Source organism: Magnolia sinica, chromosome 4 (assembly GCF_029962835.1).
Source record: "Magnolia sinica isolate HGM2019 chromosome 4, MsV1, whole genome shotgun sequence".
Classification (NCBI taxonomy): Eukaryota; Viridiplantae; Streptophyta; class Magnoliopsida; order Magnoliales; family Magnoliaceae; genus Magnolia; species Magnolia sinica.
In genome coordinates this window covers 106140706-106212794 of record NC_080576.1, presented here as the reverse complement: position 1 = coordinate 106212794, position 72089 = coordinate 106140706, and the positions used below count along the sequence as shown (strand labels likewise).

The 72089-nt window shown below is 41.0% G+C and overlaps 2 protein-coding genes across 3 annotated transcripts; one reads left to right on the top strand and one right to left on the bottom strand.

Annotated features, from left to right (window-relative positions):
- Nucleotides 1-33284: 33284 nt before the first annotated feature.
- Nucleotides 33285-36620, top strand: LOC131243665 (uncharacterized). 2 transcript variants are annotated; one of them, XM_058243164.1, is made up of 2 exons: nucleotides 33285-33614; nucleotides 34388-36620. In XM_058243164.1, the coding sequence occupies exon 2, from the start codon at nucleotides 34564-34566 to the stop codon at nucleotides 36064-36066; it is 1503 nt and encodes a 500-aa protein (XP_058099147.1). In that variant the 5' UTR covers nucleotides 33285-33614; nucleotides 34388-34563; the 3' UTR covers nucleotides 36067-36620. The 2 variants fall into 2 exon arrangements, 1 of the variants encoding a protein (XP_058099147.1); XR_009170172.1 differs by lacking the exon at nucleotides 33285-33614 and having other exon boundaries at nucleotides 33652-36272; nucleotides 36391-36620.
- A 12821-nt stretch (nucleotides 36621-49441) lies between these two features.
- LOC131243664 (heat shock cognate 70 kDa protein 2-like) lies at nucleotides 49442-52614 on the bottom strand. Its single transcript, XM_058243163.1, has 2 exons — nucleotides 52279-52614; nucleotides 49442-51410 (listed from the first exon to the last, which is right to left on the bottom strand). The coding sequence occupies exons 1-2, from the start codon at nucleotides 52490-52492 to the stop codon at nucleotides 49675-49677; spliced, it is 1950 nt and encodes a 649-aa protein (XP_058099146.1). The 5' UTR covers nucleotides 52493-52614; the 3' UTR covers nucleotides 49442-49674.
- Between the last annotated feature and the right edge of the window lie 19475 nt (nucleotides 52615-72089).

Here is a 72089-nt window from a genome sequence, read left to right as displayed (position 1 = left end):
TGAAGTTTGGTCACAAACTAACGGTCTGAATTCTTCAACTTTGCGTGAGAGCAAACGGCCCAATTCACTTAAGTTTCAGTTCGTTTTATAAGGATATTTGCATTTCTCACACTCTTAACTCACGGCTCAAGTTGGGCATTTCTGGACACTATCTGGGCTTGATTCTCGCAACGGTTGTCAAGCCCAGCAGGACGAATATCGTCCTTTAGTTTCGAGGTCATCTGACCCCCGACGTGCGGTCTAGGTTCGTTACAGAGTTTCAATGTACTCCCGAAAGCGACAGGCCCTTGGAATTTCTCCTAGTTCTTCAGGTGGCATTGAGCCAGCGGTACTCTTGATTCTAGGCTTTCCCATTTGTAAAAATGGTAGCCCAAGCTTAATCCATAGATTACTTAGTATTTAACTAAATCCCATCTAAATTATATAACCGGGTGCGGTCCTTGGGTTGTTCCACCTGAGGTTGTACTTCGATCTTTGTACTGATTTTTTCAGGACATTACATAAGGGCACATGCTACAGCATACAGAAGTAGTCACCCGTCATCGCCAATATGCCATGGATGCATGATTAGCTAACCCATATTTATTTCAGTTACAATCAGCTAGTTTGAGTAACTTAATGGTCACTACAGGGGGCTCATCACTCAGCGTAGGCCGACAGATCGAGCACAGTGTCCTATGACCACCATCCTCGGCCCATGAGGTCCTTCACCTTGGGATATTTAAATAAAACACCTTGATCAAGATGACACTAGGTCAAGAGTCCTATTCTTCCACACCATCCATCTAGTTATACCCCAAGTGAGGCTCACATACATTAGTGGAATACTCCACTTGTAACGTTGTGAGTTAAATGATAAGGTGACTTACAACAATCATGTGGTGACATCTAAATGATGATACTGAAATATGTAAGGAGGCATTCACAAATCTGAAATACTAACTATCGAACAATACAATACTAGGAAATATGAATAATAATCATCTTGTAAGAATTAACTAACATGTGGGCCTATGATATAGTATGAGTATAGTACATTGAGTCATAAAGTTGAGACAGGATAGTTAACAGAAGTTAGAGGTTTACAATGAATACTAGAACCTTAACTAGTAGTAGCAATTTGATGCGTACTATGTTTGGCTAACTCAGGGATGGAAAGCCTAAGGGGAAAAGTCATCATCTGGGGGTTTATAGCTCCTCCCTTGATTTGGATTCTGCGGTTGTCCAGTGGTTCGACGTTGTATGATTGATCACCTAGGATTATTTCTGACCCAAACATTTGTGTTAATGAACGTTTGAAGGGTTTTTAGCTAACTATTATGTGTTGGTTTGAAAACCCATGTATAAAGTCAATTGGGCCTGAATTTGGAGTGATCAGGCCCACCAGAAGTCATTCTTAATAAATGGTCCAGATTTCTAGGCTTGGACTCATCCCAAACCCAAGCCGAACTAGGCTTGCCTTGGCTTGTTTTTGGCCCAAGCCTGGCTACTCGATTGCAGTCCGAACTGGGCTTGTTAATGGCCCAGTGTGGCCGACCTTGGATGGCCCAAATTTTGGTAGTATTAGGCCCTGCTCGGCCTACTTGGCCGTCTAGATCTTTGCCTAAAACGATCTGGGCTGGACCTTGCCCTGCCCAACTTGGCAGCCCACAGGTGGCATGAGTGCGGCCCACCGCAATGCATGGTGATGTGGTGGGCTGATTATTTGGCCCACCGGCTTCGCAGGGCATGGCCCACAGAGTTTTGAAGTGAGGCCCATCCATTTTGAATGGGATGTGGCCCACCTATTGCTAGCGTGGCCCACCGCATTTCATGGTGAGGCCCGCTGGATCTTATGGTGAGGTCCACCTGTTTGAATGTGGTGCAGTGCGGCCCACTCCTTTGAAGTGTGGTGTGGCCCACCTACCTTTTTGTAGGGTGCAGCCCACTCATTTGAAGTGTGGTATGGCCCACCTGCTGTTTGCAGGGTGCAGCCCACACATTTGAAATGTGGTGTGGCCCACCTGCCTTTTTGCAAGGTGCAGCCCACCTGCTTTTGAAGTGTGGTACGGCCCACCCGCTATTTGCAGGGTGCGGCCCATAGATCATGTGCGACCCACTGATATGTAGTGGGGCCCATTAAAATGGTCGTTTACTTGTAGCCCAGCAAGGTGGCTGGGGTCTAATTAAGACTGGGTTGATACGACCCAGTTCTGGGCTGGTTTCGACCCAGTTCGGGTGGCTGTTTTCAGCCTAGTCCTGGCCCAATCTGTAGGTTATATTTGGCCTAGGAAGCAGCTCACTACTGGGCCAATATCAGACCTTAGTGGGGCCCAACATCGCTGCTCACACAAGGCGTTGCAAGGCCCGATTCTAGTCCCCATGCAACGACCAATTTCCATCTACCTACTGTTGATTTCTTGGTTACTTTCGGGTTGCCATTTCAGCTATACCCAACTGATTTTCAGCTGGTTTAGAGTTGCAGATTTACAGTTGTCCTGAGCTGATTTTCAGCTACGTTTAAAGTTGCATTTCAGCTATGCTTGAAGTTGCACTATCAGCTATTCCCAACTGAAAATCAGTTGTCTCTATGCATAGTTGGATGCTGCTTTCTCAGCCTGTTGTAGTGCATGGTGAGGGCTGTTTTCGGGCCCATTAAAATGGTCATTTGCATTAGATTTTTACGGCCAACTGGGAGTCATTCGTAGCCTAACTGAGCACCCCTTTTTTGGTCCAAGGTTCAGCTTGTTTCTCAGCTTAGATCGCGGTCTAGTTGGGACCTTATCTCAAACCAAACCCAGCTCATATTGGGAGCTGTTTTCAGCTCATGCCAAGACCTGATGAGGGCCTAGTTCTAATCCCAATTGCGGCCCACTTTCTGGGACATTTTACGGCCCGAGTGAGGCCGTTCTTGGCCCCTACCTCATCCCTTTTCAGAACCTGGTTTCGGCCTGATCTAAGGCTCATTCGAACGGCCATCTCAGCCTTGATTTGGGATCGGTTCTGGTTCAGGAGAGGTCTTATAGAGGGGGTGGTTTGGAGTTTAAGGTGGGGAGTTACCTGACTTGGTTTTGACTCGAACTTCGGAGGTAAGGACGCACCCACCCACCTTTCTTCCACTCTCGCTGGTTGTGGAGTTGAAGGTCCACACTGATCCGAATCGGTCCAATTTATTATGGGCTGAGTTGGGGCAGTGTGTACTGAGCCCACTTGGCCAGAATCACACCCTCTGTTTCACTCTCTTTTCTTTCTCTCTGTTTCTCTCTCCTTTCTTCTTTCCTTCTTTCCTTTCTTTTTGCATGGGAGCTGAAGGGCAGCAGTGCCCATTTATAGGCAAGGGAGGGAAACCTCCGACGGCTGTTGTTGAGGGTCAAATATTGCATATTAGACCCTAATTATTACCTGATTTTACGTATATGATAATGCTTAATGCCCTGCTTTAATCTTGTTTTTGATGCAAGGTGTATTTACGAGCCTGGACCGAAAAGGATGTTAAAAGCATGGATTTAACACTCAGGAATTATCAAGGCAATGGACGGGACTACAGGGGACTGAGATCGACAGATTTACATGCCAGAGATCCGAGAAAATCAATAAACTGAAGCTCAAGTAGCCTAAAATTGGTCCAGAATGCAAGATCATGGGGTTCCCACCATCTGTTCGGCTCAAAACTTCATACATGGCTAAGGGACCACAAATTAACCGTACACGTCAAAATTCAGCCCTTGGATCAGTGTGTAAGTGACCTGATAGATAAGATCAGACAACAACCATTAAGAAAGTATCTTGGACATCTTTGGGAGATCAGGACCCAAACTGAACCGATGGAAAGAGCATGAAAAACGGTGGATACCCATTAAATTTCACTTCTTTTGGATGATACAGTAGGGAGAAACGAACGATACACGTTTCTAAAAGGGAGAGTGACAAATTTGTAAATAACCAAAACTCTATATGCATGCACTTAAGCTAGAAGAGGTTTGCTTCAATGTTCGGTATTGACTCATCACAGGTTGATGGTGTGGCCCACTTAGAGTTTGGATCTACTTCATACTTTGACCCATAGGTTTATACTTCATTAAGAAAATGATGAGCAGAGTAGATCTTCGAAAATGCCATCAGAAGTGGGCACCACCTATTTTTTGCAAACCATCCAAATAGAGTCATGCGAAACGTCCAGTGACGGATGTGCTATCCACTGAGTTTTTACAGTGAGCCCCACCCATCAGTCTAATCACTGATCCAGACCGTTCATGTGACTCACGTGGTTTATCTTTCCCAAGCCTAGGTGACGAAATAAGATGCAACAGCGAGGATGAGTTCCTATCTGTCTAAACATAGGACGGACGGCAGAGCAGAAAATGATGTGGGCCACACCGAATCTAATAAAAAAACCTAGCCATTTTCAATTGGTTTTTTTAGTATAATCTAGTGAACGGAGTGAATTTTTATTCCAGAACATTGATTGTGGGCTTGCCAATCATCACACACGAAGGGAGTGCGTAAGAAAATTCCTACGTAAACAGAGTTGCTTGTTATGCACTCCACCAACTCAGCCACTGTCCGTGCTGCGATAAAGAGGGAGAGAGAGAGGCGCAGTGGAGAATCATCCTGGACGGGGACGAGGACGAGCAGCCGTGGAGGCATCATCAGCACCAAGTAGTGTCTTTTATTTTTCTGTTTTATTTTTTCTTTCTTTTAAGGGTAGCCTAATTATGTTGGGCTGAACCTCTTAGCTAGGGCTAAGAGGTGAAGCTTATAGCGTGATGGGAGAACTAGTTGCTTATGCCTTTTATATGGATTGAATTGATGTTGATTTTAGTTGATTATGGGAATGTTTTTAGTTTTTAATAGTCTGTTGTGACTAAAATTACAATGGGTCTGCGATAACTTTGAGCATGTTCCTTTCCTTCTATATTTATGACATCAGGAAGCTCTATTGTTCACCATCATCTCCTGGGCATGGTTAGATGACGGTACCCTTCCGATTGGTTGGTAATTAGTTTAATTCTGTTGTTTGCTTTGTCTCTTGGGCATGGTTTGGTAATGGAATCCATTCTAATTCATACACCTCTCATCTCTTTAAAACTATATCAAAGGAAGTTCAGTTGATTATCATGGTTACACCCTTCAACTAGATGAAGATAGGACTCTAAGTCCAGTTGAGTTTTTGATGCTGGCATAAGATCTCCCTGATCTCTACAAGTGAATCCTCTGAATCCCTAGTTTCCTACCTCTGAATTCTTTAGATTTTAGATAATTATTTCATCATTATTCCTCAATTTACAGTTAATTTAGACTTCATCTCAGTCTAGTTCTACTTCTACTTAGTTTCAGATAACGTACAAGCATCAGTCCCTTGGGATTCGACCTCGGTCTTACCGAGTTTATTACTACATCACAACCCTGCACTTGGGGAGTGAACAAGTTTTTAGCACCGTTGCCGGGGACTGACGACTACGATTTTTCTGAAATTATTTAGTTTTAAAATTAGTTTAAGATTAGGTTTTAATCTTAGGTTTAGATTTTCCTTATTTTTAGAAACTAACCTGTTTTCTGTTTTGTAGGAGCCTGATATAGACTATCTAATTTGGTGACATTTGTCTAATTTTTCTACTTTTTCTATCTTTATATTAGGTTTTGTTTTTTTTTTTTCTAGAATATATTCTAGGAGTTCTTTTAATTTTAGAAACTAACATTACTCTCTACCTTTGGAATTTTTAGTTTTAGAAACTAATTTCTTTTATTTTCTTTTGCAGGATCTTAATACAGGAATCTCTAGTCTGGTAACATCTTTCTAACTTCTCTTCTTACTTTCTGTATTGCTGTAGGATTTTGCTTTCTTTTAGGATTAGACTCAGAGTTAGGGGTCTACCATGGAAGCGTGGGTACGTGCATATGCTGAGATGGATAGGAGATATAGGGGAATGCCTGAGGATTGTGGAATTCAACATATACCTCAAGATTTCTCTCCATTAAGAATCGATATTGAGAATCGACTAGAAAGTTATGTTCCATCGGTTAATAGGGCCGTATACGATTGTAATTATGGGAATGAGGATTATTATCAACCATCATATTCTCCCACCTATGATCAATATGACTATAACCAGTGGAAACATCAAAATTAGAAAAATGAACCAACAACATGTTATAATGATTATTCTCTTGGATCCCATACCTTTGAAATCCAACCAGAAACAACCCAAGAGGATTTATTTCAGCGTAACATGGCCTGTCTTATGAAAATTAGCAAATCATTGAAAGCACTTAATTCACGCCTTAATAAGGCAGAGGAGGCTCATTCATCATAGCCACAATTCATTCCAGAAATACAATGCGAGGAAAGTGATCCTCACTCACTTTTAAAGAAATCTAGAATTTGGAATGAGGAGTTGGATTTCATTAATGAGCATGCGGTTCAATTTTTCGATGAATCGATCTCGATGACTGTTCAAAAGAATGGTGAAGATACATGGGTGTCTTTTAAATACAATGATGATGACACACCTGCCTTACATGACACACAGGATTTTAATGATGAGGTAGAGGTTAGTTTATTCGAACCTCAACCGAATTTAGGAATAGAATGTGAGGCAAGTGTGCACTACACTGAACTAGAATATGATGAATATTGGGATGACGATCTTGAATGTGCAGCCACGGTTCCCCTATAATCAATCTTAAGTTTGGTCCAGGTTAATGATCGAGAAGTACACGAAGAGAACGGTCAAAATGAGCCACTCCTCTCACCTAACATGTCTAATTTAAAAGTGGAGGATGAGCCCCTTACAACCGACCCTTTTAACTCTTGTGAAACACGTTTGGACCACTCCCTTGAATTGAATGACGATATGATTTGGGAGATGGACGAGTTACTCGATATGACTTGGGAATTTGAAACCACCCAGTTGAGGCCACCATCTGAACTGTTAAATATTGACGATTCAATGCCTCTTCTGAGTAGTATCAATGAACAAAGTCCCCACATCAATACTTCGTCTCCTGACCCTCAAATTGTTTATGCAGGGTTAGAGCAAGAGAGCATATCTCCATCTACTTTTAGAGATGATGGACTCCTTAAGCAAATCATCACAAACTTCAATGTGGAAAATGAGTCACCCTCAGCTGAATGTCTCAACTCTTTTGATGATTGTTTGGCACACTTTGCAGATTCAAATGATCCCATGATAAGAGACATAGTGAATGTCTTGCAAGACAACATCTCAGTAGTCATCACTGACCGAGAGAACCCTTACTCTAAAGCCCCTTCTTCCACAGATCCTGAATGTTTACCATTAAGAGAGGAGAAACTGAAAATTGAACCGAAGTCTGACACTTCGGAATGTGTTGAGACTACATTACTTCTTGCGAAGTTTTCTAAACTTTATCTACCTGTAGTTTCTGATTCACTATGGGATACTAACGATGAAACTTCTTCTGTCACAGGTGAATCGTATATACAATGGATACCTCAAGCACTTCAACGAAAAATTTCTTATAAGGTACATAAGTTTCTTTGGAAGGTCATGATCCAAGGCGTCCAATCCTATTGCAAAAAGGGCTTTTGGATGATCCTGTTGAGAAACTTACTAAGAAACTTATCAAGATATTGGCCTGAAGAGGAACCTTGCAGCTTGACTCGGTAGTTTTTCCTTACTTTCTTAGGACTAGGGTAGTTTTCTTTATGCTGTTTTAGGATAGACGGTAAACTTAGCGCTCCTAGGAGCCAATCCAACTTTTCATTCCATTTCATTTTCCTAGTTAGTTAGTTCAAGGTTTGTGGGTAACATTGTTGCAAACTCTCACGAGACTACAACTCATCCACTAGAGGCAACCTAGGGGTTTAAAGGCTTGTTGCATACGCTAAATGCAATCGAGAGCACCTGCGAAAGTGGTGTAGGTAGGATTTTATTTTTATTAGTTTTATTTTACTTCTGTTGGTTTCTCTCTTATGCTGACCCGCTCTTACGTAGATATCTTTGGAAAGCCTCTTGATTCTTTCGTTCAGGTACTATCTTTCCATCACTCTTGTACTTTCGTTGTCCCATGTGTATTGCATGCTTATTTCTTTTACATTGAGGACAATGTAGATTTTAGGTTGGGGGTGGGAGATTAGGTTTCCTAATCAATGTTTTCTTGGTCTTGAGCAAAAATTGTGAAAATTTTTAATTTTTCTGGAATTTCTTGTGAATTCGAAGTGATTTTGACAGCCATCTAGGGCACTTAGAATTTCAAGATACATGATGTTGGCAATTTATGACTCTTGAATTCAGTATCAGTTGCATTTCACAGATTTCATAATTAAGTTTGAATTGTTAATCCAGAATTAGAAGTTGTAAATATTGATTAAGTCATGATTTTACATGTCACATCTCGCTTTCACATTAAGGTTTCAGTTTGATATTCAAGGATTAACTTGGTAATCACTAAGCATGTAAGGAACCACAGCCTGAAAAATTTGCCCGTCATGATCAATTGAAGAAAAGAAAATACCGAGCTAAAAAAAAAAAAACCAGATACCTTTGAAAAAAATTGGCAAATAATCTTCACCATAGGTTTGCTCCCTATAGGTGTAGATTTAATTCCCCATGGATGATATATGAAAATGGTTGAGTGTACAGTCTTCACCATAGGTTTGCTCTCTATAAGTGAGGATTTGATTTCCCTTCTTGGGGTTACTTTTAATGGAAAAATCAAAAGCTGGAAGAATAAAAAGAAGAACTGTAAGGCAAGTTCTATTTTAGGTTTTGGTTGTCCTAAATGCTCCTTGAATCATCAATGTTATCATGTAAATTAACAATTGAATCTCTTAATGATAATAAGTCGAGACTACACTATACACCCATGGAATTTAATGTTTAGAATTTTTTCTAATTGATAGATTAATACTTTGAACTTGATTATGAAGCTTATCATGCGCTTGAGTCAAAGAGAAAGTAATACCCAACATTCATGAATCTGAGAATTCTCATATCTGGATTATTTTTCAAAAATCACTCGAGTTTATATAAATTGTCTTGTAATTCTCAACTTATTTTTCGCATACTTTGCTCGGGACTAGCAAAATGTTGGTCGGGAAACAGAAAACTCACTTTTTCCACCATTAAGTCTTTTCTAGCCATTTTCAGCCATGAGGGGACTCTCCCTAGTTGGCTCGTGGGAGGCCTATATCCTCAAGATAAAGAGGGTGGTGGCTTGTATCTCAAGCCACCAGATGGCCATTCCTCTTGGATCCCAACCATTCGTGAAAGGAATGGACGGTTGAGACCCAAATCCTACATTCTTATATGTGGGCCGGAATCCCTATACCGTTCTGATTGGGTAGACCCCACGAGGAAAATGAACGGTTTGGATTGTTCGAAAAGTGGCCAGGGTGGCGCACTTGGGGGCTTGAAACTCCTCAGTTTCAAACTTTCGAAATGGCGGGAGATCCTCTGAATCTTTTCTTTCTTTTTATGTTTTTGCTCGGTCAAAGCTATTTAACCGAGCAAGCTTGGCTTGGTGCACCTCATGCAAAGGGGATACATGTTGCACATGCATCGTGTGTGGGGTCCACTGTGATGTTTGTGATAAATTTACACCATCCATTTGTTTAGGGGTCGCTATATAGGGGCCCTGGTCCAGTTTGGGGCACATGTGAGGCCTAGGTGGGCCGTAGTAACTCTTCGAGGCTTTATCTGGCCCATACATCGTCATCCAATGGTCAGATGGGTCCAAGATGTTGTTTTGATGGTTAAATATGGATTTAAGAGGTTTTAAGTGCCTGTTTGGCCATTAATTGATCCTTAAACGTTGATAACAAATGTGTTGCATCGACCTGCTTTAATTAGGTGACCTATAAGGGTTTTAATCTTGAAGTGCTTATTTAGACTTATCCTATCGACTTATGTAGGGTCCCTTTCATCTCCAGACGTTGTGATGGATGGCCTCAATGTTGCTTTAAAGTCCCATCCTACACGTGTTAAGTTCAAGTCGCCCAATTAATCGATCTTGGTTTCTATAAATGTGGGTTTTAAAAGGTAGCATCTGTGTACCAGAGGTACGGGGTGTTACACATAGTGTCCTTGAATAACTTATACGATGCAGGAAGAGAATTCGACAATATATATACTTGTTCCTCATCTTTGACCACTTCCTCTATATCCAGTAATTTACACATCAATTTATTAAAGTTGTTGATGTGGGCCTTCAGATCTCTACCCTCTGTCATCTTAAAGGTATACATATAATACTGTAGCTTCAAGTGTATGCGATTTTCAAAGGACTTCTTCGCATAGATGTTCTCTAACTTCGCCAACAAACTAGCCGCAGTTTTCTCCCTCGGAACGTTGTAAAGAACCTCATCCGAAAGACACAAACGGATGGAGGCTAAAACATTACTATCAAGGGTTTCTCATTATTCATCTTTCATAGAAGATTTTCGCTCCTCAAGAGCCTTAATCTCGCCTTGCTTGGTTAATAGGCTAATCATCTTAGCTTTTCATAACTTAAAATTATTTTTCCCTGAGTACTTCTCAATATCAAATTTGACGTTTTCTATTATTGTTAATCCTTCAGATTCAGATCTGTGTCCCAACAATTGCTCTGATATCACTTGTTGAGATTTCTGCTGAGGGATCACACAAATCTAAATCTATGATAGCAATCCAAGAACGCCAAGCATACCCAAAAGAACACAGAGATTTAATGTGGAAAACCTTTACGGGAAAAAACCACGACACAAAGAGACAGAAAATTCTACTATAAAAGCACAGATTACAAAGATAAAGGACTTATCCGGCTTGAGCAATCCTCAAACCTCACATTTTCTTCACCCCTTAAAACCCTATAACCCTTTTAAAAATACTTAGAACCCCTTACAATATCCGGAAATACCTCTCAATCCCGCATAAACCCCTTTATATAGTTTTAGAAAGAAGTAGAATCAGAATAGGAAACAAAAATCGTAAAATTTGTGTTTCCACAAAAGAATCTGCGTAAACCTTCAATGTCATCGAAGGCCCTTCGATAACATCGAAGAACAACCAAAACTGTCCAATGACCGGGGTGAAAAATTCCGAAAATACTTGATGGCATCGACCGGATTCGATGTCATCAAAGCTGGTTCGATGTCATTGAACCATGTAAAGCAGATTGAGGACATATGTTTACAACAATATAAACATCATGGTGGATCTTAGGAAGGCTTCAACAGTAGCATTTTCTTCCTCGCTTGTTGTGAAGCCAACTTGGAGCTTTGGATCTGCATCATTTTTTTAGCTAATGTCCTAAAATGAGTTGGAAAAACAGAAAGATGCGTCGTTTCTTACAAACATCACAGTGGACCCCACATACCGATATTTATTGATCTTTTCTCAATATCATGAAAATTGTCCCACACACATTAGAAATCTCTCATCTAAGCCACACGGCCCACACCAATGGGAATAGTTGGGACGGGGACACCCACCATTAAAACCCTTTCCAATTATATGCCGAGGCCACCTCATTATATGTATATGAGATCCAATCCATTTAGAAAATGTGTTTGACCATCATTATATGTATATGAGATCCAATCCATTTAGAAAATGTGTTTGACCATGCCAAATGGACATTTCAGCATGGTTTTACATGCTGTGGTCCACAGTTTAATATCAGCCTGATTTTTGGACTTCAAGGAGATTATTAATGAATTGGATGTCATTAAAACATCATGGTGGGGCCCACAAAATCTTTATAGGATAAGTGGATCCTGTTTCTTATCAGAACCTCTTAATTTGTATGGCTAGTGAAAGATACTGCAAAATAGTCTACATTCAATTGAAAAAGATCCAAAGCTTGGTGATTGGGATCTTCCAATCATGGAGATCTCTTTGGGCATGCTCTATTCAAAGTGGGAACCAACGGTCTAGATTTCCAAACCATATTCCCAGTTTTCAAATCGAAAACCAATATACACTAAACAAAATCTCCCATTGCCAATCATAAAATCCCTCCAATGCAGAAACTAAGAAACTAGAATTCGCTTGCTCTCGCCTTGTTACTCTAATAATCACAATCCATTTCCATTGCAAATCCAAACACAGCCTCAGTGACATAAGTGGCATTTTTTTTTCTTTTTTTGCCACCTTCGATTTACACAAGTAGAGAATGTGCTGATGGGATTATTAAGTTTCTTCTCATTCAAGTAGTCTCACCAATTTTCAAATGCTAAAATATATTCTAAAGTCAAGCATCACTTGAATGATGTTTGGACCACTTATAAATTATGGTTTGACTAAGATTTGTAACCTATATATGTGGATTATAAATAGGAAAATATTTTTACTCTTAAGATAATCTTCAAAAATTACAAAAGAATGTCATGCCGGTGTGAAAGCTCTCTTGCATATAACTTAGGAAATGCTCACTTCAAGATTTTTTACCATGAGTAGGAATTCTAAAATCACAAGCTTTTTTTCCCCGCTGAGGTTTGTTAGAATACGATCTACCATCTTGCAATGAAATAGGGATCATGGATTTAAGATTCAGCCAAACCGTTTGGTCTTTAGTTGAAAGACTTGCCTGAGTCAAGGGGAAAATTAGTTGGATGTGTTTCTTATACATGTGACTCTAGTGTGGAATTATATCAAGATTGACTAAGTTTAGATTGACTAAGTTTAAGTTGACCAATTAAGACTATTCTCAGGATAATAGGTCATATTTTAATAATTAAAACCATTTATATAATGCAGTTAACCTTAAATGTGGAATACTAAAAATTGGACATGTATTGCATGCAACCGAAATACGTCCATCACACACGTGGAGCTAAAATTTCTTCCATTCATCTGTTTTGTAAGTTCTTGTTAGCTCATGCCGGGACACTGGGATAAGCCTTAAATTGAAATAAATCCAAATCTCAAGTGGGCCACATGAGAAAAATTAGTGGGGATTAACAGCCATCATTGAACCATTCGTGGGCCCTAGCTAATAAGTTTTAGATCTGGCTTTCTTTTTTCTTTTCTTTTTTTCAACTCGTCCCAATAAAAGCGACCTAAGGGATATATAGTTTGGATTACATATAAATATCATAGTGAAACATATCCCTCTTCCTACCGTGTGTGGCCTATTTAAGTACAAAGGGAGAAAATTTACAAATTATTTTCAGGATAAATATATAATAAGCGCCCAACCACGGAGATTTATGGAAGTAAAAGCCTCTTTTCTTAAAGACTGACTATACACATTTTTTTTAATAAAAATATTAATTAATTAAAATATTAATTTACTTACTAAAAATAATTTTTATTTTTGAAATTTATTTTCATTATAAAAACACAACACCTGGACTAAATTTCTCATAAACCGTGACCTACCTAACTTTTTTTTAGATATAACTCACATCAATATATATATTTCTCATAAACCGTGACCCACCTAACTTCCTAGTAAGGAATCTTGAACCTTAAACTTAGTGGAGCCGCGTCGGAGTCGCTGGCAATCCGCGTCGCTGACGTCACCGCCTTTAATCATTTGACTCTTTTTCATTGAAATGTTATAATCTTTCACTTTTGAATTATCAAAGGACTGAAATATCTTATCGACGTCTCAAGTCCTGGTTGGACCGAAGTTATGGTCCATCTTACATGTAACTTCTAACTTGTTAAGTGAAAGGGATATCTAAACCGTTTAATATATTGGCCCCACACAAGAATCATCTACTGAAAAATCATCCTATCCACTCATCAAGTGATCTATGCAATAGAAAGCAATGCATAGCCATCGATAAATAAAAATATAAGAATGTGGACATTTGATGAGTGGATAAGATTTATTTTTATGTATAGTGCTTCTCATGGTGGGATCTATCTATTGAACGGGATGGATTTTCCTTGCAATTAATAAATTAGAAGTTATACGTTGGGTGGACCGTAACTTATGGTCCAACCGGTTGGAATTAATACCTGTATTTTAATATCTGAGACTTTGGAGGTAGATATGAATCTGAGACTTTCGAGGTAGGTCTTTGCCATGGGACACACGTGTATGATAAAACTCATGTGCACACCATACACATGTGCCGCACGGAACATGGGTGCGTGATCCAATCCATCCATTAGGTTTATCCAACCTTGTACATCTATTCCCAAAATGAAATCTAAGTCTACTAAGAACGTGGCTTCCAGAGTACGGAATAGGTGGATGAGTTAGAAAACTGAAGCCAACATTTTCAGATCCGTACACTTGTTTTGCTATCTGTGGTCCACCTGACAAGTAGATTGATCTGATTTTTTGGAAAGACAATCAGTACAGTGGTGCCATTCCAATGGATGGATTTGATCTTGGATCTATCATGCCATGCTGGCACACTTGTGGCACACGCGTCTGCGCTTAGCAAAGCTCTTTAAGCAGTCCCCATCCATCGCGTAAACGGTTTGATTAATGCAAGTGACCACGATCCAACGGTTAACGAAGTCACGACAGTCTGTGATTGTTGATCCACCTCTTGTAGTAGCACTGGTCTACCAATTGGGCGGCTGGGATTCATCCACTGTACATGAGATGGTTCATTTCGAATTTCGTCATGCATACTACCAAAACGAAGTTTGCTAGAACAGGACGTCTCCCAACCGCTCCTTTAAATGCGAGGACACGTGCTAATCTAAACAGATGTTGTGGACGTCAGAGCCGCGTATAAAGTGCCCCCAAAAGACGAGCACATGCAGAAATTTTGCCTGGTCGACCCATCAACGGCACGCCCTTACAAGAGGAATGGACGGCCCAGAAAATCTGCCAACGGTCCACTTTCAATATGAACGTGCCATCCGCCCGCTGATTGGCCCTATCCTACTTTTGCATGTGTTGATCTTGGCGGTGGGGCCCACGCGGATTAGGTGTTAACCGGGTAACACACACCTTAGCGTGTGTTACCCTTACCATGTGGGGCCCACCTTTATCAAGATTTTGTATATCCACTCCGTCCATCCGTTTTCTACGCATCAATTTAGGACGGTAACCTGAAAATTAAGAGGATAAAAATCTCAATTGGACCACAACACTGGAAAATGTGGCGAATGACCATTAAAAACTTTTTGTAGGCTATAGAAGTTTTGGATCAAGATGATCTTTGTATTTTCCCTTCATCCATGTCCTTTTTACTTTATCACCAGTTTGGATGGAAAATAAACATTACGGATCTTCTTACAGTGGGCCTTGGTATGTTTTTAACGATGATCGTTCAATCACCACTGTTTCCAGTAGTGTGATCCATCTGATATTTGGATCTACTTAATTTTCGTGAACACTTACTCAAATAGGCTGGAAAAACGTATGGACGGCCTAGATATACAAAAATAATAATAATAAAAATAAAATAAAATAAAAAAATCATCAAAGTGGACCCTACGGTAAGGGTAACACCCACCCATCACGGTGTTACTCGGGTAACATCTAATCCATTCCCCGCCTTATGCACAGCTCTGAGGATAATACAAGGTACATGCACATAAGCACCCAAGCAGACGTGTGCCAATATGGGCATGTGGCACGCGTGTGAAAGATCTGAGGTTTTCATCACGTGGGACACTATGATTGGATTTTTTTTTACTAAAAATATGATTGTTCCACTCCTTTAGTGGGCCAAATATTACAAAACAAATGGACGGCTAGGAAACACTGTTCCAACCGTTGGGTATTTTGCACATTGCGGATGCACTGATCTTTCAGACAGAATATCTAGTCAGTCTTTCCCACCTAACGGATATCTCGTGTTTCCTACACCAATGCCACATGGCACATGGGCACGTGTGGGCGTGCAAGTATTTACACTTACACGTGTATGTGCTTTGAAAACCTCCAATACATATCAGGTGGACGGTGAGATAGGTGAACACGTGCAAAGGATGGAAGAGTAGATAAGTATACACCGATATCGGGTGTATATACTTTATTAAAGTGCCTGTTATTCTATCAAGACTCGTGAGAAAAAGCCATGAAGTGAGGGACTCATACCCGCATGCTTGCCGGAGGTTTGCTCGAATACAGCCTAACGTATTTGATACGGTACGTCGAGACTTTTCACGTAGAATCTGGCCCATCTTCTAATGATCCAAAAGGTTTATATGATGATTCTCAACTTTTATTGTGGAAATTTAACAAATAAAAGCTCTTGTTTCGATTATTTTAACCTTTGATAGTTGGATCCGTTGCTTTGAACATGAACGGTCACAATAACTTCATATAATCAAAGGGGTTCAAAAATTCAATTCGAAGGCTTTTTCTAGAATCCTCCCATCCATCCAAGGGAAACCTTTCAAGTAAACCGTCCGATAGATTGAAGAAAACCCATGATTCAACGGGTAGAGTACCATATCTTACTTCATTGCAGTGGATGTATTCAAGCAAACTACACCGAATTGAACGCGAATTGCGTGTAACGCCACGTTACAAGGCTTTCCTGTTATAACCAAAACTCTATGGGGCCCACCACTACGTTTCTGTTATATCCACTCAGCCGTCCGTTCTAGGACATGGGACCAAACATGAGAATGCCCAATGTCACGCACCGCAATTTGGATACAAAGCGTATGCTTTCCGGCTCGAGTGATGGTTCATGACTTATAAACTATTGAGTGAGTGTATATGAATTATCTGTATTCTGAGTCGTTATTAACTTATGGGTTCAAGTTCATACATGGTACAATTAAAATAGTAGACATAAGTACAACATAATAATCAAGGGTAGAAGATTGAAATATAAATACAATGGGGTTGATGTATATAAGAGCTTGCTTCGCCGGGCGGGTTGGAAGGGATTGGAAGGTAAATCTCGGGATTGACCGGGTGTGCCAAATAGACTCGGGATTCTGATATCGGGATATAGCAATCCCATGGGATTGCCAGCAATCCACTGACATTACCATCATTATCTTAAAATTCATCCAATCTACCCTAATCCCATTCAATTTTGCCTTTGACGTGTTTGGTTCGACAGATTGGAAGGGATTGGAAGGTGCGATCCTGGGATTCGACGGGGTGCCAAACAGACTCGGTGATCTAATCCGAGCATATAGCAATCCTATGGATCTTGCACCAATCCACTAACGCAGCCATCATTACCTTGAAAGTGATGTCATCCACCATAATACCATTCAATCCCTTCCAATCTACCTGGCCAAACACGCCCTAATGTGAATGCTGCGAGCGATGTCAATGATGTATCAAATGGGTACAAATATAAATCATCCACTTTCTTGGGCTGAATATTCATCAACCCGCATCTACACTTGATAAGCATCTATCATTGGTAGTCAAGGGCAAGGCCCACATCCTCTAATCAGGTAGGCTTCCACATATAATGGGCAGTATAAAAGGATTATCCCCCTAAGAATTTGTACAAAAGCATTATTCAATGCAAGGAATGAATGTTCAATTAATGCATCAACTTACACATAATCGTCACATACATTCCTCCATATGAAAGGAAATTCCAATTTAAACAACTTCAAGGATATATCATCTTAGCACAAACCAATTCATAATAAAATCAATTCAATCTAGTGATTCATTCACTACTATAATACAATCTAACATATCAATCATAGCAATCTATTTTAATCATAATGGAGAGAAAACATGTTGGAATCACTCACCTGCATCTTGGTGATGTATATTCCTAGATGTTATCCCAAAATTAATCAATCGACAATCTCTTAAATACAAAACAAAATCAAATCATATTTCTATCTAAGTAAACTTGTATAATTAGTCCACCTTTAGTTGTTCAAGTCACAATCTACGGTCCACATAAAGGATCTAACCATATGATGTGAATTCCTTTACACTTCATTATTAACATATGATTTATAGATTAAACTTCATTATTAACATATGATTTGTGGATTAAAATATCCATTTTGAAATTAATTTGATTTTTTCAGAAGACCGTCAATCGATAGAGATCAATTAGGGATCACCTCGATCGAAGATCGTTTCGATCAATTGAAAATACTTCGATTTTCCATTTTAACTATCTGGACACTTTTTATTAACTTCGATCAATCAAAACAATCCCATCAATCGAACTCATTACGAATTTCGAAATCAAGTCGCTAGATAGTTTTCACCATTTTTGAGCGATCAAACTACCCTGTCGATTGATCAACAAACGTTATTGAAACTTGATTAAAATGATTTGATTTTTTCAACTTTTAAGGTTTTTCCTTATTTTCCTATTTGTAAAGATTTACCGATCATACGAATCAAATTTGAACCATCCATTGGCTCCCACATTCTTAGATTATGATGAGTCAACAATCACTTAGATCCATCTCATTCATGATCTATAATTTATTTCAATACATGTTTTATACAAATCATTCATTGGCATCTTTGTGGCCCACCAGACAATCAGACCCATCTAGAATTCTCGATATGGTTTTAGAATATATTTTAGAATTCACATAGATGGCGTAGATTGGATATACAAGTGACGATCCATTATAGGGTTGGATATGCAATCTAATGTCAAAGATTAAATTTGATGGATGTGGCCCACCCATTGATCAAATTGATTTGAAAAATTAGGTCCTCGTATATTTTAGTCTTAGGGATCGTATGATCCGTTCCGATATGATATAATACAATCAGACGTAGCCAAATCAATCTCTACAATAAGATACTTCACCTAGGTCTAGATTTTCTATTGACTCTTCCTCGTATGATACATAACGATTAGTGCATGGATCGAGCCAAAATACATTAATATAAAATAAAAATAAAAGAAGAAGCTTGAAGATTTACTAGACTTAGGCTATCCAGGGAGTCACGACCACATGAGTCAAATCCTCTAACCTTTTCTTTAATCAAGGTGGTCTAGGCAAACCTGTAAGCTTGTTCATTATCAAGTAGGCATAAGGCAAGTTCATAAGAAAAAAAAATGGATGGTATCTAAATGAACCGTTTATCCACATGGAATGTGCACACATGGTCCACTTGATAATCAGATGAGCTTATTTCAACCCATAGAACAAAGACATTGGGATTCACTTGATGAACGATAGTGATCTTAGGTGCGATTTCAGCCTCACTTAAGACGTGCATCCCACGTTGATGTATTTATTCTATATCTATGCCGTCCATCCATTTTTCCCAAGTCATATAAGGGCACGGGCCCAAAAATGATGTAGATCCAATTCTCAAGAGGACCATACCAAAGGAAACTCGTGATTGAACACTAATGGGCTACATAAATTTTGGATCAATCTGATATTTGTTTTCCTTTCATTGGGGCTTATATGACCTTATCAACAAGTTGTATAGCAAATAAACATTACAGTTAGCCTCAAGAAGTTTTTAATGGCAGGGCGTTCAATCAGTCTTGTTTCCTACCATATGGTCCACTGAGGATCGGTGTTGTACCCTAGTTTTGAACATTCCAAAAAAAGCCAATAAAGATGACATGTGGCATTATACAATATATAAAAGTTTTTTTGAGATACTCAGGGCAATTTTTGTAAAATCATAATAGGCATTGATTTCTCTAAGCAATTTTTGCAAAATCATAGTTGGCATCAATTCAATGTTGTACGTCATTAAATGACTGACAAGATAGTGCGGCCGAGACATTCATAAGGGAAATGTGGTTGAAGAACAAACTATGACTGAGGGAAATATATCTTGGCCGAGAGAAGGAGAATAGTCAAAAGGAGAAACATAACAAGAATACGATCTGGATAGTGATGCCTCAATTGTCATAATCATTCGAAATTTATAAATAGCAAGAAGATTAACGGAGCAAGACACATAATTAAATTCAATGAACAAATCAAATCTATCAATTTATCTTAACTCAGTTTATCTTAAGAATAATGATAATCCGGTAGCAATAATTTTTTAGTTATAATCTAAGTTTATACTCATATATTAGACTTAATTTTTATTCAATATAAGCAGTTCTTTCAGAAGAAGCATTCTTGCAATCACTCACCTATTGTAAATATTTATTTTTATTTGATTGCACTAGTACAATAAGAAATGTTTTTTATGAAAGGCAAAAGTTAACTCATATTCGGAGGAAAACCTCCACCCTCAATTTATGCAAAAACGAAGATGATATGCAAAAACGAATGGATGGCGTGGATACAGAATACATACACGAAGGTGGGAACCGCAGTAATCGCTGTACCATCTTGGGTGATGCGGGACCGCACCTAATCCACTCCAGTGGTGCTCTGCTGTATGACTGGGATACTTTTACGGCAAACGAACTCCAGTATACATCCATCAAACATGAGACCGATCGGATGAACGGTTTAGATCATTGAAAATGACACCGTATCAAAAGGCAAAAGCCCCGACGTATCCTGTTCTAATACGTCGCCGTCTATTCTCTTCTGGTAAATGCGGGGCCCGCACGACAACTCCCATGCCGGAACTGTTTCCACGTGTCACGACAGCACACGTGTTAGAGATCTGGACCATCCATAAAGCAGTGAATGTGAAGTAAGCCAATCTCGTTGGACTTCTTCTCTGACCACCCACTTGTCTATTACACTTTTGACCTGCCTCCGAGCGGAGGAGGCTGACACTGTTCGGATGATTCTAACCGTCCATCTGGTGGGCAGTAGTGTAGTTGGGCGAAGTTTGAAACCTACTGCCGATTTGATGATCCTGACCATCCAACCACTACTATTCGACGGATGGTTGAAATCAAAACTAGTCAAGATCCTAATTTCAATCGAAAAGCTTCTTATCCGTACAACAGTGGCCAACAGCCAGATAGGTGGGCCCCATCCAGCGACACGAAGGGTCGCGCAAGACGGCTCCTCGCAATCATAAACAACGAAACGGGGCGGGCGTTCGTTCGTTTTGACTTCTATGACACGGAAGATATATGATACTCCGAGGGTGTATGGTTTTATCATACAACACACATATTTATAGTACACGCAGGTGTTGGAATGAAAAGCTCGTCAAGCCCTACACGCAGCTCTAGCACACGTGCCAACCGGTCAATGTGTACGGAATTTTAATGAGATGGCCCACCCTGTGAAGATGAGGGTATGCAGAAACCATTCTACTCTACTCATTAAGGGCCACACGTGTATGAAATTCGGACGGTTGGGAAATTTCTCTAAATTGTCCGTTCTTTTCATGAAACGGTGGGCCACCTGAGGAGAGGACCAGCCTAATATTTGCGTATGGGTATCTTCATGGTGAGGGCCACCTTATGCGGGGACAGATCAGATGGCCCACACGTTTGTCATGTTGGCGTACGTGCTGCCTGTAAAAATAGGCGTAGCGAGTGTACTTGCGAGGGTAGCCAAGGTCCCGAATGAATCTGTGGTGCAGAACAATAGCAATGGCAGTTATTGGACGGTCCAAATCGTTCCATGAAAATGGACGATCTGTAGTAAAGAAAACATTGGGTCCAGATTCAGTGTTCGAGGATCAAAATTACCGTGATAGTTCAGGACCACTTCCTAAGTTGTGGTGTCCCATGTACACTTAGGATCAAACATATTGATCAAGACCGTTCAAATTGTAGGTCCCACCGTGGATGGATCATAATCTGAAATTCACGTTGAATTCGGATAATTTTAACTATGGAATCGATGAGTACGAAATGGATGGTTAATATGATAAGGTAAACAGTCCAAATGCAACAAGGAAATTCAGATGGTTAAGATTGCTCTATGCTCGGTCCTTTGATTGGACAGTCCAGATTGACTTTTGCGTTTGCCACGTGTACACGTAACTTGAAAAGGCGGCTGCCAGAAACGATGCGGTGGACAGGATTTTTATGTTAATCAAGCGGAGGACATTCCCAGCATCCACGAACCTAAAGTCTGAAGTACAGCCCATGGAACTGAAGATCTGGACCGTTGATCTGATGCTAGCCACCGTGGTTTGGAGAGTCCACCAAAAATTACTTCCATTTAATATTTATCCCTTCTACCATAGGCCTGAAAATAGACGATTGAGAAGAGAACGCACGTCCTCATTCAGAGGAAGAAAGGAATCCAATTAAATGGATACAAGATGTGAATAGTGAGGATTTTTAGGACATATCCCATCTACACTGGACCCCATCAAATCAACGGTTCAGATCACTGACCCGTGTGGTCCACTTGTACCAAATCCACGCCCTACGATACCGGGGATAAATATCCCTCCCATGCACGGTGGGGATGTCGCTGTTGCGGGGAACTCCATTCCACATGCTTGACCTAAGATATGCATTGTATCTTCTGGCCTCGAGTTTTCACGAGTGGGACCCATGCCCCAAAAATATACAGAGCTAAATATCTTACCTTCCAAGCCGTCCTTTTTCTGCCCAAGGTGGGCCGTTATTATAATGTTGATAATTGTATGTGGACCAGTGATCGAACGGTTGGGACGGATCCACCTGAGGGTATTAGCTGATCAATAACGATCTGGACAACTTAAACTATGGGCCCACTTGTAAAGAATCAGGTGTTGGGTGCTGTGAAGCCCAGAATGATGTATATGTTTTATATCCACACCGTCCATCCGTTTTTCCATCTCATTTCAGTAATAAAAATAAAATTTTGAAGAGATATGATGCTTAAGTAGACCACACCACAGGAAAAAGTGGTGATTAGACGCGGATCATTTGGAGTCCATGAAAGTTTTAGATCAAACTGATATTTATGCTTTCCCTTCATCCACTTTTGTATGGCCTTCTTAACAGTTCGGATTGGAAATAAACATTACGGTGGGCCCTGGGAAGTATCAACTGTTGTCATTATCACCATTGTTTCCCATGATATGAGCTACTTATCATCAGACCTGCTTCATTTCTACCTTTGAAATGAGCTGGCAAAAAACGGATGAACCATATAAATATAAAACACATACATCATTGTGGAGCCCAACACATCACCACACCACTGCTGGGCAACACCGACTTACACGCGTGCATTATACATAGGCTCGAGTGGGAAAATTGGGGCGGGGATTTGGGGGAGCGGATTAGGTAACTACATCCACACCGTCCATCCGATTTGAAAGCTCATTTTAGGACATGATCCAAAAAATTATAAAGTAGTTCCAAAACCCCATATGAACGATAGTACCGGAAATAATGGTGATTGACCATTAAAAACTTATTACGGGCCACAAAAGCTTTGGATCAAGATGATATTTGTGTGGTCTCTTTATCTAGGTGTTTGTGACCTTATCTGCAAGTTGGATGGCAAATAAGCATTATGATTAATTATTTAGTGGGATTTAATCATGACTGTTTCCTATAGTGTGGCTACTTGAAATTTGAGTCAGCTTCATTTTTAGGAGCAGACCCTAAAAAGAGCTTTAAAAATGGTGGGACGGCGTGGATTTAAGGCAAATACATCACTATCAGCCCCACAGTCAAGGGTCCCACCCCCACATAGTTGGATCCAGGGTGTCACCTAATACGGTCCTAGAAATTGGGCACTGCCCAACCAGGGGCTCTACGGGGCCCATCGTGCTTTATGTATTTTATTCACTTTACCTTGTTTTTGAAAAATCAATGTAAATTATGAGCCTTAAAATAGGGTAGATAAAATACCCAAACAGGCCACACCACATGAAATAGTGGGGATTGAATGCTACCGTGAAAACCTCACGGATTGAATAAAAGTTTTGGATGAAGCTATATATATATATATATATATATATATATATATATATATATATATATATAACCTTTATCTAGATATATGTTACATAATGAACAAGTTGGACGGCAAATAAACATCATAGTGGGCCATAGGAAGGTTTCAACGGTGGGTGTCGTCCACTCCAGCCTTCGATATGTTTTCTTCTTTTTAATTGTATAACGACGTAAAACGATCTTTCAAAATAAATGAATGGTTTGGATTAAGCTCTTATATTAAGATAGGCCCTACGAAGCCCTTGACAGGACCGTCCATTGTTGGCTAGGTGCTGGTGTGGTAGTGCCCAATCCGCGCTCGGAAAATGAGATTTTTCCGACTATAAATCTTATCTTTCATCCACCGGCATTTCTTAATGCCCCTAAACTTTACTTTCCAAAACTAATTCATTACGTTTTTCTAGACAAAAATACCTCTGCATAATAAATCCACTTTCTATAATCTTCTCTCCTCTATAAAAACTTATTTTATTCAAAAATTCATTTTCTAAATTCTTCTTTTATCTTCATACAGTAATACTTCTCTACTTAAAATTTATTTTCCAGAATCTTCTATCATCTTTATACAACAATATCCATCTACCTAAAATTCATTTTCTGAAATCTTCTATCTTCTTCATATAAGAATATCTTTCTATTAAACCGTTACTTCTTTGTTTTCATTTTAGTTTGTCAAGAAATGATGAAAATGATGCCTATATTGAAGAAAATACATACTACATGTATATTTGATCAAATTATCTTAAACTTAAACCGAAAAAATTTCTTGTGGGCCATAAAAGTTTTGGATCAAGCTTGTATTTGTGTTTTCCGTTCTTCCATGCCTACATCATCCTATGTATGGGTTGGATGACAAATAAAACATTTGTAGGGCCTAGCAGGGTTTCAACAGTGGAAATGATTATTCACATTGTTTCCTGTGGTATGATCTACTTGATCTTTGGATACGCTTCGATTTTGAGCTTAACCCATTCGATTAGATGGAAAAACGAAAAGACGAAGTGGATAGACCATATACATTTATGTGAATCTTGGTCAATTTCATGTTAGGCTCGATCATTTTTATTTGAAGCTCGCTCAATTTCACGTTATGCTTGCTCAATTTCATTTGAAACTCGCTTAATTTTATGTGAAGCTCCATCAATTTCATGTTATGCTCGCCCAATTCCACTTGAAGTTCGCTCAATTTCATGATAGACTCGCTCAATTATCCATAAGTGTATGTACTTCCCGCGCTATAGAAGAAATAACCAGATAAGTAACGGCTACGAATCTAACAAAGTAATGATTATGCTACCAATGGCTAAGACCTTCACACGTAGCCATATTCTTTTAGCTATGACCTTCAGCCAATTTTCTGGTAGTGGACGGTGCCGCCATGGACAAGACAGAGATCCATAGTGGCACCGTGGATATCACGAGTTAATCCTTACAGCAGTAGTTTAGTCGTAGAAAGTAAAGTTTGGATGATGGGTAAAATGTGAGATTTACACTGAGAAAAATCTCCCCTGAAAATTTTCTAATTCCAAACCGTTGAGGGAGTAATTTGATATTCTGGTTGCGTCTGACGCTTGATACGCAGGCCCTCAGAAATTGTAAGTGATGCATTCGCTAGCTCCGTTATACAGAGAAAATTGTGTGACTCAGCGACGTACCCAAGATCAGACTGATCGCAACCTTAACCTTTGATCATTAGACGACCATTAGAGATTTCCCTTCTGAACCGTCTAATAGATGTCCATCAATCGGATAGTCAGATAATCCAATAAGCGGAAGTTCCGTTTCATGATACATGTAAAGAGAGACCCACGATTTGGACGGTTTAATATGAATTATTTATATTCCAAATATACAATTTCTAAGTGACCTTTACGTGCCTGCGTATCATCTATTGCACTCTACCAGACTATTAAATATTTTTCTATATCATTTATCCTACACTTTTAAGGTTTGACGATACGCGAGTTTAATCCACCCATGCTCCGTCAGAGTACGATATTAATTCGTCTTCCTAATTAAGAGAGAAAACGTTGCGCCGACGTCTACGGCCGTTTCCGTTAAAAACGGCAACTTAACACCACGAGACGGCGTTCTTATAAATCTCAACTGGTGAAGGCAGCAACTGAATAGCCGAGATAATGCGATAGCTACTCGCGAGAAAAGCCGTCGAATCCTTTCCTCCCAACACGTGTGAGATTTTCGAGATCTGAGTCATTCATCTTGTGGGCCACTAAGGTACATTGGTTGTTATCGTGAAAAAAAAAAGAAAAAAAAACCATGAACGGTAAAGTAATCCAAGCAAAGCACGCATGGCCAAGATCCGGCCAATCCAGCGGTGGACATAACCCTGAACAAGCCCAGGACAGTTGATCAACGGATGAGATTAGTCCACTCATTGCATGGGTCAAACTTGTAACAGAAAAACATGTGCAATTCAAAAAGATTTATCCAAATTACCTAATTTCTATACAAGTCAAAAATATATTTTTTCATATGCTTGCCTGCACAAGTCCAATTTCATAATTTACTAAAATAAAATTATTTTAATTAAATATTAAATATCAATATTAATATATTAAATTATATAGTAAAGACCAAGAATCATGTTGATTAAAAGGAATGGACTAGTATAAGTTGAAGGCCTTATATAAGGGGAAGATGGCTTATAAGTTCAAAAAATCAAGTAGTGAGAAAATACATAATGACAGATGACTTAGCTGGAATCATGGCTCTTGATAGAGTTGGACCACAAAGCATAATTTAAAGAACTAACCCTGATTAATTGAATTAAGGGTTACATGACGATGACGACGAGGACTTGATCTTGAGAACTTGCATTCTTCGGATTGTTGAAATACCTGGCAGCCACTGTAGGAGATAAGATCCAAGAGGATATTGGATTTTCGCTCCTACCAAGTGGACAATTGACTTTATTTTGGAATTTGGTTGGGTTTGTTTATATCAAGGCTGATTAGGGTAGACTTATGTTGAATTGGGCGGACTTTGATAGGGTGTACATTCTAGGTTTCCGCATGAAAAGTAATCCTTCTAATTAAATGGATGGGAAAATTGAAAGAAGATCATGGGGTATGGGGCATTTTGTGATAGTGTGGCAAATATTACTGAAATCTTCAAATTTTATCACAAAAATATAATAAACAAATAGTACAATATTTTCAAGCCAAACTTAAAACTTTTTAAGTGTTTTTTTATAGTGAAATTGTTGCAATTTAACTCTGAACACTAATAATAATACTTGATTCATTATTTGAATATATATTTAAATATTTTTTTAATCGTAATAAATATTTAAAAATTTATTTACTACTCAAATGAGAAATCTCTTCTAGTAAGTTTTCAATTTGAAAAAAAAAAAAAACTGTTAAAACAAGTATAATTGCCAAGATTTTGAAAATCTCCTAATAATATCATAAAAATAGAAAAGATTAGTGATGGTAAGAAAAGTTGAATCATTGAGAAGAGAGTCAGGCATTTGTTGAGTGATATTGTAACTTTGATCCCTTTTTTTTTCTCTTTTTTTTGAAATAATATCTTTTTTTTAAAAAATAGTTAGTTAAGCCCTTCTTGTACAAGGAGTAGATACTTAGCAAATATAGATAAAATTTTCTCATTTTTAATTACTTCATATGTCTGCCCATCTATAGTAACATTTGATCCATCAGTTGACTTCAAGTAATTTTATATCCCTGGATCAAATACTTGCTTGATCTAGAGTTTGTCGCACACACCGTAGGCAACGACAAAGATGAATGCACACACCAAACACTGTGTGGGGTTTATAAGATTGTTTTAATATCAAGTCGGGCCTCTCCATTAAGTTCCTCTCATTAAATAAAAAAACAAACCAAGTATTTTTTTTATGATAAAAACTCAATTAGGCCACAACATTTGATTTAAAGAGATTTATCCATGATTTTATATAATATTTTCTTTTGTAAGGCTAACCTGAGCTTTTATTGAGGTTTTTTTTTCCTTACACACGCACCCTAGACACGAACGCCGTGGGATTTCACCACCGGTGGGTACTCGAACCCTTGACCCGGTGTTGAAACTCCTGGGAGTCTACCACCCGGGTAAGAGTAAGGACCAGATGAAGTAGTTCTCACGCTGACATGATGGCTCCAATGAAATTTGAGTATTTTGGAGGAGAAGATAAGACTTGGATAGACTTCACCGAACAGAAAAAATAGGTTATTCTTGCTGAGACAAATTCACCTAGCCAGACAAGCTATAAAGGCTTGAACTGTTGCCGCTACCAAACTGGCCTGACAGATGTTAGCTCTAGAAAGGTAAAGAATTTAAGGAATTTGTTATATAAATTGATATCTTAATTTTAATTTATTTATTAACTTGCAATAAATATTTTTATTTCAGGGAGATTTTTATTTTCAAGGCTGAACACATGTTTGTTACTGTGTTTTATGGAAGCTTTTGTTCTTTCAAAATGGGGAAGTGGATTGATTGCGGCACTCACTGGTGAAAGTATACTGTGAGGCCTGATGCATATGTTTTATCTGCACAGTCACAAATTATCCATTTTAACAGCTCATTTTAGGGCATGAGCTCCAAAATGAGTCAAATCTAAGGATCAAGTAGGCTATGTTACAAGAAACAATGGGATAATAACACCAGCCTTTAGAAACATTCCAAGGGCTCATTTGTGATATTTATATATTTACCATCCACCTGTTTATAAGGTCATATGGACTTGGATGAAGGGAAAATACAAATATCAGCTTGATCTAAAACTTTTATAGCTTCTACAAACTTTTTAATGGTAGCCATCAATCCCCACAGTTTTTGTAATGTGATCCATTTGCGCTTCCGATCCATGTTGTTTTTGGTCTCATATCATAAAATGAATTGGTAAAATGGATGAACATGGATAAAACTATGGTTGTACATGAGTCAAGCTAGCTCAAAAAGCTCACTTGGCTCGGCTTAATTTAGCTTGACTTGAACGACGACTTGAGACAAGCCAAGCTTCACATACCCTAGCTCATTTTGAAAACGAGTCAAGGTCGAGAAATGTGCAACTTGACTTGACTTGGCTCGATTTCGGCTTAGCTCGAAACTCGGCTTGACTCGCATATATATATATATATATATTATTAAAAAAAAAAAAAAAACCTTACCTTATTCGGCTCTCTCTCTCTCTCTCTCTTTCTCTCTCTCTCTCTCCCTACTCATCCGAGTTCGACTTAGCATTTGCCCAACTTGTCTTATCCGTACGGCCTGCACTCAGCCACTCGTCCGAGCACTCACTCTCACTCTCAGCACCCAAAATAAGTTACCTCTATGGCTCTATATTACTATGGCTCTATCTAATATATATATATTGAATGTTTGATTTGGGGGTTGGGTCAGGTGTCGAGTTAGGTTGGGTGTGGGTTGAATCAGGTGTGGATGCTAGGTTGGGTTAGAAGTGGGTGCTGGTAGATGGTTTAGGTCGGGTTGAGTGATGACAGATGGGTTAGGTTAGGTGTAGGTGCTGGGTCAGGTTGAGTGTGAGTGTTGGCAAATGGGTTGGGTCGAGTTGGGTGTGGGTTGAGTCAGGTGTAGGTGCTGCCGGATGGGTTAGGTCAGGTTGGGTATGGGAGCAGGTTTGACTCGACTCGAGGTAAGCTCACCTCAACTCGATGCATTAACTCGCATCGAGCTCGCCTCGAAAGATTTGACAAACAAGTCAGGCTCCATTGTTAAGCTTGTGGGCAAGCTCAAGTTAAAAAAAACCACAGATGAGTCAAGCCAAGCTTGGCCCACGTCAACTCAACTCAGCTCGATGTACAGTCCTCAATAAAATATGTATAATGGTGCCCCAATAGAGTTGTGCCACCGGTATTGCATGCAATTCACTTCTAAAAACTGATGGACAACTATTTAACAGTAGCTTGTCATCTAATCAAAGCATGCCACGTCAGACGAAGGGGAGCTCAAGGTGAGGACAGTTCCAAATTTGTTGGAAATTATACAGATTAATATAATATTTGTATAATGTGGAAACCAAAAATTGCAAATAAATCTGAAATATGGACAGGCTAAAGCACGTCTGAAACGCTGTCCTTAAAACATTATTTGTCCCTACTCAAGTGAATTGAGTATGCTGATAGGTTACAGGCAAATCGCTTCTAGGATACGACGAGCCTGGTGTGGGTCTATGTTCAACAAACACGAAGGCCCACCTTTTGGAACTCTATTACACTCAGTCTAGCAAAAATGTAATAAAAGAAAAATCTCAGAAGAAAGAAAAAAGAAGAAAATTATGATTTAAACCACTGCACTGGTCAAGTCTTCAGTCACTGGTTCAGTTGAACCGTTTTAGACTACACCGTTGGTCTGTTCTTCTTGAAAAGGTTTAACCGTTGCTATCTTGTTGGAATTACTGGAGTATAAAGAGGAGTAGTGAGCTGTCTCAATTCGTATGGTAATGCTGGATTGGGTTCTGAAATGGTTTGGAAACCTATCCAGGCCCTCCTTTTATAGGCTATGGTGGCTGGGAGTTATGGTCCAAGGAAATAAATTCCATGACCGTTTTTTAATTGTTGGAGAAAACTAGCCGGTTTATGGCTGTTTTCTAACTGTTGTGCATGGGCCATTAATCTGTTGCATGCTGACTATTGTGAGACAACAACTAACTGTTCTCTAGCCACTAGGCTAACCATGCAGCAGTTTCAGCTGGACCCTGCACTTATGGCACAACTGTTATAGATTTTCTGCAACAGCTCTTTTTTCAGTCATCTATGTATTCTGGAGGACTTTCATTCAGTCATCTAGTCTCTCATTCACCCAGCCATCTGCCTTAGCCACTTAATCACACACGTCTCGCTTCGGTTCACGAAGGGAGTGACCCTTTGCGCACGTGCGAAGTGCAAAGTGCACCACTAGCGCCTCTATAGCCACACTACCTCACATGCCCACGCCCTTACACCGAGACCGTGACCGAGCCCGTGCCCGTGCCCGTATCCGAGCCCGAGCGCGCGCGTGGTCCATAGTCCTTGAAATATGTAAATAAATATTATAATACTCCATTATTTTCATTTAAACTATTTTTTCTTCTTATTTCTTTCGTACTTTCGTACGTAAGACTATTCTTAAAAATTAGCAAAAGGTGTTTTTCAAACATATTATATATTATATTATATTTATTTTAAAATATATATTTGATATGAAATCAACATTTTTTGTAACAAAATTTACATTCCATCGTATATTATTTTTTTTGCAATGAGTCGCTCATCACCCATGTGATGAAAAGACATGGCTAGATTTGATTGGCGGAAGCCTATGCATTTAAAGATGGACCGAGTACATTCTCCACAAGCAAACTTAAGACAGCCCAGCTCATCAACAATCATAGAAGCACACAGTCCCATCAAATCTCTCCATGTCATGTCCCCACCAAGTAAGTGGTAAACTCCTCGTTACCTAATCCCCGCACTAAGAAATTAGCTACGACGAAGTACTAAGAAGCTATCTAGGACACGAACACCGACACGGACTCTTGGACGAGGACGGTCCACCTGTTAGGCATGAGAAATTACTTAGTGGTCCGAGCGCATACAAACCTTCCAATGCAGACAGTTGCGTGTGGATATGCAGGTCTCCATATCATCCATCCTGGCCGTCCCTTTGGCCTGGCCCACTCTTCTCAAACTTCGTGGAAAAATTATACAAATCTTGAGATAATCAAGATCGTCCAATCAGTGGCATGCAAAAGTATATGGACAAGATCACCACCACCTGCTAGACAGCCGTGATTTTTACAAAGCAGGGGAGGATGAGTGGGACTCGACCTAATGGACGGTCATATCGGTGCCACGGAATCCAAAAGCTACTATGGCACGGAAAGTTTTCAATACACCAGTCCATACGGTGGGACTCGAATAGCCGACACCACCTGTTTTACGTCCAGGTAAAACACCCAACCTCTCTGAGACCATCATGCTGTATACGTAAAATCCACTCCGTCCATCTGGTGTGATCCTCGATGCTAGGCTCTGAGGCCAAGTATCAGATAGATTCAAAACTCAAGTGGGCCACACCACCGAAAACAATGGAAATGGGATGCCAACCAAAGGTTTGCTTGTGTGGCCACCGTAGTGTTTTATCTTTCTTTCCACTTGTTTATAAAATGTGGCTCATTAGGATGAAGGGACGAATCCTATCCAACACCCAGGCCGCACAATGTCGTGAGCTTAAAAGAGGTTTTGGGAGAATTTTACATTTTTACTATTAGTGGGTCCCACTTGAGTTTTTCCATCAAGCTGATGTTTTGTACGTCATTTGAGGGACGGTGGATTCCACTTTTTTTTTTTTTTTCAAAAATGCTTGAATTTCACTACAATGAGAACTCAAAACGTAGAATCAAATCCTATCGTGTTGGCGCCGTTATTAAACACACGCCCGTGGTTTCGTGAGGTATTACTTCACGTGAACAGTTTAAATTTTGGAATCACATTACACATGATAAATTCTCAAAAAAGGTTTTCATGACCCCCATTTGGAGCACAGTCGAGCAATCAATATATATATGTGGTACTACGAGGAACTTACATGAGCTTGAGCTACATCGGCTCCACGGTAATGTGTCGAATATTCACCCCCATCAATCAGATGCACCATTTCATGATGGGCTACGGGCTAAAAAATCAAGTTAATCCATGACTCTTTTGTTTTTTTTTGTTAGATTGTTAGTACGCACCCATGTCAATATACACACTCCATGTTAGCCACCCCCACTCAAGTTAATTCATGACTTGAGTGGGCCACATAACATACAACAATTGAGAGGAGTTACCCGCGCAATAAAACATTCATAATCATTTATTAAGCCCATGGAAAGTGGTTCACAAATCCAACCCATCAACTATGTCTCCCACTCGGATTAGAGGTTCAACCAAGTTTAAGTGGCTGCATCCAAAACTTAGGTGCACCCCATCAAGTTCTTTTATATGTTTTGATCATGTATTCACATGATTTTATATAATATGACTTACTTGAGTTATGTACACGACTGTTTTATAGAATATCCCATGTACTGAAAGAGACCCACCGAATGCAAGGTGTTGATATTCGACATGTGTCACTGTGCGGCCAGGTAACTAGACATCATTAGAAGTTCCCATGAGGGAGAGAGAGAGAGTTCATCTATAACTTATTTATTTATTTTCTAATTATTTCATGGTGTTAAATAAAAAATAGAGTAAGCTCAGGCAAACCCCACCACATGAAGCAACATGACGATGATAACTGCTGTTGGAACTTTTATGGTAATGTTTATACGCAATCCTACCTATTTACAAGATTGCACGGTCATGCGATGACACAAATATCTGCCCGAACATCCATGGCTCCTGTGAAATTCATGGTTATGTTTCAATTACCATTGTTTCCTTTGGTGTGGTACATTCGAGCTTTTGATTTACTTTAATTTTGGAATCATAGCCAAAAAAGAGCTGACAAAACAGATGGACGGCGTGGATAAAGCACATACATCACATTGGGTCCCACAATGCCAACACCACCAAGATGGGTGGTGTATGGGTCACCACCCATTCAGCTTCCGGATATAATACAGGCATCATGGCGGCCCCACAGAGCTCGGGATAACAGGGAAGCCGCGTCCCCACGCGGTGACCCTGAAAACGCGTTTTGCCAGCAAGTAACCAACGGTCAGAATTCCACACACGAAAATGGCCCACCTAATAACCGCACAGACTCAAACTCTCAGGTAGGCCACAGAACATGGCTAGCGAATCCAACCTGATGAACGCGCAGGATCTCACCACACGTACCAGATTAAGACGTGTTGGGAGATGCCCACCCACGCAAACGGCTAGCAGAGCGAGTAGCCATATCATTTCTCCGTTAAGACGGTTTCAGAGTCCGTTACCGTTTTCTCTGTCTCCATCTCTCTCACGTAACGAATGGAAAAACGCCAGGGTTGGGTGCTGGCAACAGATTTCAGAAGGTAACGTAGAAGAGAGATTCAATTTCTAGGATTTTGTTTTCTCTTTTTTTTTTTTATAGAAATTTACACCCTCCTTTTTTTTTTTCGCTTCTCTAATACATTTCTAAGATCTACAGATGGGATTGAGCTGCTGCTTTTTCCTCCTGTTTTTGGTGGATTTCAGGATATTCTAGGGTTTCTCTTTTTCTATGGTTTGGATCGAAAATATTCGGAAAGATTCCATCCTTTGTGGCTTTTTCCTAGGCTTTTGATCTGGTTGTGTTGGGGATTTTTCGTTATTTGATGTTTTAGGGTTTTATTTTATTTTATTGGTAGGGTTTGTGAAATTTTTTTTGTGGTCAGGGTTTCTGGAATTGATGACGAGGGGTTGTTTGTTTTGGGATTTTGGAGATGGGGTTTGGTTTTATTGCTGGTTGATTGATGTTTTCTAGGGTTTTGTTTTGTTAGGGTTGGTGAAATTTCTATCTTTTTCGTGGTGGGTTTTTTCTTTTCTTTTTTTCAAAATTCTAATTTTTTAGGTTGGCGTTTGTGAAATTGGTTGAAGTCGTTTTGGGGGATTGTGTTGGTATTTCTGGGTTTTCTGAAATATCACTCCTTTTTTTTACTGGTTGATTGTTTCTTTATAGGGTTTCTGAAATTCCTGCAAGGGGGTGTGTTTTGGGCGTTTTGAAGATGGGGTTTTGGTTTTTATTACCTGCTGATTGATATTTCTGGAGCTTATGGAATCTCTATTTCTTCTAGTTGATTGATGTTTCTAGGGTTTCTTTTTCTAGGGTTTCTGAAGCTCCTCAAAAGGGTTTCTTTATGGAGGTGTTTTTGATGGTGTTTGGGTGTTATCTCTAGCTGGGTTTTCTGAGGTGGGCCTTTTGGAATGGATTTGTGATGTTTTCTGTGAGATGCTTCTGTTGAGTCTGGTGGATTTGGAAAAATTCAAAGGAGATAAGGAAAGATGGGGGAAGCACGCCTCACGACCCTCTCGATGGAGAATCACCACCCGTCGACTCTCCTCTCCATGGACTCAAGCGCCACAGCATCCCACGACGATTGTGACCGAGAGTTGAGTCGTTCCGTTGTCCTCTCTCGTCCGCCGGATATAAACCTCCCCTTGTCAGCTGAGCGGAGCCCACCTCCCCCACCATGGAATTCTGACATATGTGACATCTTGGATGTTGGCCTTGGGCCTCAGATCTATGAGACTGAGGCCTTCCTCAATCTCCCTAAGGCTGGGCGTAAGTGCGCTAAACGGGGAGATAGCATCTGGGGGGCCTGGTTTTTCTTCAATTTCTACTTCAAGCCGGTGTTGAACGAGAAATCCAAGAGTAAGATTACTCGTGATGCAACAGGCGTGTCAGGGTTTGATAAATCAGACCTCCGGCTCGATGTTTTCCTGGTTCAGCATGATATGGAGAACATGTATATGTGGGTTTTCAAGGAAAGGCCAGAGAATGCGTTGGGTAAGATGCAGCTGAGGAGTTACATGAATGGCCATTCACGTTTGGGGGAGCCACAGTTTCCATTCAGTGTTGATAAGGGCTTTGTTCGATCTCATAGAATGCAGCGGAAGCAGTACAGGGGCCTGTCTAACCCACAGTGTGTGCATGGGATCGAGGTTGTCAGGTCGCCTAATCTCGCCGTGATCTCTGAGGTTGATCGCAAGAAGTGGATGGAGCTGACGGGCAGGGACTTGAACTTCTCGATACCAACCGAAGCGAGTGATTTTGGGTCGTGGAGGAATCTTCCGAACACAGAGTTTGAGCTTGAGAGGGCTCCTGCTTTGAAAAGTACTACAAATCCAAATTCAAGGAAGTTGCTTAATGGGGCAGGTTTGAATTTGTCAACAACAAATCACATTAGCGGGGACGGGATGGATCTCTCTCCCGTCCATAACAAACGGAGGAAGGATTTCTTCCCACATGGCAATGAAGATGATTGTGGTTTGACAAATTCATTTTCTGATCGAGTTCAAGATATCGAGATGCACCCAATCGAGCCACCATGGTTGAATGATTTCTCTGGTGTAATGAGGCATACATACGGGCCAGTAACAGCTGCAAAGACTATTTATGAGGATGAAGAAGGGTACTTGATAATGGTTAGCTTGCCTTTTTCTGATCTCCAGAGAGTGAAAGTATCTTGGAGGAACACTATGACTCATGGGATTGTGAAAATACTTTGTGTCAGTACAGCTCGGATGCCATTCATTAAGAGGCATGATAGGACATTCAAGCTCACGGATCCGTCTCCTGAGCACTGCCCTCCAGGGGAGTTCGTGAGGGAAATACCGCTCACAACTCGAATTCCAGAAGATGCTAAGCTAGAAGCATACTATGATGAGACGGGTACTGTCCTAGAGATTATGGTTCCAAAACTCCGTGTGGGACCAGAAGAAGAGCATGAAGTCCGTGTGTGCCTACGCCCTCACCTTAGTGCCAATGAGCTTCTATTAACTTGATATGGCTAGGGGCCGAAAAATGTAGGGTGGTTGCCATGGTGTGTGTGTACTACCTCTGTACCATAAAATGAAAATCTATGAATTGAAAAGTGCACCCTTTTACCATATTTGGCAACGTGGTTCTGCGGAAGGCTATGGTGTTTTTGGGCATCTGATTGGCATTTGGCTGGGATTGCTCCTGAGCTGCACAAGTTCTTAGGGAAATGGTAAGAACGTTACAAAACCATTACCGCTCTTCCATGTTTAACTTTCAATTCTGTGATTCAGTTTAAATCCCATTTCTTCTTTAATCTGTTACGATCATTTTGTGGGCACGTTTTATAGGCGTTGCTTTCTTGCCAATTTTGCGGTCTTTGGATGTATTGATGCCCTGAAGATGATCTGTCCCAGAAAATCTCTACCAAGTATGATGGTGAAATGTTGTATAGGCATCCATGAATCATGATGGATGTGTAGTGTATGGATGTCATCTTGTAGATCTGGGACCCAATGAAGCCATTATCATCTCTTCCTTAGTATAAAATAAACAGTGAATCTGACAATTAGCATGATTACATTTGAGTTAATTTTCTTATACATTCCATTGATAACCATGTCTTCTTTGTTGTTGATTTAGCCAAATAGCTAAAAGATTTACATGATTGATGAAGTTTATGGTTGGTTTTGGAAATAGAGATTTTCTATATTTTTGAGTTCAATATTATAAACATGAGAAATGGTCACTACAGGCCACTGCATGCTAGCGCAGGTATGCAGCCCTTTCTTTCCAGCCACATGTGCTAGACATCTGACCCCGGCCCCCTCCATGGAGATCACCTTCCTGATTTTTTTGTCTGGATGTCTTTTTGGAAGGGGGCACCTCCTACATGGCTGGGCTGGATGTCCTACACAGTGACACGTTGTCGGGAAAGATAGAGCTGCATGCTAGCTTAGCATGCTGAGGGTGTAGGTGATCATTGCTCTAGAAATATCGATATATCATGGCAAAGGATAGATGTTGGCTCCCTGATTTGACTTATACTATTATTCAGTTTATCTTTCTAAGTCGATCAGATTTTGGTCTTCTCAATTATCTCATGCTTTGTTGTGATCGTAAATCGTGGTCTCATGAATTGTGAAGGTGACGAAGATGATCAATATGAGCTCCTTGGATGGCCTTTACTTGGGTGCGTATATTGTGCACTTCCAGCTATGTTCACGTTTGCATGTTCTGCTGAGCCCATATGCCGTCTGGGGGGACATCTGAGCCATGAATAATCACACGGGCCCCACCTCTTAGATGTCTGATCTAAACATCAGGCCACTCCGCTCATTTCAGATCACGCATGCACGTTGATCGTGGACACAATTTTCTCTTAAATAGGCATTGTTTTGTACTTGTATCCAACCTGACGAGCTTGATAAGCTGGATTTTCGAACCAGGTTATGTACACGGTTAGACAAACTGATGCTTTAGCTGGAGGTCCCACCTACTTGACAGGTTGGCATGCCTGGCTGCTTGCTGCATGGAGAGGTGTGGTTTGGGCTTTAGCAGAACTCCCACATAAAATCCAAGGTCTTGATTGTCATTGAACAACTATGCTCCCCATAATGTGAATGCGCGTGATGGTCCTGCCATGATAGCTATCCTAGGAATGTCCTGGGAATGGTGTTCCAAATTTGCCCCAGTGATTGGACACCAAGCATATGGTGATCGGTGTTTTTGGCATAATGTTGTAGGTTGTAGGGTACTGCTCTTTCCTGTCATGGAATGGCAATTTTCCCACATGTGCCTGGATGTGTCTGGTGCCTTTATTTTAGAAATTGCGTTGTGGTGCATAAGCATTCCTATGGAATTGCCTTTTGATGCGTGATTCTATTGGTAACTGAACCAGGGGTCTCACTTGCCTCCACTTGGAAAACTGTACAACCTTTTGGTGCATGCATTGTATCACCCATCTGTATCTTATTTTTATAGTTTATACCGTATATGGGGCGTGTATGATGATCCAAGCCATTCATTCATACAAGGCTATAGATGGACCATAGATTAAAAATAACAAGGGTTAGACAATCTGACCATGTAAAAGATGCTGTGCAAAAATCATGAACAAGGTTTTTGTGATATTTTTACATCACTTTTTAAGTGGTTAGTATCATAATCATAAAACTCAACAACTCAACTCAAGAAGATTACAAGCCGAAACTACTCTCTTGCGATTGTGACTCTTCCAACCCTAGAAGACTTGTGCCAACTCGATTTGAACCGTGGTGACTCAAATCAAGTCAACTTGCCTAGTCAATGGTTTCTTTTTGTAAGGTTTCGTGTAGATGTTGGTGAAGTCCCACCTATGTACACAGTTTACATTATTTGGGTTTTTGCTTGCTTTTGGTGTAAGGCTTCGTTTGGATATGTGTGAAGAGTTCTTGTGTAGACTGCAGCTGTGCCTTTTTGTTTGAAAGGGTTTGCATCTCTTTTCAGACTGTCTTTGACTGTGTAAAAGAAATGAATTTTTTTGCATCCAAATGTAGACAAAAACTAGAAATTTATTTATTTACATCCAAATGTAGACAAAAACTATGTTAACTGTTTATTTAAGTAGTACTTCACAATGGGGCCAGCTCAATTGATGTGTTGGAGGCTTGTTTGTCCTATAGATATCCTATTATCCTATACTGCATGTTGTTTGTTAAACACCCTGGACGGGGAAGGTTTTCTGTTTATCTGGCACATGTGGTGCGTGTAGGTCACTTGAAGATTGATGTTGGCACATGTGTGGTGCTTGAAGATAGATGATGCACATGTGGGCGGTTGACAGTGGCATAGGTGATGCATGTGTATAAAACAACACACACGAGGTATACTGTAATAAATTGCTACCCAAGATAGCTTATCTACCTTTTTTCGAGGATAGAGTATTACTTGGTTTTTTGGATAGGCTGTTCTCACTTGTCTCAGGCCTATTAGCAACCGTGGAAATCAGACGTTGACAAAATAAGTATATAGCTAGAACCTCTATTGCATCCAAATGGGCCTGAGGTCTTGCGCATATGTGTCATCATGACATGGCTGATGTGATTACTGCTTCAAGCTCTCTTGCTAATGCCTGCAAATTGCTTCCTAGCAACTATTTACTACTACCCAAATATAACCAACTCTTTACTTCTAAATACTCCTCTAGTACCCAAAGATGATAGGTTGAAAAAAGTTACCATTGAAAGAGTCCTGGCAACTCTCCTTTTTTTTAAAAAAAGATAACTTAGATTAATATTAAAAACACAAAAGAGGAAACAAAACAGAAAGGAAAGAAAGGAAAACTACATATCTGCCGAGAGAGCAGATCACATTACGCGCCCAAAAAAAGAAGATCATAGATGTATAGAGACTCGACTTGCGCAGCCCATTCGACAATAAAAACTTTTAGCTCTAGAGGATACGAGGCCTGCAGAGTTGGCGGTATCCCTGAAACACCTGCCATTCCTTTCCTCCCAAACAGCCCACCAGATTGCCAAAAGGGCCATTTTCCACAGCCTGGACCGCTGCTTACCGAGCTTTGGCCCATGCCACGCATGAAAGAGCGAAGCCACAGTATCAGGAAGCACCAATAGACACCAAACCGGGCACGGAAATCGTCCCAAATAGAGGAGATAAAGGGACAATGGAGCTGCAGATGGTCCACTGATTCTTCCGACTGCATACAAGACAAGCAGATGTTCACCAAACACATTCCTTTCTTCCTCAGATTATCGACAGTCAGGATCCTTTTCTTTGTGACCAACCATCCGAAGGCAAGGATCTGGCAACTCTCCTTTTTTTGAGTGATGAGTCCTGGCAACTCTTTACCAATACCCAAACACAATCAGCTCTTTACTTGTAAAGACTTCCCTAGTACCCAAGGATGATAGGCTGAAACTCCTTACAACTAAAATAGTTTACCTGTTGTAAAGAGCTCTACATAAATGAGATTTTTCACACATTGAAACAACCCTGAAAATTTAAAGAAGGTTGGATGAGTGAATCGACCCCTAGTAGTTTTGATTTTACTCACTTTAAAATGACCCCTAAAAGATTTAAAAAATTGCAGGTATGACCCAGCTAATCAGTGGATTGGGTTGATTTTCGCATTTGGTGATCTCCCTGTGGAGCCACTTTGGATGAGTTGGATGTCACATATGCATGCTAGGGAGAAAATTATCGGCTGTTTGGACAGTAAACTAGCCCTCCAACCGGCTGGCATGAGCATCACGCATTTTAAATATTTATCACTACTATCTATTTATTAAATTAAATGCTGGGGCTGTTCAAGTCTGAGTTGGCTTTTTGAACTATGGTTAGTATTCTCCTATCGTTCTTTCCTTTGTTCATGGTTGTCACTGAAGAATGAATGGTTTGGACCATCATGCAAGTGCCACATGTATCAGCATATGGTATAGAAAGTGGGGGAATAAAGCTGTCCTCCCTGATCTGGTTATGAGTGTTTATTTAATTATTCATTGTTTTGGTCAATCAGTTCTCGAATGTAAGTCATAGTTTTACAAGTTCCTTGTAAGTTATATTCTATAGGTAACTTACAAGTTATAAGCACTTAAGAGTTTTATTAAGTTATAGATCTAAGGCATTAAGTAAATCATTTATTGATCTACTGAAATTGTTTTCCTCATATGTGTTGTTTTCCACTATTTCTGAAAACAAAAGCATTGTGCCAATGGATTTCCATTTCCATGGTTTTCCTTAAAAAATGGTGATTTTTATTTCCCAAAAAAGACATTAGCAATGGAGATTTCCACATTTTTTTCCGAGAGAGCTCTCACTTTTTGGTCATTGACCTATCCACATTTCCATATAAATCATGAATATGCTAAAACAAACAGGTTATTTACGATTCTTTTGCACTGATTTCCTCTTGAATGTTTTCATTTCCAAATCTACCTTTTGGATTCCACCATTCCAAACAGGCACTACAGGGAAAAGTATTTAGCTATTAGTGAATTTGATTTATTTATAGAAATGGCTCATGCTGTAAAAGAAAAAGAATAGCCCAATTACAAATACCATACGAACATGGGAATGTCAAATGATTCTCTGTAAAGCCCGCTTGATTAAAGAAAATCCATAACATGGACATGGAGAACCCCCATGAAATCCTCAGGAAATGATAAACTGCAGAATCTTAATAGTAATTTCGTTGTTTTATTTGTAGCGTTCCTTTCGTGGAAGTGTTAAAAGGCGAATGCTCAAACAACAAGAGCCATCTCTTTCAATCGTAATAGACAGTTAGCTTTTTTCTTTGAAGAAATTGATTTCTATGCCTACTTTTTTTTTTCTCAAGCAGGTGAAATGTAGATTTCCATGGAAATTGATTTATTTTACAAGGGAAAACGTAGTTATTTTCTTTTGGAAATTGATTCCATTTCTTCTTCTTCTTCTTTTTGTGTGTTTTTTTTTTTTTTTTTTTTTTTTCAACAGGAGAAACATAGATTTTCATGGAAATTGATTTCTTTTACAGGGAAAATGTAGAAAAGATGATGCTGTCTTTATATTATTTTTTCATGTCTACACATGAATCTGCAATGGCCGAAAGCTCGAATCATTGCAGCTATTTGCTGTGAAGACAATATAGTTCTCAAATTTTTATTTTTGAGTTCATTTATTTATTTATTTTCCTTTTTTGGTTTTGTCGATCAAGCTGACAATTAGCTTAATTTCAAGTGAGACTGTACGACTATTTTCTGATCCCGGTGCTCTACAAACAACAAAGGGTCTGTATATGTGTGTATGCATAATCTCATGAATTTGGATTGATTAGAATGCAGGTTGATGGCATATTAGATATTTATGATGGAATGTTTGTACCCATCTGCAGATGGATAGTTAGATTGGTTTATGTTAGCTTTTCATGATTTTGGCAATTTGGGTTTAATCCTTCTCTTGATGTTCAGGTTAGAAAACCTCAAGTCTCTCGCATTCCATTTACATGGATATCACCATTGTTCAGTGTTGGTGGGGTCCGCCTTCTAATGATCCAGATCTTTACCTCTCTTTTGCCCCACTAGGCAATGCACCAATATCCTTTTCCATGAAGCAATCCCTGCCTCTCATCATCGATGTTCCTTCCTATTGCATGTAGACTGTTCTGTTGGCTTTATTTTGATTTTAGTACTTTCCACCAATGCGGCCCAACCCAACCGGATGAACGGTCTGGACCGCCGACAGGAGGGCCCCACTTGTACTAAACCCATGCTTAGGTGAGCTTGGAACCTTTTAGACAATGGGAATGGGGCTTGTGTGGTGGGTACATGTGAAAAAAGGATGTGAGTGCTTTCCTCCTCTTTTTTTTTCCTATCTTTTTTGACCAAACTAAAGGCACTTACAAGTTGCATCTCACCCAAAAGAAGGCTTGTTTGGATGCGCTTCCAAACACCATTTTTGATTCCTTTGGAAGCATGCTCTGCCCAGGATGACATGGCCTCTCTACCTAATTTGCAAGCCAGACGGTTATGACCAGGGCAGCCATTCAGGGTAGAAGTGTTGAGTTTTATTTTATTTTATTATTATTTTTTGTAATGCTGAGGTATGTAGAATAGATGCAGGAGGAATTGTATGATGTGGGGCCTACATATTTGCCTGGCGTATGCGGGTTTTAATTCTGATAAGTGGGACCATGGTTTAGTAGGAATATTAACTGTTGATCAGCCGCCTCTCACTGACCCAAGTCTCTATGGTAGGATCATTACCCTTTTGATTTGTGGCCTACAGATGGAGAAATGAGCCAGCAGTCCATATTCAGGTGGAGAAAAACCAGGAGGTGGTTGCTAGTAGCTTCCAATCTGGCAGATATTTGGAGCAGAGTCCATGCTCAGTGGGACTCTACAGACCAATGGTCTGGATCATCAATCCCATCAGATCACGGGTCAGGTGCCACACAATTCGTCATATCACAGTTCTTGTTATGTGGCCCACTTGATGAGTGGATCTGCCTGATTCAAGGGGTTAGCAATCCACGGGGTGGGGTCATAAGTGCCTTGGATCTCACGGTATAGCGTACTTGACTGATGATGTTGGTTGACCTCTCCACGTGTGACATCCATGCATATCCATACAGACTGTCCAATTTTGTTTGGCTTTTAAGTAGTAATCATGTTTGGCTAACTAGTAAGTGTTCATACCCTAGAGCTTGGGCGGTGAAACTACCTTCCAAAGGACTCTAAGGTAGTTTTAATGCATGCACACACTAAGCCGATTGGATATCCTCCACCTATCTTAGTGGTCCTCAAATGAAATATACAAGTTTTTAATGGCGTCGTGTGGTCCATTTGATAATGGACAAGTTTTGTTTAGAGTGACAGGAGAGCATCAAGGGAAGTATACGATGGGGGATCGAGTCCTTACCTCAGTGGTAGACTATGAGGAGTTTCAACACGAGGTCTTCGATTCAATATCCATAGGTGGTGAAATCCTTGAAATCCCAATACGGTGTGCGTGCGTGCGTAGGTGTGTCAAGTGTGTGTGATAAAAAAAAAAGGGGGGGGAGTGTGTGCGTAGGTGCGTCAGGTGTGTGTGGAAAAAAAAAGGGGGAGTGCGTGCGTGTGTGCGTAGGTGTGTCAGGTGTGTGTGGAAAAAAAAGGGGGGGCAGGGGGGGAGTGCATGCGTGTGTGCGTAGGTGTGTCAGGTGTGTGTGGAAAAAAAAAGGGAGGGTGGGGGGGAGGTAGGGGGAAAGTATACGATGGAAGTCTTTTGAGCTATAAAGACTTTACCTGTAATTTAAAACATAACTTTTTATTTGCATTGCTTTTTCTTCTTCTTTTTTGCTATAAAGACTTTATGAAACATAACTTTTTATAGATTTATGTAAGTTGTTTATAGCCTTTTTATAGATTTATGTAATTTGTTTATAGCCTGTAAAGCTTTCACAAGCAAATACATGCATCCAAACAATTACCTTAATCCCTTTCCGGGTCTGATTTATGTATTTTATCCTGGTTTATGTATTTTATCCGCTGTGCACATTCATCACTCTGAGATAGATTATGTTATCCTTGGAATACTAATTATGTAAAAGGCTAAATATCTTATGGCTAGGATCTTTCTATCTTGGTGGTTTTAGGTGTACGAGCCATCCATGGTTGGCCCTTATATCAGCGTGTTGGATCACTTAACCATGGGCTCTCGGATCCTTGTAAATCCGAGCCGTCCATCAGTTACCCTCAATATGTTACAAAAATAAAATAAAAGAAAAAAAATAAAAATCAGCAGATCCAAACCACAGGTGGACAACAATGTGGGAGTAATGTAAAATCACGCCTAAAAATTCTAAATTCATGCGGTGGGGCGCATCCTGATGTTTGGATGGCTTATAAAACCGAGCAAGCCCAGGAAGTTCCTACGGTTGTCGCATCCATAGTATTCCGTGGTGTGGTCCACCTGAGTTTTGGATCGGCCTGATTTTTGGGGTTTGGACCTAACACGTGATATCATAACGGATGGACAAAGCGGATGCTACATACATAATGGTGGGCCCACATAGGTCGAATATTACACGTTCTTCCTACAATAGTTGTAGAGTATCTCGTTCCTCAAAACCACATCAAAGCCGGTGATCATTGCATCTGGAAAGTTTCGGTTTTACCAGACCGTTGGATCTCTACCGCTGGCCCATCAGTAGGGATGGCAATGGGCTAGGCTTGGTCCAAGCGTGGTTAAAGGCCTGGCCCGACACTTTGGGCTTGTTTGTCTGTTTGATTTTCCAAACCTTCGTAAATACATTGCAAATGGGTAATAATTATTTCCTTTGGTAACTGCAGCATTGTCACCCATGCTTGATTTGATGCTTACTTTTTTTTATCTCTAAAACCGAGGACACTACCAAATACACGTGGGGCCCACCGTGATGTCTGTGGCCCGACCTCACCCTGCCCGGTCCGAAATTGACAAAATCCTTTTTTCCCCTATTTGAATGTTCCTAATTATCCATTGATCAGCTGGGCCACACATGCACATAGGTATAGACACCTAGAGGAACAAAATCAACGGTTTATATTAAACATGCATGGCAGGTTGGGCTGAAATGGCTCAAGCCCAAGCCTACCTGGATATTAATGAGCCCACCATGCCAGGCCCAAGCCCAGTCCACAGACCAAGATGTCGAAGGCCTGTCCAAAGTTGGGTCAGGCTTATTGGGCCTGGTGGGTCACCCGCCCATTGCTACCCTTGCCCATCAGGGATAGAGCCCGGACTACTAGCCGTTGGATATTTGGGCCTGTCCCATCAGGGTTCAGGCCCAGAAATCTGGCTGTCCTGTCAAGTGTAAAGTTCGGACCAGAGTAGTAATTGAACCAGGCCAAGCGCGTAGATCAGCTCATGGACTTAGTGAGTTGGGCTGACTCGCCCAATATCTCCATGAAGAAACGCGTTCTTCATGCCCATTTGCTATAATCAAAAGCCGAGTCGAATCAACTCGAAGACTTGACCCAACTTAACTCAATATTTAATAATTATTAATTACAAATCCTACATGTATTAATTGATGTATAAAGATACTTAGAATTATAAGTAATTTTAAACATAAGCATTTTCATGGACTTGTATTTTGTGGGTGAGGTTGTAGATTTAGCTCCACCCTCTGCATATAATCTTTTATAACGACTTGCTGAGTGACTCGAAGTTGGTTTGAGTCAATCGACTAGTTTAGTTGACTGGATGAGTCTTGCTGAGTCTGGATCAAATTAGATCGCAAATAAGTTTTCAAGAGACTTGGCTTATTCACTAGACCCGGCAACGGGCTAATTACAACCATTGTCTCAAATATTACATACGTACTCTAATTAGAAATATTAAAGTTGATTTAGTAATTAAATTCAAACCCCTGTAAATATATTTTGTATAGCTACATTTGGATTACAAGGGATTCTTAATCTAAGGTGCCAAACACAACAAGAGGATTTCAAATCCAGGGGGTTCCAATCCACACTCCCAAAGAGGCCCTAACATTTTCAAACGATACCTTTATACAACAATTTCCCTTTTAACCCACGTATTTACAAATGCAAAATACCTCTTCACACATGTTGGCACACCCCACAATCCAAACCATTAGGGGCCCTCTTTATTCATGTTAAATACATCTCTCATAACTTTTCTTTCCCACCCTTTTTTTAAAACTTTTCTTACACATTTTCACATGGGCCCCTTTCTCATCTCACACTGCCACCTTTGCATGTGGCCCACCCATCTTTGAAAAACCCTAGCTAACGCAAACACCCAAGACACCATCTATGAGAGACATTAATTGCCTTGGACTCTCTCTCTCTCTCTCTCTCTCTCTCTCTCTCATACATCTCACATCTCTTAACAACACCACTTCTTTACGACCCTCACATCTCTCATAGACACGTGCGTTACATTCCTTGATAGGTGGGATTGTTATCAGATGTCTAAAATTTTCTATAACTGGGTTTGTCAATGCTATTGATCCCATCGACGTCCCATTCGATCTCATCGAGCAATTGTTGATCCCATCGACGGCCTATTCGATCTCATCGAAAAATCCCCGATTTATTTCTTTGCTCGCTGGACTATTTTGGGGTCCAAATTAATATGATCGAATGTGGCTTCGATTCCGTCGACAGAAGTGCGTAGTTTTGCAGAATTGTGAGAATTGTTTCGTATTCCAGGTGTGACACTATATATGAGTGTAATTGTTGAATTATGGTTAAGCGAAGGTTTTCCTAGGCTATTCTAAAGAGGGAAGACATTTTTTAGGGCTTATGGAAGGTAAAAGAGGGTTTTTAGATTATTGTAAGTGATTTCATCTTGTCCTTTTGCTTTCATATAATTTATCGTCGCTTTGTCCCATGGTTTTTTTCTCACAAGGATTTTTTCGCATAAAATCATATGTGCATTATGATTGCTCGTTTACATTTGCTTAATCACGTGAGATCCAAATTCGGGTTTGGATTTTAAATGGGTTGATCTCTGATGAACCGTTGTATGATTTTGGATTTGAAGATATGTATTCTTAGGTATTTGGTTGAACTAATCCAGATGGCTTCGATGGACTGAGATGACTGAATCAGATAGGTTTAATGGGTTTAGACGGGTGAGCTGCTTGTTGAGTAGTTGAGATATGTTAGATGGATGGTTAGATGGCTGGGTCAAAGGCGCTGGTTGTAGTGATGAGGAAAATTGGAGAAATAATCAGAGGGAGATTTGTGTATAGTTGAAGAAGCCGGGAGGCAGACGGCATGCAGGATGTAGATTACCTGATGGAACTATTCACAAGGTCTTCGTGAGATGAAAACCAGGTCGGGTTCACCATGTTGTTTGGGAGAAATCCACCCTGTCCAACTATCATGCTAGATCATATTAGGACATTGGCCGAGGAATAAGGCGGATTCAAACCTAAAGTGGGCCACACAACGCGGAAGGTGAGTAGGGAATTGCCTACTGACGAAACCTTAATGGACATTGGTGGGTGCAAGACCCACCATGCTTCCATTACTTTAGGAAGAAGCTATGAAGGAGAGGGAGACGTCCTCCCGCTTTATTGATTTTCTTCTCTCTTTTTTCCTTTTCCTTTTTTTTTTTTTGTTTTTTTTTTTTTTTGTTTTTGTTTACAGAAGAGGGTTGGCTTTGGGGTGGCCCACATGCATGAGGTGTTGGTATTTGAGTGGAAATACACTATGCATCGGGTGCATGATGAGACGATTTAGCTAGTGTACGGTTTGCATTAATTTGTAAGTTGGTCAAGTGGACTGTTTTGAAATGGACGGCTTAGAATTTTCCCACTCTTTCTAAAAAGAAAAAACGAAAAAGAAATAAACAAATAAACAAAACAACGACCAAGTGCTAGACTTTAACTCCAGACACACCGGTGTAATCATTGCTTTCTTATAAAGAAAATAACTTTGCTAGCTATGCCGTTAGGTGCGATTGATGGATGTACAACCTGATGATCCACTGCGGACATTGGATCTCGAACAGAGTCAACTTGTGTTTTCTACGGGTCTCTCTTTCGATGGCTTTTGCACTAGTACGTTTGAAAGGGTGTGATATTTGGCTAGAGTCGCCATTTCTACGGTACCCATTAGAAACGCTATGAGAGGGGATCCAAAGATGTCACGCCTTAAGATGACTCTTTGATTTGCATCAAGAGATTTGGGGTAAGGATCATAGTTACTGAGAAGGAGGGTGTTAGGCACTCCACTTTGCTCATACAAACATATGGTCTTTATTTTGTAGAATTTAACTCTTTTTGAGAAACAGTCTTGGTTATTACACTAATTTAATGATGAAATGGTGTGTAGTGTAGTATTAAATGCAAATCAACACAAGCTTTCAATGGACAAAATAAATCTTATCATACTTTAAGCATGAATTAAGAAATAGTTTATCATACTAATTCTTTATATGATTGATAGGGTGTCTAACTAGATTATCTAGGATGACCATGAGCTTAATAATTAATCATGGTGTGAAACCTAGTGTATATCATTGTGATCCCTTTCCTTTGAGTCATGATCGCAATATACAAGTGATTCACACAATATGAAGTTAGTTGAATGTTAACACATGAATCAGTGGGAATGGAAATGCCTACTGTGGAAACCTTCTCGGGGCCCACGGTAATGTTTATACGCCATCCAAACCATTTAAAGGTCATTCCCACTCGGATAAACTGAAAACACAAAAAAATTATCCTGATTCAAAACTTCAGTGACCCTAAGAATATTTCAATGGTGGGTGTTCAATCCCCGCTGTTTCCTATCCTAGGGCCTGCTTGAGTTTTGGACATGCCTCATTTTTGGGCTCATGCCCTGGGCTCATGTCCTAACATGAGTCGGCAAAATGGATGGACAAGTTAGATTTCTCACAAACATCACGGTGAGCCTCAGCTAGCTTCCAACTGCCCGGTTAGCCAGTGTGATAGGAAATTAATTATGGCTAGCATATTAGGGCCAATCCTGGCCCACAGGCCGAGCTAATAGTTCCAACCTGGTCTAAACCCGGGTCGGGATCATTGGGCCATCGGATCACCTGGCCCATTACCACCATTTATTTTCACTGCTGACTTAAGGTTCAGAACCAGATGGAACTTGACAAAGTCCAAGTCGACTCATACAAGTTGTCAATCTAATGTCTACACTGCCGTCTTTATCAGGCTCTTTAGTTGGGGTCAAAGGGGTTTGCAGCCTAAACACAGCTTTATCCAAAGGGAAACATTTTGCTAAAACACACCTACTCCACGCAAGCAAATTCTATTGGTTTTGGCCTGATACCCTTCCTAGGAATTGAAAAGCGATCTCTACTAAGGAATCCAATTTAAAATGCCCCAACTTCAAAAGGTGCCAAACACGACAATTTCTGCAGGGGAGCGCACTCAGACACAAAAAGCATCACTAAAGCAAGCAGAGACTTGTGACTGCATCCTGATCATTCTTTTATACTATATTTACTTTCACGACCATCATGCAATAGATAGCCAAACCAGACTATCCAAAATAAAATCAGCATTGCTCTGACATTCGAGCTTCATCTCCCCCAAAAAAAAACAAAACAAAAACAAAAACAAAAAAGACTGATAGGAAAATGAAAATAGTTTGCGACACACTGCTAGAAAGATCAGACATCCTCTAATCCACCTCTTCGATCTTGGGGCCAGCGCCACTGCCACCACTCACCGAGGGACCATCCTCATCCATGCCACCGCCCATGTCGGCACCAGCACCCTGGTACATCTTGGCGATGATGGGGTTGCATATGCTCTCTAGCTCCTTCATCTTGTCGTCGAACTCATCTGCCTCCGCCAGCTGGTTGCTATCCAGCCACTGGATCGCCTGCTCAATCGCGTCTTCAATCTTCTTCTTATCAGCCGGGGCCAGCTTCGAGGCTATTTTCTCGTCCTTGATGGTATTCCTCATGTTGTAGGCGTAGTTCTCAAGGGCATTCTTTGACTCCACCTTCTTCTTGTGCTCTTCATCCTCTGACTTGTACTTCTCAGCCTCCTGCACCATCTTCTCTATCTCCTCCTTGCTCAGACGTCCCTTGTCATTGGTGATGGTGATCTTGTTCTTCTGCCCGGTTGTCTTGTCCTCTGCCGAGACATTCAAGATACCATTGGCATCGATGTCGAAGCAGACGGTGATCTGCGGTACACCCCTGGGGGCAGGTGGGATGCCAGAGAGCTCGAACTTCCCCAGCAGGTTGTTGTCTTTTGTTCTCGTCCTCTCACCTTCATAGACCTGGATCAGGACACCCGGCTGGTTGTCAGAGTAGGTGGAGAAGACCTGCTCCTTCTTGGTGGGGATAGTGGTGTTCCTCGGTATCAAGACGGTCATGACACCACCAGCAGTCTCAAGCCCGAGTGAGAGAGGGGTGACATCCAAAAGCAGCAGGTCCTGCACCTTCTCATTGCCCTCACCGCTCAAGATGGCAGCCTGGACAGCAGCACCATAGGCAACAGCCTCATCAGGGTTAATGCTCTTACAGAGCTCCTTCCCGTTGAAGAAGTCCTGCAGCAGCTGCTGGACCTTGGGAATCCTGGTGGAGCCACCCACAAGGACGACATCATGGATGGAGCTCTTGTCCATCTTGGCATCCCTCAAACACTTCTCTACTGGCTCCATGCACTTCCTGAACAGGTCCATGTTAAGCTCTTCGAATCTGGCACGGGTGATGGTGGAGTAGAAATCGATTCCCTCAAACAAAGAATCAATCTCAATCGTGGTCTGGGCCGTGGATGAGAGGGTTCGCTTAGCCCGCTCGCACGATGTCCTTAGCCTCCTGAGCGCCCTTGGGTTGCCACTGATATCCTTCTTGTGCTTCCTCTTGAATTCCTGGACGAAGTGGTTCACCATCCGGTTGTCGAAGTCCTCTCCTCCCAGGTGGGTGTCTCCAGCAGTGGCCTTCACCTCAAAGATACCCTCTTCAATGGTGAGGAGGGAGACATCAAAAGTACCACCGCCAAGATCAAAGATTAGGACATTCTTCTCGCCAGCACTGGAAGTCTTCTTGTCAAGACCATAGGCAATAGCAGCAGCTGTGGGCTCATTGATGATACGCATGACATTGAGGCCTGCAATCACACCAGCATCCTTGGTGGCCTGACGCTGTGAGTCGTTGAAATAGGCAGGGACAGTTACAACAGCGTTCTTGATGGTGGAACCGAGGTAGGCCTCAGCAATCTCACGCATCTTGATGAGGACCATGGAGGATATCTCCTCTGCAGCAAACTGCTTCTCCTCACCCTTGTATTGGACAACAATCATGGGCTTGTCGCCAGGGCCTGCAATGATCTTGAAGGGCCAGAGCTTCATGTCGCTCTGGACAGAGGCATCGCTGAATCTCCTGCCAATCAATCGCTTGGCATCTGCAACCAAAATCAATTAACAAAAGACTCAGCAAATACAGTTCGTACGATATCTACGGCTATAAAAGCATACAAGTCTACAAAAATCTGCAAGCCATGGAAGGAGATCTACGGCAACTAATCCAACACGGAAAACTCATAGAAGATGAGGCATCTCCGATCCCAAACACTATATATATATATATATATATATATATATAACTATCCTAGGAAAAAATAGATCTTCGGCTAATAAAAACTCAGGATGCATTCAAGCACTCGCAAGTAATAATCATCATCAACAGATGTCAAGCACAGATTCAAAAAATAAAAAAAACCAGACCAACAAAAGGGTACAACGATTACTAAATTAAGACCTCTACATGCACTCATAAACTACGCGATGAAACGACCAATCTAGGAAGAATGCAATATCAACGGCAAATAACTGCTAAAAATCTCTCTAAACGCCTAAAACCCAATGCATAGGGAAGCATCAGATCGAGAACTAACAATCAACAAGAATATCTGGGGAAAAAAAGGCAGGATCAACAGCCAATAAGAACTCAAATACGGAAAATCAAACAAATTTCAGATAAAGAAATCATGATCTACGGCTTGTAACAACCCGAAATCACGAAAAGAAGGAATCAAATCTTAAAACCTAACAAAAAACGAGGATCTAAATCGAAAGGGAAGATTTACAGCTAATAACAACTCAAAATCAACAGAAAAAGCACAACGCTTCCAAAACAATTATCTGATCGCAGTTCTCACGAAAACTTCAAGATATGCAACTAGAAACTGCTCAAAATCGCAGAGAGAGAGAGAGAGAGAGAGAGAGAGAGAGAGCGCTATCAGAATCAACGATCAAAAAGCTGAAACTTACCGAAAACAGTGTTAATTGGGTTCATCGCAACCTGATTCTTCGCAGCGTCACCGATGAGACGCTCCGTGTCTGTAAACGCGACATACGAAGGCGTCGTACGGTTCCCCTGATCGTTTGCAATGATCTCGACCCGATCATGCTGCCAAACGCCTACGCACGAATACGTCGTTCCAAGATCAATACCGATCGCCGGACCATCGCCCTTTCCAGCCATTTGCCTGCAAAGATCTAGATCGGGATTTGCACTTGTTGAAGGGAAAAGCAGCAAGAGAGAAACGAAAAAGAAAAGGATTGCTTGTTAGAGCTTTTTCGAGGGTTTTGAACTGCTAGGATGAAAGGGGAAAGCGGCTTTTATACGTCTTCCTTGTTGGTTTCCGGAAACTTCTGTTTATTATCAGCCGTTGATGTTGAAAAATATCTTCGCCAGATGGACGGCTGTTTGGGCATTCCGTGTTTTAGGAGGGAGAGATGATGCGCTGCTTCTTCCAGTGCTCTTGAGAAGATTCTAGCTTTTATTGTCTTTCAAGTTTCAACTTTGAGCTTTTGATAGGATACATACGGATGTATTGAAAGAGAATACGGCGCACTCTGGCATCCAAACCATTCGTATGATTGCCCCACCTTCGATATGGAATAATCAGAAAACATTCCCTTAAAGCGTGACTTTTAAAATTTAAATTGGACGGTCTGTTTGACGTATGAAGAATCAAACGGCTAAAATCAATCTGAGGTCCTTGTGAGGCATGGCCCAGCCACGGTAATTCCGGTCATTGCTCATTGAAAGTACCACTGTAGATTCCAACGACCAATGTCCCGTCATAGATGGAAATTACCTGCCAAAAGCTTGAACTTACCGTAAGGGAAGGTGATTTTTGTGAAAAAATTAACCTGTCCGTCCACTTTCCTAAATCATGTCCGGAGATGGGCTCTAAACTGAGTCTACGTAACCACCTTGACGTTCACGTGAAATCCATTCCGTACATTTTATTTGATCATGTTAGCGGGGGAAACAAACAGACCGACGGACTAATCACGGGCCGGGTCAACGACCCAAACAAAGCTAAACCTCAGTCTCCTCGATTACGTACGGGGCCCGACGACGACCTCCTCGAATAAACATGGGAAGAGGCCGAGGTCGACCTCCTCAACTAAATACGACGAAAGGTTGGGTTCGACCTTTTTTTTCTTTTTTACGAGGACTAAGCATTTGCCAGTAAACAGTAACGTGAAGTAAACTATCCCACCCAAGGTGGGCAAGACTCATCCTTAGATGAACATAATATTGATGTTGGCCCGGCTGTAACCCAGCAAGGACCACTCCGGGGCGAAGTCGCCCTCCGCGAGGCCAGGTCAGACCTCAACCGGCTCTGTCCATGTTATCGACGGAAGATCACAGCCACCGACTGCTACATGAATCACCTCAAGATTCTGGCTAAGGATTTAGAAAGATTTATTGTACAATGAATCCGAATCTTATTATAATCAAATGACTATCAAATCAGGATGAGAGTGCTCTATGACACCGCCTCTCCTCACTTATAAATAATATCTCCTATAGTGAAAAGTACACACAATCTCTATCTCTAAACCATCATCATTCAACTAGACCCAAATTTCTAACCTTGGCATTGGAGGATTCCCGACACGAGCTAGGGTCTTCCTTGTCTATTCTTTATGCACGTTCGCAAGCACAGAGAGGGCTAAACGAATTTTTGCATCAATACATTTTATCTAATCATGTTATTACATAGGCCCTAGAATGATGTAGATCCAAAACTCAGCTAGGTTGTGTTGTACCTATTTTTGGTCATTTCCATATTAACCAATTAGAGACTAACATAAGTTGTTACATAATAAGGAAGAAGGGATGGCATGCAGAAAATTTTGTGAAGATATTCAAATAACTTTTTTGTGCACACACATGTAGCATTGAGCTAAATAGTACATGTCATTTGATGGCAGACACGACTAAAAAGTTTAAGAGAAAGAAGGTGGTTGAAAGAAGATGAACGATTAGAAAAATACAAAAAGAGAGAATAATTTGAAAGATCAACGTAGCAATGATTCAATTACTGTAATGGTTGAAGAGAAGAAAAGAAAAAAACGTATACAGAATATATAAGTAGAAAATAAGCCTACAAATAAAAGGAAAAATCGATAAAGCAAATCGTTTTTTCTTATCAATTATCATGCAGTTTACATTTTTTATTTTTTTTATTTTTTTTTCATAGCTTAGTTCTTTCTTAGAAGTAGTCGTAGTCAATTTAATATAATCTTAGTTTACGATTATGCACTAGACTTTTATCTCAATACAAGCAATTCTTCAATAAGAAAAGGCTTCTTGCAATTGCACCTCGACAAACTGTAAGTATTTTCTTTTCGTTTGACAATGGTCAGGTATCTGAAAAAGTCATTTCCTACATAAGGCAAAGTGGAACTTATTTTTAAAAGAAGAACCACACCCTTTGAATATCACCTGAACATTCTATAAAAACAATTTACAAGTGGCTGAATTGGCGATCGATCTGCTCAGATCTTGGTCATATACAGTCACAGTCATCGTATCTGCGAGCCGCATAGTCAATTCTATTATACACGCAGGCACCACACGTGATAAAAGTATACAAACTGAAAAAAGTACTGAACAAGTTACAGAATAGGAATGATGAGAATTAAACATGCACCATTGAAACATTACTCCATTTTGTTGATTCTGACACGCCCACCCGTACCCGCCACACATGACAAAAGCATCCAAACCAAAGAAAGTGTTGAACATGTTGCAAGGTAGAAATGACAAGAACTAAACATCCACCATTGAAACATTAGCCCATTTTGTCATATCATGTTAGGCTCCAAAATGAGGTAGATCCAAAACTAAAGTAGGTTACGCTGTAAGACGGTGAGAATTATGACATTTTTTCCCTTAAAATTCACCCTCATACCCACATGGGTGCTCAAACATATGATCTTAGTGTTGAAACCATAAGATCTACCAATGAACCATGAGAAGAGACCTCATAGCCTTATGAACGGTATGAATGGCATTTGAAAGTCACAATGGGCCTTGTAGAGGTTTCAATGGTAGGCATTTCTCTACACTCCTTTCTTATAGTGTGGCCCACTTGAAGTTTGGATCCGCCTCACTTTTGGGTCATGCCCTTCCATGAAAAAAGGTATTAATCGGGTAGACTTCTAACAAGCATTATCATCATTAAGAAATCCTCGTTGAAGGCTTTGATGAGCAATTGATGTTCTTCCCGATGTATCATGTTGCATAATGGGAGCAGTTAGCTACAACCCATGACCCCGGATCAAAGGATGTGTGTGGGACCTTGCCTCTTGGGCCCACCTTAAAATGTTTTTTTATATCCATGTCATCCACCAATTTTCCCTATTCCTTTTAGGTACGAGCTAAAAAATGAAGTAGATCAAAATCTGGCAAACCACACCATAGGAAAAGTAACCACTTAACGCACGTCATTAAAAACTTTCTAGTGCCCATCGTAATGTAGATTAGTCGTCCCAGCGGTTGATAAGGTCACACAAACCTAAATGAAAGGAAAAGATAAATATCAGCTTGATCTAGAATTTTTATGGCCCATAAAAAAGTTTTTAATGATTATTCACTATTGTTTCTTGTAGTGTGGTCCATCTGAAATTTTGATCTACTTTGTTTTTTTTACCCATGCCATAAAATGATATGAAAAAATGGATAGACGGCTTAGATATACAACATATGCATTAAGGTAGGCACCATGATCAAGGTTCCCTCACAAAGTTGTATCCCGGGTCACGGCTAATTCTCATCTTGCATAACATGGGCAAGTGCTTTAGCAAATAGTTTCAATTTTGAATGGCGCTAGCATACCTCGCTATCATAACTAGTGTGGTCGTTGTCACTAACAACGGAGTTATACACAAGCCAAACCGTGTCGAGCTTTGCCCAACTCGGCTCGGTCAGCAAGCTACCCCAACTCGAATTCCACTCTGCTCAATCTTCAAGCCTGGCCCAGCTCGGGTTAACTGGAGCCAAATTGTCACGCCCCAAACTCGGAAAACGGGCTCACAGAATTCCTGATCTTTGAATCCAGTGCCGACAGCATCCGTAGTACCCTATTCTCGGCTTCCACCGCCCATACGCCAGGTTCCGATCCTAAGATCTTATAAGGAGGATTTTTAGTGTGAAATTTTTTTAAAAAAAATAAAGAAGCATAATCACAAGTATACCTAAATCACAAAAGCAACATCATCATCACATATCCACTAATATCAAAAACTTGAGTACAATATATGAAGGAGAGATACAAGATAAATACCAAAAGCTCTAGAAGCTCTGCCGCACACTCCTACCTCAGCTCAACTGTGTCCTATCATCACCTGCACGCATCTATCGTGCATAAGCTTATAGAAAGCTTAGAGGGTGGTGTACGTGTGTGCGCAAGATAAGTGTCAAGTACACAAATATCAGCGTAAGCAAAATACTGGCAAGGTTATAAGTCATTCAATATCAGGGCATGCAATGCAAATCGGTTATGCAATGCAAATCGGTTATGCAATGCAGAGTTATAGTGAGCCAAATATCAGATACTGAGGATGTAATACAATATGCAATTCTGAAGAACCACGAATACCATCAGTCTCATCTAGGCCATATAAATGAAGAAATATAGTAACTCAAATGCCATATGCCACAGATATAATGTAATATGCTGATTCTGACGAGTCTATAATACCATCAACCTTATTCAGGCTATGCAAAACAGAAGCATAGGAAACCAAATGATATGTACTGAGAATGCAATGGAATATGCGATGAGAATGAAATGACCAAGCTGGAGTGAAATCAGGATGATATTATGTTGTATCGTAGGCTATGGGGTCTATCACAAGGGATTTCTATCCAAACCAGTCCCATACCTAAATTTGGATACGCAAACTCAATGTGGTAAACTCCTGATCTCAGGTTAGTAGCGGCCCCAACCGAAATCCTGACCATTACGAAGGTACACATAATAAATTAATTACGCACCACCAACCCGAGTGGATAGTGCACGAATGAATGAATGAGTCAAATGATGAATATGCAACTCCACATCTCAGTAAGTCCCCATATCAATACTGTACATCTCTGATATCATCACCGGAATTTAGTACACTTTACGTCAGCTTGTCGTCGCCCCATCAAGGGTACAACTAGGTAAGTGGAAGAGACCTCACTATCCGCCTACCAATATCGGTCCGGCTCGTCGATAGCGGACCCATTTATGAGCTGGTCAGACTCAGCTTAACATTGTCTACTCCCTCAGGCGAGTAAGGCCACACCCCCTCCTAATTGACCACGACACAGTGGGAGACGCGGCCTAAGTAGTATACAACCCTCATGCGCTCATGTATATCCACTCGGTTTAGACGTTTGAGCATCCTCTGGTACCAAGAGGGTGTAGAAAATTTCACCCAGGGACATCTATAACACCCCATGTAGAACCAAACATTTACGGTGTTCCATCTGGCCATCCACAACATGCCTGAGGAAGCCACGACCCTGATGTTGCTAGGGCATACGGTAGTCATATCACAAAATGCGAGATGCATAAGTCATACAATTCAGTCATGCATCAAACCTGCGCGTACCGCACGCTCATGTGGGTCAACTCCGTCTCTTAGGGAGTCTCATAAGCAATCAGCCCAATGGCACATGCTATACTCAATCACTCCTCATAACAAGCATGTGGATGATACATATGAGCATGTATCATGAAGTATACCAAGCATGATTATAATCACATACATCATAGTGGGCCGGTATAAGACAGGCCATGACCCGTATAGGTGAATGGCTAGTGTGCAATAATCACCTACACCTGGTGAGTCTCACACATACAATGTGCCTCACGCATATAATGGTCCTTACACATATGATAGGCTTCTTATATCACAATTGGGCCTCATACAATCCTAATGAGCCTTATATGATCACAACGAGCCTCGTACAATCACAATGGATCTCATACCATCATAATGAGTCTCATACAATCACAATGGGCCTCATATAATCACAATGGGCCTCATACAATCACAACGGGCCTCACATGGTCACAATGGGCCTCATATAACAAATAATCTTGCAATGACCTTATACAATCATAATGTTATACTAACATATACTCATTGCATATACTAACATAGTTGTAATCAATAATCGGCTTATATATGGTGGGGTCTATAAAAGACAACAGATCTAATCCATAACATGAGGGTCTGTCTTTAACAGCGGATACACTAAATCTAATACCACAAATTCTTTTACCTATAGCCAGAGGTGATGATGCATCCTCCTTGTATTAAGGATGGGTTTAGATGGCCTACTCATGGGCCTAAGATTGGGCTTCCAGGTTTAGGTACTTCTACTAGCATCAATGGGGACCAAAAGAATTGGGATAGCCCAATAAGGTGAGATGGATTATACTAATAATAGTAGGGGCCCATCAATTTGGGTTAGCCCACTAAGGGGAAATGAGATTGAGCCTAATACAATCACAAGGGCCTCATACCATTTCAATGGCTTATATCATGATGTTATACTAGTACATACTCATAGTCGGCATCGATAATTGGCTTATACACAAGGCGGGGTCCATAGATGGACAACAGATCTATAACATGGAGGGTCAGTCCTCAACAGTGGATATACCAAATCAAATAGCATGGATCCATCCGTTTACGGTGAGGATGAATACTCCTCATATCAAGGTTGGGCCTAGGTGGCCTACCTATAATCATAAGGATCCGGAACGGGCTTCCTTCACCATACTATCATATGGCCCGCTAGATGCCTTAGGGGGCCCAAATAAATCTTAAATAGACTCCAAGATTAAAAAGAAATAATCCTACAAGCAACCAATGGGGTCTAAACATTATGAGTTAGCCCAATATGAATAGACGAGTCATGCAAACATCAATGGGGCCAATGATTAGGGTCAACCCACTTAGCGAATGATGAGAATGGGCCTAACAAAAGCCTAAGGGAAGGTTACAATGTGAACATTTAACCATTATTGCCATCAATGTGGACATTTAACCAACATTGCTCCCAAGGTGTGGCCCACATAGAGCCAAACATATAATGGGCCCATGGCCTCACACAATGGCCTTATACACAACATAACGGGCCTCACACAAAGGGCCTAATACACATCACGATGGGCCTCACTCATGGGCTAAATATGTATCACATTGGGCCTCACTCATGGGCCACTTATACATCATAATGGGACTCACTCATGGGCCACATATACATCATAATGGGCCTCATCACATGGGACATATATACATCACAATGGGCCTCATTCATGGGCCACTTATACATCATAATGGGCCTCATCACATGGGCCAATATACATCACAATGGGCTTCACCAAATGGGCCACAAATACATCACAATAGGCCTCACTAAATGGGCCACAAATACATTACAATGGGCCTCACCAAATGGGCCACAAATATATCATAATGGGCTTCACCAAATGGGCCATAAATACATCACAATGGGCCGCACCAAATGGGCCACAAATACATCACAATGGGCCTAACCAAATGGGCCACAAATATATCACAATGGCAACTTGGATCAAACACGTACATCATATGGGGGCCACGTGAATGGACGGTGTGAATATACAACACATATATCACGGTGGCCGGATGGAGTGGATACAACATTTACATCAAGTGGGTCCCACTGTCCACGTGTGGACAACGTGGACAAACACATACATCACATGAGTCCCCACCATACCAAACATCTGGATGGCAGGGATAAAACACATATCTCAAGGTGGGCCCCACCCCCACACGTGCAACACATGTGAGGTGAGTCCCACGTCAAAACAGATGGACGGCTTGAATATGAACACATACATTGAGGTGGTCCCACTGTCTAGAGTGTTGGACGGTGTGGGTTATAGAATACAGACATCAAGGTGGGACCCACCCCCACACATGCAACACGTGTGGGGTGGGCCCCACGTCTAAGGAAAAATGGACCGATGTTATGGATATAGCACATACCTCATGATCAGGCCACCGAACTTGCTGACGTCAACACAACAACTATAGTTGATGGGACCCACTGTCCATGTGTGGACAGGGTGGATATACAATACATATATCTGGTGGGCCCCACCTCCACAAGTGCAGCACGTGTGGGGTGGGTCCCACACGGACGGAAAGTGGATGGATGGCATGGTGAAACACACACATCATGGCAACCGTCCATGGCTGGACGGTGGACCATGCATTCATCACAGCAGGCCCCACGTCGGCCTGAATAATCATAGACATCTGGTGGGTCCATGTGGTGGCCCACCATCTGGAAACAGGCTAATATTTGTGTTTTCTCTTCATTTGGACCTGTCCAAACAGACAGGCCAGCAGGCCTGCTGTTGAACAGTCCAGTAAGGTGGGTCCAACACATGGACGGCATGGATCTAATGCATACATCATCAGGTGGGCCATCATACATTATCAGAGAGAGAACGACATGATAGAGGGACCCCTCCACTATGGGCCCCTTTAGAATCTACAACATACATCAAGATGAGTCCCATGCAATGAAAGTTAAAGATCAAATAAAGAAAGGAAGGATCTAATCTTAGACAAGCACCCACCTTAGATCTTGGACTTCTTCTTCCACCAATGTGTTCTAAAGCTCCAAAGGAACAAAATTTAATGGTTGGGATTGATTTTGGAGGGTTGGATTTGAGGGTGGAGAGCTAACAAAGGGCTAAAAATTTGAGAGCTTGCTTGGACTACCATGGCTAGCAATGGAGGGAAAATGAAGAGAAAAGAGGAGGAATGGGTGTTGTAAGGGAAGTGACATAAGAGATATGGGCTTGGTTGACTTTGGGAATAAGAGAGGTATGGGTTTTCATGCATTATTGGTAAGAGAGGGATGAGTTGTACTTGATTGATTGATGTGATGTTTGGTAGATATTCTCTTTGGTTTTGTAATGCGCAGCATTTTTTCTCGAAATAAATACGAGCCCATAACTCCTAGCATGAGTATCACATTAGTGCGCAAGACGTGTCGTTAGAACCACGACGACGATGCAGTCGCTAGAGTACAAGTTTCGAGTAGAGTCGACTCAGATCTACGAGATGCGACTTAAGGTCATGCGCAAATGCCGACTACAGGTTGCGGGTTGCCGAAAATTGATGAGGAGGATCGCGGAAGTCTAAAGAATGGTATGGTCTAGGATACGGGTCTTACACAAGTTTGAGCCAAACTTGAGCTCGATCTTTCGAGTTGAGTTCAAGTTCGAGCCTATGAACTGAGTTCGAGTTTAGGTTTTAGAGTTTTTAATGTGTAACACCTGGTTCAACCTGAACAATGTCCTGAGACGTCCACGTGGGATTTGTTGTAAGACTGCTCGATTTAACCACTCATGTGAGGGGTACCATTAACAAATTAACCCAGATTATCCCATTAAGGTGGACAAGTCTGGTTATGTTCGGACCAAGTGCAGGCCGTTAAGCTAGATAGCCTGTTTGTACTTGGCAACAGCCCACGCGGGCCATGCAACAGCCAAGGAGGGTCAGAAAAATCTAAAAATTGGGAAAACCGTAGACTTCACTGGACTTGTGGTCCGTCACAAACCACAGACTCAGAAGATGTTTAGAAAATAATTATCCGCGCAGTCTTGACAGCACTTGCCAAGCGCAACTCACCCCAGCCTTGGCTCAAAGGCTAGAATTTTAAATCACTGGCCATTTTAAATGAAACTGAGATATTAGCCATTTCAGCCGTCGGATCTCTTCTAAATTTATGGGGAAGGCCAAAAATATTTTTCTACACTCGTCCATAAAATCTGAACCCCGATCGTGGAACGGTGACCATTGATCGTGAATCGGAGCCGTACGATAAAATCCCGCATCTGTTTGCCCTCAAATTTTGCACGACCCTTCATGAGGCCATGGAGCACCTATCCTATAAATTTCGTGACCAGGGGGCCATTAGAGCCGCCCCAATAGCCAAGAATGGACCCCATAGGGCCATTTAAAGATCAGAACCGTATAATAAAACCCCGCCTCCATTTACCTTCAAATTTTGCATAGCCCCTCATCGGGCTATGGGACACCTACACTCCAAATTTGGTGGCCAGGGGGGTGACAAGGCAGCCCTAGGGGGTCCTAGAGGGCCATTGTAGGGAGATTATTAGAACTTAAGGCCATTTGGCCCAAATCCAGGAAATAAAACCCTTTTATTTCTCTCTCTCACTCACTCCCACAAAAAGTTTAGCAACAAGAAGAGTGGAGAGAGTGAAGAGAGAAGGGAGAGAAAGCAGAGAAAGGAGAGAAATAAGAAGGGAGAGAAAAGGGGACCCAAGGGAGGTAGAATCTTGTAACCCCTCTTCCCTTTCCTCAAGAAACCCTATATCCACAATTACAAGCATGATTTTCAATTGATTGGGTAAGTAAACACTCTTCTTCTTTAGAAACTCATTGTGTTAAGCTAGGCCTTGCATGTATTCTAACATGCGCATTTATTTAACTCGGGATCTCTACAAATTGAACTGCGATTTTGGTAACCCTAGATCAACTCCGCAAGCTCTTGATGATCCGTAAGTGCGGACTATTATTCTTAGGTGGCCTTGCACCAATTTTAGGATGAATCTAATGATTATGAATGTTAGGGTGATGTGCTTAAGTAATATAGAGAGAACCTAGCCAAGAACCTACATTATAGGTCTTCCCAAATTACATGATATGATTAGGTGTTGTTTGTTTGTTCCTCAATATGATTGGGCTTGAATTTGGTGTAGCATGTTCATCTTATACGTGATTCTTGCATAACCTTCCTTGGCATGCATGATTGCATTAATCCTTGTTGTATTTTGTGCTATGAGTGTTATATAGTTCTTGATTCCTTTAGTGACCCAACACAACACACATACACATTAATTTCATATTATTGAGAGTAGTTGCATTTATAGTAAAATTTAAATTTTTATGCTTGATATATTGTGTGCATGACTTCACTTGTATTAGAAGATGAACCATCCTATGGCTAGACCAGCGGATTTAGGCGAATGCGAATGGGTGATAGTAGTTGGACTATGTGAGTCACTTGTAACCGATGCTGTCCGTCACATACTTGTCTGAACTCGCACTGTCTAGTCCACTTACTAATCAACCATGTTTGTTAACTATGTCTACTCATGCCTATATGGAACCTAGAACACCCTTCGCCCACTGAAGCCCATTAATAACCGTTGAACAGATCCACTGTCTCGAAAGCTGGGCATGGTAGAATGGGACACTGCGTCCGAGCTGTCAACCTATGCTAGGGTGACGAGCCTCCCCGTAGTGACCACGAGCGATCCCACTTCCCAACACTCTCCATGTGCTTGAAATTTGGGATGGAGAACCCGATAGGATCAAGGATCACGGGGTCCTGGCCTAGCACGTTGAGAGACCTTGGCCTCGCAACTAGTTGAGGGCATTAATACCGTAGGGTGTACCAGTTTTTCCAGTCTACTGGATGAACGAAATTAATTAAAAACTCAATTAATAAAATCACGATCGCATCGCACTAGTTAGGTTGGCGACTCGGCGGTTGAGATCACAATGAGGGAGTGTAGGTCATGCACGATCATTAGACAAAGTCGCTCGAGAGAGTGTTGTTACGAGGTCATGCATCATATCATAATACATGCATATGCATTAACAAAACTAGTTAAAGATCTATGAATGTATGCCTTTCATTAAATTCATTATAGAATTGATACTTGTTATAACTTAAGGCAAAAAGTACCCACTGAGTTGATCACTCACTCCCACTCTGGGACGGTGTTTTAAAACATCAACCAGACTCTTCAGTAGTTGCAGGTGATGCTGAGTTCGATGAGCCGTGCAGCGCGAGCATTGATAAGGAGGACGAGTTATCCTACTTCCAGCTGATGGGCTGTTCGTCATAGATTTCGTGGGTGGACTTGGGTTGCTGAGTAGGGGACTCAACGCGCTATTCTTTTGGACATGTCTTTTTTTGTATTTTGCCGGGTAACACTTTGGGTGACTCATTGATATATTTTGTAGACTTGTGAACATTAGTTGTTTTCATTTCAGTAGACTAGTTGTGATTGTGATTTGTGTTACAAACAATTCCGTATTGCTCATTAAACCAAATTAAACACAAACAATAAAATTTAGTTATAAAAACCCTCGGGAACTTGAGAGACGAGCGTATGCACAACCCTCAATTTTTAAGGTGTTACAAGTTGATATCAAAGCAAGTGTTTGGAATCGATTGGGCCGTGGACTATGAACTCACTAGCGCGTCTGCTGACTTGAGTGGAAATGCGATAGAGATGCCAAAATGATAGGAATTAACCCAGGCACCTAAATCGGCATTCTTAGACGAAAGATGTGACTTCCGAAGGGTTTAGATTAAGGAGCAAGAGAGAGGGGGGAAGTTAAGGACGGATCCGGGAGTCTCATCGTCTCAGCCCACTTTGGGAACAAGCCTGAAACTAGATGATAAGACGGCGAAATCGTTGTCTTAGACCAAATGAGCCAACGTCGAGCTAAACTTGATACTATCGACTCATCCGGGGATGAAGAACTATGGTTAGGATAAAGTGTACAATAAATAGTGAAAACATAAGTAAATTAAATTGTTGACCACTAACCGGAAGGAATCGTACGAAATAACTAGGTTCATTGGATGGACCGGCTTTTCCTACCCCAAATTCATATATGACATGTCCCGGGGGGCGTTACCCTCGCCTTGGAAAACCAAAAATCAAGTGACCCCTGCCCGAAATAGATGTGCGGGTTAGCGTGGCCCCCGCCCAGCACTCCAGCGAGCCGCAGGGCCCCCCAATTTTCAAGGTGTTACATAATGTAATATATATATATATATATATAATCTATTTAAATATATAAATATTTATATTAAGTGAACATGATCCGAGTCGAATCGATTCGAACTAAGTCAAGTTTGGTGTTGAGTCGAGTCAAGTCGGTCTAGCTCAGACATGACTCGAAATTTTTTGTAGCTTAAAAAATCAACTCGGCTCGGCTCGAACTCAGCTTTGAGCCGAGCCGAGTAGAGTTGAGCGAGTTAACCGAGCTAACTAGGTTTATGAACAGTTATAGCTAATAGAAGGGCGCGACTTCGATTGATCACCAGATCCACCAAGGTGGGCGGATCCCTGACTGTTGGGCCCAAGTGAGCTACATCCACACCATTCATCCATTTTGAAAGCTCATTTTAGGCATGATTAAAAACACGATGTGGGTGATTAACCATTAAAAATTTATTGTGGGTCGCAAAACTCTTTGATCAAGCTAATATTTGTGTGGTCCATTCATCTTGGTCTTTATAACCTTATCAATAGGTTAGATGGAAAATAAACATTCCAATAACCCCAAGAAGTTTTTAATGATGGATATTCAATCATTATTGTTTCTTGTGGTGTAGTCCACATAAGATTTAGATCTCCTTCATTTTCAGGATCATTTCCTAAAATGGTCTTCTAAAACAGATAGATGATGTGGTTGTAAGTAGCATACATCACAGTTGGCCACAATTAGGGATTCACCCACTTGGGTGGATCCTAGGATTCATTGAAGTCGTGCCCTTAACTGAGAACCACATGGTAAAACTTTCATGGCTTCCACTGCGTCTATCAGGAAACAGGCGCGGATCCCCCGAGGTGGGTGGATCCCGAGCTTTGGGGCATACCGTGATGTTTGTGCTCAAATCCACTACGTCCATCCATTTTGATGGCTCGTTTAGGGATTCAACTTGGGTTTTTTCTTTTAACACACGTCATAATGGATATTCAACCCATGACCAGTGTTGAAATTCTTGTGAGTCTAACACTAAGCCACGAGCAAGGACCCATCCAACTGGTGGTCACAAAAATATGGACAAAGGGACCATACAAATAACAACTTCATGCAAGACTTTTAGGGCCCACAAGAAGCTTTTAATGATCAATCACCACTACTTCCTATGGTGTGGTCCACCTAAGATTTGGATCTGCTTCATTTTTAGGATCATGCCCTAAATTGGGTTGTTAAGATGGCATTGATGGCATTGATGTAAGTCACATATATCATGAAGGCCCCCTGGAAAATTGTCTCATTTTCATCTTGAACTCAAAATTCATGATCTCCAAACTTGAGGTGGGCCACATGTTTAGGAAATGGTTTTGATGAGAAAGTTGTAGCGTATTGGATTTTTACTATTTTTTATTTCTAAAAACCCTTAAAAATTTTCAATATAATTAACTTACATTATCACTTACTGACCCTTAATGCTCGAGGTGAGCCTATACGCGGGTGGTAGCAGTAAAGAACTGCACATTCAATTAATCAACCATATGAAGCTAATGAATCCGCCCGATCATTTAAACCTTGAGTCTAGCCTTGTGATTTATTCATATGGGGCCCGAAATCTAGCCGATCTATCACTGACTAATCAAGACAAATGTAACTAAATAAAGAGCTACCTAAAGTCGAGACAGCTAGTGGTCGAACAATAAATATTATAAGAAAATGAGACGTTTCGAAATCATATAAAAAATCATTGGTTTCGAATAACTGGTACTCCTATAATTTTTATAATTTTCCTAGAACTTGAAATGAAATGAAAATTTATATATTTAAAAAAATGTTAACTTAATTATAAATTACCAAAAAAATTATAAAAATATTTCCTTATTTAAAAGTATAAGAAACATTATACGTAATAAAGGCATTTTGAAATTATATAGAACATCACTATCTTCCGATAGCTTGTACTTCTAGAATTTTTATAAATTTTTTGTAATTTGAAATGGAATGAAATTTGGTGATAAGAAAGTGAACTTAATGATGAATTAACATTAAAAATATAAAAATAATTCAGTAATTAAAAGTGACATAAACATTACGAACGACAACATGTTGAAACCGAAAATTTCTGCAACTACGAGTTGCCAATGGGCCGGACATATCTTTTCCATCTTAGAGTTGTAATATTTGGTATCTTTTTAGGAATTGCTTATAATCATGTCGGGAATTGTCATGTATGATTATATTAGATTTAATTATTTTTTCTATATTTTTCTATTTTAAGTAGTTTCCAGTACAGTTGAATTAGGCTTCTTGAGTAGGGTTGAGGTTTGTTGTTTAAGACTTAGGGCCTGTTTGGCCGGCCGATCCCACGGTATTAGGAGGGATAAGATTGTCGATATCCAGAGATATGCATGATGAGCCAAACACAACCGGTGAACTTGTCCCGGGATATAAGCAATCTCATGGATCTTAAAACAATCCACTGACATCACATCATTACCTTAAAATTGATCCCATCCCTTGGTTGGACGAATCGGAAGGTAAAATCCGATATGTCGGGCATGCCAAACAGACCCAGTGAACTTGTCATGAGATATAGCAATCCTATGGATCTTAAACCAATCCACTGACACCACCATCATTACCTTAAAATCCATCCCATCCCTCCTAATCCCATGGAATTCGCCCAGCCAAACAGGCCCTTAGTATGTTTGTATTCGATACAAATTACACTAAAATATTATGAGTTTATTATTCTCTTGTGGATTCAAGGTTCATACCACGTGGAGGAGACGATGTTCTTATTCTTTCCTTTTTCGCGGCCTTCATTACTTCACCAGTCCTCCAAACCTCTGAAATATCGTAGAACTTTTGATTCTTTCTTCCCTCTCGAAATTAACGAAACCAAAGTGTGGTTTGCTCATAACTCAATAGCTATCGGATCAAAATAAAAATATACAGATAAATTTTAGCCATTAAAAACCTTTATAAGATAATCGTTTGACCATAGGTATGGTGGGAGATTTTTTAATCACTAAGTTCGATATGAATTAAAACGAGAACTCCTTTTGATCAAGACCCAAATGACATGTGAGACCCGTATCCTAGCCCGTACTATTCCGTAGGCTTCCACGGTCATCCCAGTCGAATTTTGGCGACCCGCGATCTGTTATCAGTGTTTGCGCACGATCCTGAGTCGTGTCCTGCATATTAGAGTCAACTCGACTCGAAACTTGTACCCTAGCGACCGCGCCGTCACCGTGGTTCCAACGCCGCGACTCGCGCGCCGAACAGATACCCGTGCTAGAAGATATGGACCCACGTTCATTTCAAGAAAAACACCGTGCATTGCGAATTTAGAGAAAATCTCTACAACATGTCTCATCAATCAGTCAATCAATCAATGTCAAGTACAAGCCATACCCCAAGTACATCACATATCCCTCCTTTTTCACAAGTCAACTCTCTCTCCTCTACCCATCCTTTTTTTACAAAATTTCAACCCAACCTATACCTCCTCATCCCATTCCTTACAACACCCATCCATATCATCCCATCATCTCTCTCTCTCATCTTTCTAACCTCCCAAGCAACATCACACGTCCAAGCCCTCTCTCTCCCAAAGCCAAGTGTGGCCCATTTTCCATACCCTCTCATCTCTCATCCCCACCATCAAAACTCCATCATCCACTGTTAAAAGTTAAGCATAGGAGCATACAAGCCTAAAGGAGCAAAAAGGAGGCCAATAGGTGGGTGATCGACTGTTGAATTCCATGTTTTTTTAGGGCCCACTTGTTGTGGGACTCACTTGATATTTGCATTGTATTTGGGAGGGCCCAATAGTGGCGGGGTCCCTCCCCTTCACGTGTCATCTTCTTTCTCTCTCTCTCTCTCTCTATTTTCCTTCCCCTAGAATGAAGTGGGCCCCACTGAATTGTGTTAAATCTACTCCATCCATCAGACGGTGTGGCCCACCACATTCAAGGAGATCCACCGTCTACTGATGGGACGGTGGGAAATCCCACCTGTTGGACCAAAATATATATAATATAATTATAAATATGTATTAATATATATATATATGTATAAGAATGGTGGGCCACATCCATGTGGGACCCACTACAATGCATGTGTTTATCCATGCCATCTAGCGTCTAGGGTGTGGCTAACATGGAGTGCATGTACTGACATGGGTATGTACTAACGAGCTAACCAAAATAATAATAATAATAATAATAATATTATTATTATTATTAATATAAGGTATTTGGGTAGGCCGCTTATGCAGGCCCCACCTTGATGTATAAGTTTAATCCACACCGTCTATTCCATTCCCCAGCTCATTTTAGGCGTTGAGCCAAAAAATGAGGTCAATCCGACTATCTAGCGGGCCATAGTATAGAAAACAATATTTATACCGTTAAAATACACCTTGATGCTTCTATCCGCCAAAACATACTGCATATTGGGCTTGATTGGTCTGTTTTAAGTCATGGAATGCAATGGCTTGAGTGGATCTGCCTGATGCGGGGCCCACCTAGGAAAAATTCCTAGGAAAAAAACAAACAAACAAATAAATAAAAATATATGCACATGAGGTAGCAGACACCAGAGACGCAGCAGAGTCTGCGTGGACGCTGGGCGGGCAGGGACCAAGGGTCCCAGCCGTGGGCCCCACCATGTTGTGTGTTGAAATCAACACGGTGCATTTGATGGGTCCCCTTTACATATGGGGTGCCCCCAAAAATCAGCCATATACCACACTCAGGTGGCCTACATCACATGAAACAGTGGGATTGAACGACTGCCATTGAAACCCTTTTTGGGCATAAGAAGTTTCAGATCATTACAAAATTTGTTTTTCCTCTTCATCTGGTCCACGTGACCTTATCAACAGATTGGGTGGAAAATAAACATTATGGTGGGCCCCACGTGAGACCCACTGATGTACTAGTGTATCCACACCTTTCATCAATGTGGAACCCCACCATGAGGCATGTGATTTATCTATGCCATCCATTTCTATGGGACCCACCATGATGCATGTGTTGCATCCAAACCGTCCAACCAATTTGAAAGTTCATTTTAGGGCTTGAGACTAAGAATAAGTTAGATCTAAGGTTCAAGTGGACCCCACCATCAATGTGGACAATGACATCCACCATTAAGCTGATATTTGTCGTCACTTCATCTATCAGTATGTTAACTTATGAATAGGTTGGATTTGTGAACTACAAATTGATGGGCCCAACAAATGATTATGAATGTTTTTTGGAGGGTAAACCCCTCAACTGATGTGTGTGGTGTGGCCCACACAAGCCACAGATTGACTTGATTTATATGTTCCTGTGGCCCCACCATGATGTGTGTATTATACCCACATGTTCATTCATTTTATTAGGGTCGTGGATCCTATTATCTTGAGAGGCCCACCCTACTTATGTGCCCTAGTCACGGGCCGCCTTAGGCAAGCCCACCATGATGTATGTGTTGGACCCGCTGTCCATCTATTTTGCCCAGTCATGGGCTGCCATATGAGGCCCACCTTTGATGTGTTTATGGCCCATCCATGAGGCCCATATTGATGTATTTGTGGCCCATCTATGAGGCCCACCTTGATGAACTTTGTGGCCCATCCGTCAGGCCCACTTTGATATATTTTATGGCCCATTCGAGAGGCCCACTTTGATATACTTGTGGCCCATCATGATGTATCTTTGACCCATGAGCAGGGCTCACTTGTTGTGTATTTGAGGCCCGTGTGATGAGGCCCATGTGATGTGTTTGAGGCCCAGGTGCAGGGCTCACCTGTTGTGTATATGAGGCCCATTAGTGTGACCCATTGGTACAACTCACCTGTTATATATTAGGCCAATTGGCGCGGCCCAATGATGCGAACCATCGAGATGTGTATGTTATCCAAGCCGTTCTTTGGCCGGACCACTGGTAGGCCCAGTTGTGATGAGTAGGCCCATTTGCTATATGTGCAAGGCCCGCCTGTGATGTATATTTGAGGCCTACCTGTTATGTATTTTCAGCCCATTTGGTAAGGCCCATTGCGATGTATATTGGGCCCTTGTGAGAGGCCAGGGGCCCACTATACGTTTGGCTCTATGTGGGCCACTCCTTGGGAGCAATGTTGGTTAAATGTCCACATTGATGGGCAATGATGGTTGGATGTCCACATTATGACCTTCCCTTAGGCCTTGTTAGGCCCATTCCTATCGATTCCGATTGTCTAGGCCAATTCCGATTTGTCGAGGCCGAGTATCGAGGCCGATTCCGAGTGTTGATTTCGATTGTCGAGGCCAATTTTGATTGCTAAGGCCGATTGTCGAGACCTATATGATGTACCTGCGACCCGTAGCTGAGGCCCATTACGATATGTATTAGGCCCATGATGCATGACCCATTTGATGTATTCAAGACCCATGTGTAGGGCCTACATGTTATGTATTTGAGGCCCATTGGTAAGGCCCATTGTAATGTATTCATGACTTATGGGCAAGGCCCATTGTGATATGTATTAGGCCCCATGAACAGGTCCCACCTGTTGTGTATATGTGGCCCTTGAGTAAGGCCCATTGTGTTGTATATTAGGCCTTTGTGTGAGGTCGTGGGCCCATTACATGTTAGGCTTTATGTGGGTCATTCCTTAAGGGCAATGTTGGTTAAATGTCCACATTGTTAAGGACAATTGTTGGTGACGGTTATTGATGCCAATTATGAGTATGTGACAGCATAGCTGTTGAGGGTCAAATATTGTATATCAGACCCTATTATTGCCGGGATTTTCAAACATGATACTGTTTAACGGCCCGATTTAAATCGTGTTTGTGTTGTAGGGCGTGTTCACGAGCCTGGACTAGGAAAAGGTACTAAAAGCATGGATTTAACGGTCTGAAATCACCAAGGCAAGCGACGGACCCCAAGAGACCAAGATCGACGGTTGTGCATGACAGGGA

Excerpts from the sequence above, each read along its gene's own strand:
- LOC131243665 (XM_058243164.1), top strand. The coding sequence starts at position 34,564 with ATGGGGGAAGCACGCCTCACGACCCTCTCGATGGAGAATCACCACCCG.
- LOC131243664 (XM_058243163.1), bottom strand. The coding sequence starts at position 52,492 with ATGGCTGGAAAGGGCGATGGTCCGGCGATCGGTATTGATCTTGGAACG. Across the intron at positions 51,411-52,278 it reads CCCAATTAACACTGTTTTCG|ATGCCAAGCGATTGATTGGC; the intron begins GTAAGTTTCAGC and ends TTTTGGTTGCAG.